Here is a 69722-nt window from a genome sequence, read left to right on the forward strand (position 1 = left end):
CTTCCATCTGTATTGGTCTCTCAGTTCTCAGGCTCAGATCTTGAAAATAAATGAGGTTGGCTCCTATGCATTCTGGGGGAGAGGATGGTTGTTGGTGATGGATAGGGACTGTAGGGGCTGGATTCTAATTGGTTGGTTGGCTTCCTGGAAGAAGGGACCATACTCAGCAGTAGTCACTCTTACCGCTGTCTGCAGGACTGCTGTCTGCAGGTGAATAGCAGTGGGCCAACGCCTTCTCTGGTAGCCACCTGTGAGCCACAGGTAAGGGCTCCAAGGACAGGCTGAGAGCCTGGCAGTGCCCGGCTGGCCTGCTTGTGGCCCACTCTCAGGGCCAATTAAGTCTCCATCCCTAGCCGCACCGATTAACAGTTAATAAGGCGGCGAACACCTGCAGCTATGGAGTCGAATTAAGAGCAACAGTCGGCATAATACACAACCCGATAAGTGAGCAATTAACAACCGGAGAAAGATTAATAGAAGCAATTACGTCCTACTCGGAGCTCTGTAAATACAAGTGTCAATGGCTGAGGGATTTGGTCAGGTCCCACCTGGCGCCACCCCAGGCCATAGCCTTTGTCAGAAGGATAGCCAACCCCGCCAGCCTGTGGGTTCCAGACCACAGAGCCATAACCACATGAGAAATACACATTTATGCAAACGTGCACATAGACATACATATACAGACATGCTCAGAGAGATAGTCCACGAGATGGAGTCATACAGATAAATACATTCCCCACACTCACACTCACGTAAATGGGTACATAGAGCTACACGTAGGTCCTGCCAGAAAAACCCATAGACATACACAGAAAAATACTCACAGGGTCACAGAGAGACCCTTCCCTGTTTTACACAGAGCTAGAGCCACACAGACTACCAGACACACAGTGACACTCACATATACAAATCTGGACATGTAGACACACACAGTTATCTACTCATAGGGTCCCCTATGCATATGGCACCTGGACTCTTTTGATGCCCAACTTGCAAAGGGCCGTCCACACTGGGTGAAAGCCGTAGCAGGGTGTTGGACTGAGGATTGGAGCAAGGGTGGGAAGGGACAGTATAAGTGTGAACACCTGTGCAAGCATGTCTGCAGGCATGTCACTCTAAGCATGTGTGTCCTTGCAAGAGTGTGTTTTGCCAATGTATGGTCATGTTTCTGTGTGTAAAGAGGCATGCGCCTATACATTTGTGTGCCTGTATGAATGTCTGTGTGTCGTGATATGTACATATGTACACGTGCTTGTGTCCAGCAGATCTGTGACTATACATGTGGGTTTCTGGTTCATGTCTGACGTTGTGACAGTGCCCTTATCTGGGTAATTGTGTGACTGTACCTCAGAGTGGCTTTAACGTATGTCCTGTCTCTGTGCTGGGGCAGGTAAGGGCCTACAGGGTGTCCACAGGATGCTTCCGAGGGAGTCTGGGAGCCCTGTGGATACCTGAAACCAGGGTCTACCTCCAGGAGAAGGGGCTCGAGGACAGTCAGGGGTCCTCTAGGACTCCTTGGGCTGCCTTGGTTTCCATCACAGGGACTTCCAGACCCTCTAGTGGGACTCAGCACCAGGGGGCCTCACTCTGGAGAGAGATGAGAATAATTTTTAAAGAAGTGGACCTGGAGGTTATTTCTTCCAGTTGAAAAGGGAGCCAGGAATTCACTGAGAACCGGCACCTTCCTCTCAAGGCCACAGCTCCAGTTCCCCACTCCTGCATCCACCTCAGGGCTGCCCACAGAAAACCCCCAGACCCAAGACCCATGCACTTTGCCCAAAGTTGGGGTCATACGCAGTCATACACAGACACCTCAGACCACCAGGAGACAGTCATACAGACACACAAACATAGATAGTCATGCATACAAACACATAAACGCCTTCTCAGTCATACCCAGATCCAGCCACTCATGCACTCTCACCACATGTACAAAATCTCTGTCTCTCTCTCTATCTCTCTCACACACACTCACACACACACACACACACACACCCTGGCACACGTGCAGTAACACACACACCTGTATTCCCACATGCCCGCACTCCCGTCACTCTTGAGATGAGCCTAGTGCCAAGCCTGAGGGCTCAGAGGGGCTATCCTTCGACAGGTCCCCCCACCTCCCTCAACACTAGCCTGGCCAGATGGCTAAGGCTGCCAGGCCCCAGGAGAACTCTCTATCACTGCTAACCTGGCAGCTGACAGGCTGGCACATTGAGGCCAATCTCTGCCAGAGAGGGTTAGGGGTGTAAATAAAAAGGTAACGAAGGCTTACCAACATCCTCCCACCCCCACCCCATACCTGATGTGGCCTGCCCCAGGGCCTCTCATTATTGAGCAGCGGGGAACTTCTGAGCAGGGACACAGACACAGAGACCCAGAGATTCACACAGAGACACCCCCCCACACACACTCGCTCTCCCACAGGACCCAGACACAGACAGTCACTCTTTCTCTCGCGCCCACAGACACAGGTGCCCCTCCCTACGCATGAGCCATTCAACCGAAGCCGGCCTGACCTTGCACAGACCCTGGCCAGACCCCTCACCGCCTCTTGCTTCTCACCATCTAATGAAAGCAAACAGAAAAGGGTAATGTGATTCAGGGAAATGGATCTGAGGGCCCCCAAAGCCAAAACATCTGCCTGTCAGCCTTCTGTTTGACTTTTATTCATTCTGCCTTTGTTTTTCATTCATTCATTTGTTCATTCATTCAACCAATAAGGACATTAAACAAATCATTACATTTAGTCCAACAACCTGGCTGTCCTCCTGGCATCCTGGCAGCCTGGCCTGGGGGTGCAGTAGCTAGGAAGGGAGGAAAAGGGGGTCTGAGCTCTGAGGGAGGAGGCAGAGGGAGTGGAAGGCATGTCCCCATTCCATACCTCTTCCCCAGTCTCTCAAAGTGAAAGAAAAGGTGCTTCTCGTGCAGCTGGAGGGAAAAGAGCCAAGTCCCAGGATAAGAGGCAATAGCTAATATTTACACCCTCTTACTCTGCGCCAGGCACCGTTCTCAGAACACAACTCAGTTCATCCTCATAACAACTCTATGAGGCAGCTACTATTATTAACCCTACTTGGGAGCACAGGAAGGTTAAGTAACTTGCCCAAGAGCAAACAGCTTGGCAGAGCCACCGTAAATGTTTGAAGAACCTGGGGCAAGAATATAAAAAGGAGCCCCTAGCCTTCCACCCATTGCCCACCCGTTTTACATCTGGACCTTGGGGCATGGCGTGAGGGCCTTGGATGCCGCCTATGGAGTCCGTGCTTGGTCCACACTCCTGGCGAATCGCCGCACTTAGAGCTTAAGGAGAAAGGACGAGGGAGAGAGGCCACCCAGGCCTTGGCAGCTGGTCTAGGGCTGTTTGAGCAGGGAATTCTGGGAGTCTGGGTTGGGGTGTGATCTAGAAAGGGGCTGGAGCTTCAGATGGACACAACCCCGTGGGCCTGTGGACCTTCGAATTGTTCACCGGAACAGGGCCAAAGTGGGGTCCTCCAAAGTGGGGGGCCCAGGGCAGGGGCCTGGGTTGCCTGGGTCTGAGAGCATTAGAGCCAGTAAGTGACCGATCGAGGATATGATCCCAGACACTCTGGCTTTTAACCAGAGTCAGCTTTTAACCAGATTAGGGGATACTGAGGGGATCAGGGGACTGACAGGGCAGAGTTTAACCCGCCCCCTTCCCCCAAACTCTGCCTTTTCCCACCCGTGAGAATGAATGTTCTGTCCCCAGCTCCATCTGGATGCTGGGGGCTCTCAAGGATGACTTGCTTCTGTCTTCTCCCCCTTTCCACCCCATTCCCACTGACACCCCCACCCCTGCTGTACCAGGGATCAGGGAGAAGTGGAGGCTCCCGGAACTGAATGAGGACCGGCAATGCCAACACATCCAGCTCGCTGCCTCTGAGTCCCAGTCCCCAGGATTCCTGCTCAGTCTTTTCCGCACAATTACCCAGGCTAGGAATTTCGATCTCTGGTGCAAGCCAGGTCCTTGTTATGCAAATATAGGCAAATGAGATGCAAACAGAGCAGTCCCAGATTAACAGAGAAATCCCCAGCAGCTGGAGGAGTCACCATAAAGTCAGCTCACTCAGAGCTTTCCGGAAACCCCCTCAGCCAGTCTCTGTCCACCTGGATCTGTCAGTCCTTCCCTATCCGTGTCACCACTTTATTGCCCCCCTCAGGAGCTATCTCCTCAGAGATATGGGAGAGTCTGGACAAAGGGGGGACACCAAGGCCCAGGCCCTCCACCACCCTTCTAGCTTGAGATCTCTGCCCTCACCCCCATTTTTAAGAGATCCGGGCAGGGGTGGGGGTTAGACCCAGGATGGAGGTGGTGAATGGGGCTGGGAAAGAGAGACAACTCTGTTTTACCCATGTAGAAGAGGGAATTTTCTCTCTCTCACATGCACGTGCACACACACACACACACACACACACACAATTGTGAGGATGAGTCTCCCCTGAGATGCCCACACTTATACACTTATTCAGACACAAGCCTCTCACACCCCACCACACAAATCTGGCAATCCCCCCACTTGCCCTTCTTCCCCTAACACACCATCAATTAACTCAGGACATCAACAGGCTGCAGTGAGAAAGCAGACTGCATTCCCCACCCCACCCCCACCCGCATTCCTGGTGCCTGGAGAGTAGAGGATACAGCTGGTATAAGGGCCCTGGGTCTCTGTGAAGACAGAGGGAGTAGAAGATCCAGCCCAGGGCATGACCCTGGGGAAGGAGGCCGGGGTCTGTGGAAGAAGCCAGGACATGGGCAGTGCCCACCAGCATCCCCGGGGAAGGTTAAGGTTGGTGCCTATGCCCTCAGACACTGCCTGGGGGAATCTGGCCCACTAACTGGCCCAACCAGCCCAGGCCCAACTTCTAAAAATAAGAGTAGAGAATCTAAGCCCCTGGTTGGTTCTGCAGAAGCCTGTTGCCTTGGCAACCCCTTCTCAGAGACCTGCCTTCCGGCTGCCCGGTTTGGCTGCTAGTCCCTGTGCCAGTCCCCTAGGCTGGCCCCTCTGCCAGCCCTCTGTCCTGTCCTCCTGGGGAGGCAGGAGGGGGATGTGGGGCTGGGGGTGGAGCAGCCGGGAGGACCTTGGGGGATGAGCTGAGCACAATGGCCTGAGTGTGAGATCTGTGTGGGGCTAACTCTGCTGGAGGCTATCCGACTGTGGGTGTGTGACTATGTGTGTGACAGGACCCGTGTCTGGCAGCCTCTATCAGGCTGTCTCTGTGTACCTCTCTGCCTGTGACTTGACTCTCAGAATCCTCGTGCATGAGCTCACTCTCTGTAGATCCAGGTCCACAGTGTGACAATGTGTATCTATGTCCTGACGGAAGACCCAGCTATGGCCTTTCTATGCCTTCCCCTGTCCCCTCTCCCACCTCCTGGTGGGCTTGCCCACCCCCACCTTCTGGGGCTACATCCTGGGAGCAGAGGCACAGCGATGCCCAGGATGAGCCAGAAGTTGGGTGTTGTAGGGACAGAGCCAGGAGTGCAGTTTCCAGGCTCTCGGCCTCACGTGGAAAGGTGCTCACTCGGGTGGTAAATGGCCATCAACTGTGATCGGATGGCCATCAGCTGTGGCTAGTTGGCTGTCAGCTGTAACCAGTGAGCCATTGGCCACTAATATAACTGCAGTGGCTACGCTAGCAGGAAAAATGGGGGCTAGCAAGATGGTGGCTGAGCCAGCACAAGTGGATTGCAGTTAGCAAATGGGGTTGGTTGGCAGAGAAGCGGATGGCGGGTTGTGGATCGTGTGGCTTCTGCTTCCTGTGTCTCCAACCAGCTACCAGCGAGACTATAGTGGTACGACTCCCCTATCTATGGCTCCATGGGTGTTCCTTTTTGGCCTCACCATGTCCTGGGTTCTTGTGCGGGGAGTGGGACCAGAGACCCCACATGACACCCTGCATGACAGGTGTGGTGACTGGTCCAAGGTCAGCTTCTTCCAGGGTCTGCAGCCAAATATCAAGTAAGCCCCAAATCTGCCTCTTTGTGGGAAATGGAGAAAGGCACTCCTGAAACTGTGTAATCTAAATCTGAGTTCATGCATGTATTATGCATATGCTATAATCACTGTCAGAGGTGGAGTCTCCCTCCCCTCTCCAATCAATCACCAAGTCCTGTCAAATCTCCTTATCAGCAGCGGTCCAGCTGTCCCCTCCTCTCTTGCTCTGCCACCACTGCCCAGCCCAAGGCAACCCCTCTTTTCATCCAGAAAATGTAACAGCCTCCTAAGGGCTCTCCTCCAGTTTCTAGGTGCCACATCCTGCCTCGCCCCATCTCCCATGCTCTTATCCCCTTTCCATTCTGCAGATCCCATTATATCTCCTGCTTAGGACCATTGATGCTTGACTTTGTTCTCAGCGCAAAGCACCAGCCCCTCAGTCTGGTCTTCCAGTCTGCTTTGCTCATCTCCTGGGTTTACCTGTTGCCCCTTCACCCAGCCACACAAGCTACTAAGAGTTTCCAGAAAAGGATCTCTCTTTCCTCTATGCCTTTACACATGCTGTTTCCTAGCTTAGAACCCATCCTCCTTTAGATAAAGCTTACTCATTCTGAGTCCCAGCACAGGCATTACCTCTACCAGGAAGCCTTCCCTGACTGCTCCCAGGCTGGGTTAGGAGCTTCTATGTTTTCATGGTGTCCTGGGATGCCTTCCCCGCAACACACACACACACACACACACACACACACACACACACACACACACAACCCATTTCTAATGCCTTTTCCCCAAAAAATTTGTGGAAGATTTAGAAGAAACAGAAAAGTATTAATTGAAACAAAAAAAAACACCCATAATCTTCTCAGAATAATTCTGTTGATTTCCTTCCAGACATTCTTTAAATGAATTGATAAAATATTTTCTTTATAAAATTAAGAACTATCCTATATGTATAGTTTTGTTTCCTTCTTGTTTCACTTACATAGTGAGCATTTCCCCAGGTTATTAAAAATTCTTCAAAATATCATGACTTTTAATGGTTGCATAACATTCTTATACATGGATAGGTCATAATTTATTTACATTTGTATTGGTTGTGATTTTTCCACAGTTACAAGTGATGGCAATAAACGTCCTTATGCACCGCTCTTTTTCAACATCTTTGGTTATTTCTTAGATTGAATTCTTAAAAGTAGATTAATAGGACCAAGGGGTCAGTCTGTTTTTAAAGCTCTTGACACCATAGCCCAATGGCCTTCCAGAAAAGTTGTTTTAATTTACCCTTCCATCAGTGGAATCTGTGAGTGCCCCAGATTTCAGTTCTCACCAACGCCAGTGCTGTCTTTTGTTTAAAAAAAAGAAAAAAAATCTATTAATTTCAATAGGCAAAACCACATCATATTGTTGTTTTAATTTGCATGTCTTTGATTACTGGTGAGGATAAACCTTTTGTATCTCCTCTTTTGTGTCATGCAAAGATCACACTGAGCTATAATTATATTTTTACATCCTGCCTCTCTCTCACCAACCTCAGCTCTTGAGGGCAGAGCCTGTTTGGGTTCAATTCTCTGTATCAGGAGAAGGACATGTTTCCCCCCAGAGTAAGACATGGGTTGAATCTCAGATTCTGTCTTCAGCCTGAACTTTGACCTTGGGCAGACCTAGAGTCAAGCTGAGCTCTGAGACTTGAACACTGAGCAAATCACGTGCCGCTCTTGGCCTCACTTTCCTTGTATGTTAAGTGGGTTTGAGTGAGGATTAAACACAATGAAGAGAATGTAAAGGGCTGTGAGCAGTGGCTGTTGTTTGAGGTCTGCTTGCACTTAGGGAGCTGGCTTTGCCGAGGCAGGTAGGAATGTGCAGGATGGCGAACTCCCTGCCCAGATGCCTCTTGGTCCAGAGGTGGGCAGGGAACTCAGAGCAAAGGGTTTGGGCAAGACTGGGAAGGGCCGTGGCTGCGGACAGGTGTGAGTTCAAGTTCAGATAAGGGGGTTTGTGTCCTTGTGCACATCTGAGAGGGGAGATGATGACTCTGTTTATATCTGCCAGTTTGTGTGTTGTGGGCTCTCACCCATGCCATTGCCTGGTCTAGTTAAATCACTATCAGTGATACCCACTGAACAGACATGGAGAGCACCTTTGCCTTGGTGGTACAGCATCTCTTCCTGAGATTAGCCCTCTGCCACAGGGAGCATCTTGGAGACAAACCCTGGCTAAGGGGGCCCTCACCCATTCTGGCTCAGGACAAGTTCCAAGACAGACACGCACAATTTCTTTGCACATTACCAGCCTAATGATATTGTCATTTGGAGTCTGGAAATGAGGAGAAATTGGCTTTTTCTTGGTAATTAACGTGAGTGATGGGCCTTAAGATGGAGTGGCAGCCACCCCCCAAGTGAGAACCACGCCCCCAGGAAAGTCAGCCCGGTCATCCCCCTGTCTTTGTGTGCCATCCCTGGCCTCTGATTGGTCTCCCTTAGATAGGCCAAGCCCACCCCACCTCCCCGTCTCCAATGGTCATTCCTTTAGGGATTACTTTAGGGGCTGAGCCCTCATGGTCAGAAGGTTCCTCCTTGAGTCTGCCCATACTCCTTCATGTTGCAGTTCAATGTGCTATTCCATCACCCTCATGAGAGCTGCCTTTACTTTTGGGGGTGTCCTTAGCTTAAATTTTGGGGGTATCCTTAGCTTAGTTGGGCCTTTTAAAATCTCATTTGTTGAAAGCAGAGGCAAAAACACCTGGGAAAGGTGGGTTGAAGTGAGGTAGTCCAAGCTTTTTGAAGGTGTTCAGGAAAAAACCCTGGAGGGGTAGAGGCAGGGCTTGGCTCCAATGGGCAGAGGGCTGAAAGCTGACCCAGCTTTCTTTTCTAAGCGAAGCATCTACCAGATTCACGAATATTTCTCTTGGTCCCTGCCTCAGTTTCCTCACCGTTCTCAGGAGAACATGTTTTTATCCCATCCTTTTATCTTCTCTATTCATTCACTTTTGATGCTGGATGAGGGAGACATGGAGTAAATCAGCTCCAGGCCCTGCTCGTGAGCAGCTCAACAGCCAGTGGGACAGGCTGACGCTGATCCAACAGCTCCGATACCAACTGAATAGTCCTACAGTGAGAAGGGGAGCCCAGGGGAGAGAAGAATGGGTGCTTCCTGGAGGACCCTGGGAGGCGGAGGAGGGGGCCTGGAAGGATGCATTTGTAACAAGGAAGGGGTGTTGGAAGAGCAATCTAGGCAGAGGAAACACAGGGTCAAAGGCTGAGAGGTGAGATAGAGCCTGGCATGATCAGGAAATGGGGTCTGTTCCCAGGGCACAGGGCGATGCGGAGACGAGAAGAGAGGAAAAGCAGGGAGGTCTGCAGGGGCCAGATGGTGAAAAGCAGTGTGTGTGGAGGTACAGAGTTGGTTTGAACTTTGGCGGCACATATACTAAAATTGAGTTTTATCCCAAGAGCACTGGGGAGGCATTGAGGGTTTAAGCAAAGGAGGCATATGGGTGGGTTTATTCTTTAGGGTGGTCACTTGGGGAAAATATGGACAGGGCATGGGGGCAGGACTGGCAGCTACTGCTATGGTCTCTGTGGTCCTGAGCAGGGCAGTGGGTTCCAGAGATGTTAAGAAGGGAGACCAGGTGGGACCCCATGGCAGCCGTAGGTGGGAAGGATGATTGCCTGTGATCCAAGGTCAGGGGCCCAGTGAGTTTCAGCACCGTGTCCTCCTCTTAACCTGAGCGCCCAGTGCTCCTAAGGCCTCTGGGTTTCAATTCCCTAGAATGGCATTCCCAGTCTGGCCCTACCTACTTCTGCTGCCTCAGTTCCCCCCACCATCCTGTGCTCTGGCCCAACTGGTTTCTCCATTAGTTGTGAACTCACATGACCCAGTCCAGCATCCATGCCTTTGTTCGTATTTATTACTGTCCTGCCATGTCTTCCCTCCTCCTTGCCTTCCCAAATCTTCTCCACCTCCTCAGTGAAGCCATCCCTGTCTGCCTTAGCTTCCCTTTGTCCCCTCAGCCCACCTTCCCTCCCTTTCCTCTATACCCTTTACTTAGCAAAGACCTGGGCACACCATGTCACCAGCATAAGCAGTTGCTTAAAGGTCCTTAAAGGAAAACTGCAGACTTTGGTCCAGGTCAGGGCAGAAGCCAGCTCCCATACTCCAGGGGCTCAGATACGGCCAGGCCTGGCGAATAATTTTGTCTGCAGCTATTTTGCCTCGGCCAAAGGAGCTATCATTATTGCTCCAAATTAGGTACCAATTTGCCTGTGTAATTGTTTGCTAATTGGCATGAAATCCTAATGTAATTAGTTGGGTCCCTTATCGGGGAGCCTGGGGAGCCAGAGGTTGTAGGGGGCTGCTGGAGCAGGGAGGGTCTTAGGAGGCTGGGGAAATGTGTCTGAGAGAGGAGGTTCTGACCTATCACTAGGGCTGAAACAAGGAGTGATAGAAACGGTAGGCTCTCCTTTGGAGACGCCTAGCTTACAGATGGGGAAACTGAGGACAGGTAGAGAAAGGAAACTCCTGGGAGCTGGTGGCAGAGCTGGGCCACATATCCAGGTCGCTTGTCTACAGTGACCACAGGTGTGGCCTGGCTGTGGGTCAGGATGGCATGGCCTATGGCTGTCTGGCCTCTGTTTCCGAATAAAAGCACCCTTTCGGGGGGAGGCAGGGAAAGTGGGGGAGGCTGTGGGTACCAGCTCACCTTAGAGAAGGAAGTGCAGTGGGTAGAGAGTCTAGGAAGTATGTCAAATGGTTAAAGTTGGAGTCGAAATGGGGGCAGATAAGCTGCTGTGAGCCTCTCTTTGGGGAATGACTTGGGTGTTGAGAGGGAAGATGGGGAGGCTAAAAAGCCCAGCTTTTCTCCTTCCTCATCTATAAGTAAATGCCTCGAAGCCCCATCCCAGGCTTTTTGCCTTTCTGTCTCTCTGGAAAGAGTCTGGCAAAGGTGCTGGAGCCAGCTCATACCAGCTTGTGAGAGCTGATTGTTAAATGTTTAGGAACTTTGCCAGCCAGTTGACTTCACCTTGGTAGTTTAAATTGGCCATCATGGGAGGATTTACACCCTGGAAATTGGCAAATGCTAGAAATCAAGGCTACCCTTCCCCACTCTCTACCAGAGCCAGTTGTTGAGTACATGCTGAAATCATTGAACTGTAACGAAAGAGTCCCAGAGATTCTGGTCATGTTAGGGCTGAAAGGTCCTGCTTAGATGTTGTCCCTCCATATCTTACCACTAGGGGAGAAACTGAGGCTCAGAGGCCACCTAGGAAGTTTGTGACCCTCCAGACTCTCAGCCCAGGCTCCACTGCTTCCCAGTATTGAGAACAGTGGAGGGGGCTGCAGAGTGACTTAAGGATTCAGCCTCAAGCTAGAGGAAGGAAGCATTAAAAGTGGACAGGTTGACTCTGATGACCAAGACGGGGGCAGAGGGAGCCCAGGGGACCATAGGAGGTCACGTAGAAAGGGGCTCCTGTCAACGACCTAGCCTGTTTCCCTAGCTCTCTCCCAGGCAGCAGGGTAGTCTGGCAAGTAAGGAGAAGCTGCAGGCCTAGGCAGGATGGGGATGGGGGCAGTTAGTACCAGGACCCGTCTGGGGATGCCATTTTAATCACATGGTCCCCATCCCCCGCTCTCCATCCTACTGTGTCGGTTCCCAGGGTTCCATTCTCTCTAATCCCTATCTTTACCCAGATCTCTCCTGTTTTCTGGTGACCATCCCTGGATGTCCTGAAGGCACCTCAATGCAGCATGTCCAAAATAGAAATCATCGACTTCCCACAAATCTTTCCCCATCTGAGTAAATGGCACACTCCCCCCCAGGGCCTTTGCACTTGTGATTTCCCCTATTTGGACAGCTCTTCCTCCAAATATCCCTTACCCCCTTCAGGTCTCAGCTCAGATGTCACTTTCTCAGAGACATCTCTGATCACTTTACCTAAAATAGCCTCCTGTTCTCCACTCTCGCTCCTGTCCCCTTACCCTTTATCGTGCTTTGTACTTATTAACACTAACATTTCATATATTTATGCATTTGTGTGTGCCTCCCCTTCCCACTAGAAGGTAAACCCCACATAAACACAGCAGTTATATGGGCAGATTCTAGAAGTTCCATGGGGTCCCAGGTTGTACCCATTTCACTCAGAGTGCCAGACATTTTTAGTAAGCTCCCAGTATTTGTTGAATGAATGAATGGGCCTCTAACCAGTCCCCTTCTCTAATCCTGATGCCTCAAACCCACCCTCCAATTGCCCCAGTTGTCTTTCCTTAAACAAACTGACCATGATTCTTTCCTCTCCAAAAACTTCACAGATCTCTGTTGCTTTCAGAATAAAATCTACCTCTGGTTTAGCTTATAAGGTTTTCATTGACGTATTTCCATCCTAACCTCCAGCTTCACATGTCCTCCCCAAATATCACCACACACACACACACACACACACACACACACACGCATGCACACGCACACGAGTATGTGTACATACATGCATGTGTACACACGCAGGCACAGCGTCATGCACAGAGCCTGGATATACTATTTCTGCTTCTGTATGGTGCTCCCTCAGCTCTTAGGTGGTCCTCTGCATTCTCTGACTCATTTCTTTCCTTCCTTTATGCAGTCAATAAGTGTTTTGGGGTGCCAAGCCCATTGTGGAGCCTTATTGGGAGGAATTAGCCCCTACCCCTTCTCAAAATGCTCCCGATATGGCAGGGAAAGAGGAGCTGAAATCATCATTCCATCCTTAGTTTCTCCTTTATTGTTCTCTGGGCATCCTGACATCACCTCCCTATGCCCAGCCAGGCTCTTGGGGGTCCCCAGGAGGAGGCAGCTCCTGACTCTTGCCTGTCTATGGTATGGGAGGCACATTATGGGAAAGACTGGGAACAACTGGATTTGGGGTCTTGCCCCTCCCACCCGCTACTCCAGAAGGTCTGGGAGATAGGATGCAGAGTGAGCTTCCTCGAGGTGCCCAGGGCCCAGCGTAGAAGGGACATGGAGTAAGTCAGGATGCCCCTTTTCACTGAGACCTCTGAGCCTCAGCCCACTTCACCTCGAAAGGTCCACAATTTAGGGCGGGGTGAGGTTGTTCGAGTGAGTGGGAGATACACGTGAAAATGCCTGTGTCTCTGGATTAGTGAGTGTGTGTGCATTCCTAGGTGTGCATCAGTGGGCCCTCTGACCCCGGTGTCAGGGGCCTGTTACACACTCCTGTGTGTTCCCTGCGCTTGGGAATGTTCCCAGGTGTGTCTGAGTTAGGGCTTGTGCGTGTATGTTCTTGTTAGGAGACGGCATCACCTTGGACCCGTTGGGCCTTCCCGTACTTTAGCTGAGTCTCCAGTGCAGCCACAGGACCATGAAGCCACGCAGGCACGCAGGCACATTGTCCAAGCCAGATGAGCCACCCCACACCCTCAGCAGAATGAGAATGTGAAACAGCACCCCTCTCTGGTTTAAGGCCCATCCTCTCTGGCCATTGCCTCAGAGCCCTTGGAGTGCCTGCGGGTTGGGGAGCCCAGCTGCTCCAGAAGGGATGGGATGTGCCCAGGGTTGGCAGTAGCCCTGGGTCCTTGTGAGGAGATACCATTCACTCAGCCCCCTGTGGGTCTCCAGAGATGACCAGCCATAAAGGTGCTGAAGGTGCTGACAGCAGGAGGCGGCTGGGTTGGTAGTGGTGGGCGGACGCCAGCCTGCTTCATCTTCCTGCACCCTGCGCTCCTGTGCGCTATGCCCCTACCGAATGCTCACACACACCCATCCCAACAGGCGCACACTCACACAGACACACTGACACTTGCAGGCGCAAACACTTGCAGAGACACACAATGATGCAGACATCCAAGCAAACAAATGCACAGACACACTTGCAGACCCACGCAGGGCCGGGAACCCGGACCCACAAAGACACAGACACGCTTGTGCAGACTCGTCCCTACAAATACACACCCACACAGATTCACAGATGCAAACGCCCATCCATATATGTGCAAAGACACACAGACACGCCCTCGCACCCCTGCACTCATTCACTCAGTGACACAGTCAGAGAGCACCCAAATGCAAGCAAATGCACTGACACACTTGCAGATACATGCAGGGCCTGGAACACAATACACAAAGACAAGACACGTTTCTACAGACTCGTCCTAAAAATACACCATGCAGATGTGAACTCGTGTCCACAAGTGCGCACAGACACGCCCAGACTCTTTTGTGAACATTCACACAGTGACAGAGACCCCGAACACTTGGCTCACTGACACCCGCGCTCACAGCCCGGCAAGGGCCTCACAGAGGCACAGTCACAAAACACAGTCACCCAGACTCTCGCCACACATGCAGGCGTGCATTAGCACACACGCCAGCGCCAGCGCTATGCACAGGATCACACTACGCAGAGGTGCTTGGGCCACAGCTGCCTTTGAAATTCAAATCCATGCTCTCTTCCGCGTTTCTGTGGCCCAGCGGCCCGGCATCCCCGCCCCACCACTGCTGGCTCAGGGGACCTGTTACAGCCAACTGCCCAGAGCAGAAATTAAAATTCATTTCAGGAGAGACCTGCTTGGGTCCGGGTGGCCTCCGTGTCAGGACCCTTGGTGAGAGGGGAGAGGTGTGGGGCACTGTAGGAGAAGGAACCCCTGAGGCTCCTGCCATGTGACCTTGACCTGGTGGCTGTCAGTCTCTGTTCCCTCAGGAGGGCCCCTCCCCTCCAAGGGAGGCACAGAACTGGCCCCGCTGTCTGGGAGTATAGATGATGGCCAAGACCTCAGCATGGGGAAAGGATGGGGGGCTGCCTGGAAAACATTAGTTCAAAAAGTCCCCAAAGACAAGAATCACAATGTCACATGTACGGATCTGCCGAGAGACACAACACACAAATCCACAACCCTCATCTAAGTTTATCTAAACCACCCAGGACCACAACCACCCACAGACACACAGCAAATAGTATACACACACCCCAAACTTGAAGGCCTGCCAACACCCCAAGCACACACAGGGATATACACCATAGGCTAGCACAGATACATAGCAAACACTGACACAGAGACACAGTCACACACAGGCCTGCAAATGCCATCCACCTTGACTCATACCTCACCCAAAGGCATAGACAGACACAGGCCTGAAAAACGCTTTCCCCTACACACACACACACACACACACACACACACACACACACACACCACAGCATACACTGAATACAAAGAAACACCACATACTCTGGTTGCACACAAACTCCAACAACAGGCAAACACTGCCCTGTCAACACACCTGACAGTCACCAAACGCTGAGCAAGGACACAAACACGAGTCACACACGTATGCATTCTACACCACACATATACACACCCAGAAAAATAAATGCATGAAAATGGCACACACCCTGCATATAAAGACACACACACACTCAGAGCATAGATTCCCCAGAGTCAGGCCCAGGCTTCTGACGTACAAGGCCCGGCAGACACACACAAAACCTGCGCACAGGCACACCATACACACACACACAGACTCTCCCCCCACACATTGACGCACACAACCACCCACACCTGTACCCAAGCTCAGCCCCACTCACTCCCACTCTGACATGCAGAACACTGGCTCAGCCATGCACCCCAGGACCTCTCCCTTCTAACTACAACATTTAGGAGCCTTCTCTGCCCGCCCCCTGCCTCATCCACAGGACTTGCCCCCAAACGTGGGACGGCCAGAGGTTAGAGTTGTGCCAGGTTGCCAGTGAGCTAGAGGTCCAGCCCCTCCCCCAGCACGATTGCTTTACTGCCAGCATGAGGACGAGTGTGTTCAGGCAAGAGGGCTGACAGCCTGGGGTGTGTCAGCATGCAGTGGTGTGAGTGACGAGTGCGCTTGGGCCTGTCAGGGACGTGTGTAGGTGTCAGTGGTCCTAGTGTGAGGTCCTTCCCAACACCCTCGGCAACTCTGGTAGCCTCCCCCAAATCCAGTATCCAGCCCCAGCCTCTCCTTGCAGGGGGCCAGGCCCTGGGAGTCAGACCCCCTCAAATTTCTCACCCTGAGAAATTTGAGGGACTGGGTTTTCTCCGAAAGATCAGCTCTATCCTGCAATAAGTTGTTTTCCACAGTTGGTGCTTGGTCTGTCCTCTGGGGGTGGCGAAGACGACTGGGATGAGGCAGGATGAAGGCAGGGTCGCACTGAATGAGGGGAGGCAGGGCTCTATCTCTGCTTCTCTCTAAGCGCAGTTTGCTCATCTAAGCGCAGACCAATTTAAGTGGTTGTTCCGAGGGCTGTGACAATAAGTTAAAAGCAGCTGATACAGTGTCAGACCCACAGAAAGTCTCAAGACGATGAGCTGGTCCCTCTAGACCTCTAGGTCACCCCCACCCGCCTGCCATGCTCATGTGTCCTGTTTGGTACAAGCCCAGTCCAGCAGGATCCAGGTGGCACAGCGCCCAGGGGAGAGAACCTGAAGCATCCTATATGGTGGAATACATTGGCCCCCCACTGCTGGTGTGCCCCAGGCCTGCCAAGTGTCCCAGGCCCTTTCCGAGGGACTCCTATTCCCTGTCCACAGGCAGGAAGCTGGGAGTAGCTCTTCTCAGGTACCCCTGCATATCCACCATCCTGGGGTGTGGATACAGGGCATGGTGCTGTCATTTCTGGGTGCTAAGAGTGGCAGCCAGCGTTTCTTGCTCCGAAGGCCTGCAGCAGGGGAATGTGGGGTTAGACCTAAGGAAGAATTTTACCAAGGGCAGTGCCTGGGCTGCCCCCTGTCAACCTGGAGGGGTTGTGTCTGACGTCAGCCTCAAGCAGGAGCTGATAGGACGGACAGATAAGCCTGACAGTTCCTCCCTGGACCGAAAAATGGAGGGTGGTTGCATCTTGGGGTTGTATGTGTGTGGTTATTTACATACCTGTGTATCCCAGTCAAGAGTACATGTCTGTGGAGCAGTGACTGTAAATGTGTGAATATGGGTTTATCTGTACAGGTATCCATATAAGTGTGTGTGTATGTGTGTGTTTACATACACAAGGAAGGCAGGAAAGGAAGAGGGGCTTCCAAATAGGAAAGGAGGTGCCACAGAGAAGCGGGTACAGATTCAGTTTCTGTGCAGGGATCACACGTGCCTACTGTCCAGGTCACTCCGTGGCTCCCGCTGCCCCCTTCACTGCAATGGTCTCAGCAGATAACATCTGTGGGTATGCCTCTCACCCTGGCAGGAGGGACGGGGCGCTGGGAAGGGCTCAGAGGCCCATTGTGCGTCCTCCCCAGGTCCTCAGAACCTGGACAGCCCACAGCCCTAAGTCTGAAAGGGGCCCACACTCCTGCAGGTGACACCTCCCTGGGTCTGGCTCGGTGTGAGGTGCAGCACCTTTATCATCTCATGTGACTCAGTCAGCTCTGTTAGGTTAGGATCCTTATTTCCATTTTACAGAAGAGAAAACCGAGGCTTAGAGAGCATAAGTGGCCTGTGCAAGGTCACACAACCAGTGAGGGACAGAGGCAGAAGTCCAGATCTGTGTGGTCACAGGGACAGAACTCTTTCTGCTCCATCACATGGTAACTGTAAAACACTGTTTATTGGACAAATATCAATCAGGGGTCACAGATTAGAAGCTGAATGAGAGCAGGGTTTTTGCTTATCCTTCCGCCATTCATTAACTTAATAAATATTTATTGGGTACCTGCCACATACTTGTCACAATGCTTTGTGCCAGAGGATACAACTGTTAATGAATGGACAAGGTCCCTGTCTTTACAGAACTCATAGTCTAGTGGGGGAAACAGATGACATGTGTGTAAATAGATAACATATTTTCAGAGTAATGAGTGTAGGAAGGAAATACAAGGCCATGGAATGGAATGACTTGGGGAGTGGGGCATGGGTAGGGCTGCCTTAGGATATAATCAGGGGAGGCCTCCTAAGGGAGGTGATGTTGGAACTGAGACTTTTCTGATGAGAAGGAGTCAGCCATGGGAAGTGCTCGGGGAGGAAGGGCTTGGAGTTTTCTAAGAACAGCATAACTATGCTGTGTTATCCAAGCATAGTGGGGTGTGGGATAGGGGTGGGGTAGAGGAGATGGCTCTGGAGAGGCTGGTAAGGGTAGTGGGAAGCCATTGGAGAGCTTAAGAAGAGGTGCCCTGATATACATGTTAAAAAGATGGCCTAGTGGGCTCCAGGAGAATGAATTGGGGTGGTGAAAAAGAAGTAGGAGCCCAGAGATTAAATAAGGGAGAGTCCAGGCACCAGACGATGGTGGCTTGGACTCTGGTATTGGCAGTGGGAATATGAAGAATGAATAGGTTTGGGATATTTTGGGAGATAGAAGCAATGGGATTTACCAATGGCCTGGATCCCAGTGCCTAGAACGTAGTATTAATAAATAACCAAAAAATATTTTTGCGTGAATGAGTGAAGGCACCTTTTTGGTGTCAGGCTGTTGTGTACACCCTTCAGTATAAGACATGTGTGTGAAGATTACGCAGGACCCTGAAGGTCTTCTACACCCTCTGCCCTAGGGGGCAGGGACCCCAGAGGGCCCAGAATGCAGGAACTGCCCAGAATGTTGCATATGAACCAGGCACTGACCTTCTGGGAAGACTTGGCTGGGGAGCAAGTAATCTTCCTTTCTCCCCCTAATCTATAGCACCAAGAAAATGACAAAACACCCAGCTTGGGTTGCACCAGGCTCCTAAGTCATTTGGCATCTGCAGCAGGCATGATGGAAGCTGGATATGCAGGACTTCCCATCGGCAGAGAGGGCCAGTCCATTTTTTCCAAATACCCCTCCAGCATCCATGACATCCAGAGCAATGAGAGTTGGTCATATGAGCTCTGGGGCAGATGGTGGTAGAAGACCATCACGTGGATTTCGGTGTCTTATGGGACATGCTAAGAGCTCCTAAAATGTACCTAGAGTGGGGATGGGAGACTGAGCTTTGGATGGCTGTGGGTACCTGGCTAAGTGGCAAGAGAAGGTGGGAACTGAGGGAGGGTGTTTCTAAGTCCCACTGGCTAGAAGGAAACCTGCCCAGGCTCTGGGCCAAATAAATCATTGGGAAGGGAAGAACATTTTCTCATCTGTTTAAAGGGCAAAGAAGCACAGCAGAGGCTGGCCTAGTGTGAGGCAGGGTGGAGGCCAGGGTTTAGGCTCCCCTCGACCCACAATCCTCCCCTGAGCTGCCCCACTGAGAGTTGTGCTGCCTGCAGACTGGGCCAGTGGTGGTTGTTACTGCTAACAAAACTATGAATTAATTGGTAATAAAAATAATTTTAAAAGGCCCCTTTCAGAGGCATAGCTCTTGCTAATCCATATCTTTTATCCTACTGGAGCCATCACTTAGACCCAGGTGAGACCATTTACACCATTTCACAGATAAGGAAACAGAGGCTTGGAAAGCTGAAGGGACTTTCTCAAGGTCACCTAGAATGACAGTGTAAGAGCAGGGTAGAGAGCCTGACTTCTAGTTGCCCCTGTGTGATTGGTCCCATCAGAGGTTCCAGAGGAGTCATTGTCAAATTTGCCCAGTCTGTGGGAAAAGGGGCAAGCAGGGGATGTCCCTACACTCTGCCCAGGCCTTTGTGCTCAGCTCTGGCTGGTGACCCTTCCCTCACCCAGTCTCTGCTCCAGGCTCCCTGGAGGCCCTTCCTGGGGCTAAGTCTTGCTCTTTCCACCCTGCCTGGGCTGAGAAGTCATTTTTCTTCAACCAGCTGGATTTGAATATGGAAACGATTTGTAATTACTCTGCATCCTCCTGGGCAGCATTATCACCAAGTGAGTCTGGAAGGGCAGGGGCACCCGGGAAAGAAAGTGGGGAAGCCCAGCTGCAGGGAGGCACCTTGGAGAGAGCCTTCCAGAGGTTTGCCTTAATCTAACCTGCTTCTACTCAACCCCTGGGGGGTCCTGCGTTCTCCACCCTATTCCCAGAGCCCTTCCATCTTGCTAGTCTCTTCACTCTGCCCCTCTGAGCCCCCCCCGTATGGGGGTCCCATCTCTGTCAGTCTTTCATTCTGTCTGACAACCTCTCTTTCCTAGGGCATACAATTTTGTGGCTGAAAGAATGGGGTCAAGAAGTCAGAGGGCTACCAAGGAACAGAGAAACAGACAAAATGCTGCTGTTTCTCTGGAGCCAGCCCTTCCCATTACCCCCATACCCACCTGGATCCTGAGGGGAAGGAGAGGACCTTAGGAATCCAGCTGCAACACATCTGCAAGAGACATGCCTGAGTTTCTCTGGGCTCTGGGTCTCTAGTATGCTAATGTCATGAATATTCATAAAGAAGAAAGCAGCTCCCTGAAAGAGTGGAAGGCGCTGAAGCTCTGGAGGACGGGGTCCTGGAGACTTCTGAGCGCCAGTCCTCATACCCTTATGGGTACCCCATGTCCCCATCATTCTCTCCACTTTTGCCCACCTCCTTGAGCCTCAACCCCAGCAACCCCATGGTCCCTCACAATGCCTAAGTGAGGAGGCAGGGATCCCCACTGCCCTTGGGGTAGCTCTCAACACATCATGCAGATGGCAAGGCTGCCTGGTTTGACTTTCACAGCAGGGGCTGAGCCTCCAAACCCAAGGACACACGGGCGGTGTTTGAGGGTAACCAGAAGAACCCGGGAGCCCTGCCTGCCAGTGCTAGGCCCAAGGCACAGGCCTCCTTGGGCTCCCACTGGGAAAGGAAAGGTGTCAGCCCTCCCTGCCTCATACAGCCTCATAAATTCCCTTAAGGTGACGGGTGAGATTCCTTCATCGCCCCTTATTACCTCCTTCCATTAAAGTCGATAATCTCTCACAATCACTCACAACAAATGTCATGGAGACTGCTGGAAGGGGGGAGGGACAGAGGGAAAGAAAAAGGGGCTTTTCTCTCTGCCTCTTCCTGGCACTGCCCTGGGGAGAGGTGGAGTCCTCTCATCCTGCCCCAGTCTCCAAGGCAACAGAACTTAAAGGGCTTCAGTGGAGAAGTGGGGTTGGGACTGAGTGGACTGGGGACTCCTTCCTCCTTAGGTTTGGCCCTTTCCTGGCTGGAGAACCTTCAAAAAGTAGGGTTTCTGAAATCCTATCCTCTCTGCAAAGCTGTCCCCCCACCACTGGCTCCTCCTTTGACCAGAGCCATCTGATTAACCTACTTGTCTTTGGCCGAAGTGGTGTGTCCCTGGTCAGCCCATCTTCTGATGGCAACATGCCCAGGCCACAAACTGCCCGACCAGGGCCCTGAGCCATGGGCATCTCCCTGGGTACCACCTTTATCATGTGGACTCTGGCCCAACCCAATTGTCCCTGGGCACAGTGCCAGGATGGGAGATGGGCGGGTCTGTATATTTCTGCTGCTTCTACACAGGCAGATGTAACATGGGGGCGCCCCTGGCACAGGGAAAGGCACTTGTGGGAATAGACAGGCACTCTGGAAAACATGTAACACACTGTACACGTGTAGCATCCCGGTGCCTAGGGACATGCAACATTGCAGAGTTGACACCAGAATATGCACCAAACATATCACACTGCAGTGTACATACGTGGCTCCTATATACAAGTGACCCACAGCACTCAGCACATATGTGGCACTTGTAAGCTTGCATGCAAATAGCATCCCTACCCACAGGATCCAGTAAGCACATGTTAACACACTGTGCATATGTGTAGCAGTTGCATGCACAGAGCCAGACAACATTGCAGTGAACACAAAAGGCACCTGTATGCATAAGCATATGCAAAGTTGAGCGCACATGAACGGCACCCGCATGCACAGAGATATGCAATTTGCAATGCACAAGATGACGGCAAATGCTTCAGTCCCCAGGGCGCCTGAGACCCTGGCCACAGGAGATGGCTTCTGGCCTAGGGTATCGCTGGAGGGGCGTCGCGGATCGCCTCATCCTGCGGTCCAGGAGACCGCGGGCGGGGCGGGGGCTTACCCGGGGCTTCTCCCGCGCCGGCGCCTGGGGCCCAGGGCAGGGAGGGGAGGGTGCGCTTGGCTTGGCTGGCGCAGCTCCCGCTTTAACAGGAGGCGGCGCGCGTCGCCCCCGCCCTCCGCCCCTTCTCCCGCGGCTCCTCGCGCCCGGCCCGGCGCGCGCCCCCTCCCGGGCCCGGCCCGCGCAGGCGCCGCGTCCCGCCTCGGCCGTCACTCGGCCCGGTGCGCGCTGCGGGCAGCGGCCGGAGCGGCCGGAGGAACCCGGTTTGGCGGTGGCGGCGGCGGCGGCGCTCAGAGACCGAGGAGGATGCGGCGCCGGGTTTTAGAGCCTGGGGCTGCGGCCGCCGCCCGCGAATAGGAGGCGGTGCACGACGCGGGTGGTGATCCAGGCGGGGGAGCCGGGAGCGAGGGGTGGGGGTGGGGGGGCGGCGCGGCGAGGAGGCGGCGGCAGGAGCCCGCGCCCGGCCGGGTGCCCGCCCGCCCGCCCGCCCGCCCGGTGCTGCTCCGCGACGCCTTTTCTGCACCCACCGCTCGGCGGAGCGGGAGCCTCGGCCCTCCGCGCGGCTGCCGCGAGCTGCCCCGCGCTCGGCCAGGCCCCCGCCTAGGGATGGCAAACTTGCGCCCCGTGGTCGCCTCCGCCAGCGCCGGCCCCCGCTCCTGCTGCTGACGGCGCCCAGGTGAGTGCTCGGCCCCAAATCCTCATCCAGCCCCGCACCGAGCTCTCCCTGCATGGTTTTGAGTTTCCGCACCAGCCCGGACTCGGGGCGCTCGCCTAGCCCATCTCTGCTGAATTCCCCCCCGCCTGAATTGACTTCGTTCGGCACCTACCCATTCTTATCTTTTTGGGAACTTCCAAGCCTGGGGCCGAGGCCCCCTTTATCCCTGGTGAGTCCCTTTTCTGTACCCCTCCCCCTTACCCATCTCTGCTAAAGCGCCCCCAGCCCCTGCCCAATCCTGACCCAGACCTTACCCCCATCGCTGTCTTGAGCCTCTCCCTATCTCAGCTTGGATCCGGGCCGTGCGGCCCCCACCTTCATTAAAGCCCCTCTCTCCAACCTGCAGCTCGACTGTGTCGCCCTCTTTAATCTCCTCTTCTCGTCTGGATGCCAGACCCTGCTCCTCGCCTCTACTTTATCTCTGCCCGGAGTCCTTCCTGTCCCCGTCCACGTCTGCCCATAGTTACTGCCTTTCCCCGCGCCGGTACCCGGACCATGCTACCCGTCTAATTTCTATCGCTATATCCCCCTCCCCCATATCTGTCCGGAGTCCCGCTATCCCTTGCCAATCTCTGCTTCAAGTCTCCTCCCCCTCAGCCGGGACTTGGGGCCGTGTCCCCCCTGTCTGCTCGGAGCCCCCACCTCTCTAGCCGGGATCTCGACTGGCCCCGCATCCCTGGCTCCCGTGTCCATCTTTGTCCGGAGTCTATCTGTCCAACCTCCATCCCTCTCCTCCCATCTCCAGGACATAGAGCCAGGCACCAAACACACTCTCCCGCAGCCCCGGGGGCTGGCATGATGGGCAGGGGAGGGCATTATAGGCTGTGAAGTTGGCGGCCACTCCCGCAGTCGGCTTGGTCTGAGGGAAGTCCTCCGCGCCGCGACGGGTGCAGAGCCGGCGAAGGGTCTGGTACTGGCGGGGGGAGGGGCTCCCGGGCGGTGAGATACTGCCCGCCTGCCCGCCTTCCCAGCTGCCGGCCGGGCCCCTGGGCGTCCTCTGGCGCCCCCTGCCCTCCGCCCTGTACCCGCCGCCCCTTTCCCTCCCGTGGGCAACCCCAGGTTTCCGCAGCCGGAGCAGCAGCGGTGGCTGCGGGACTGGCACTGGGAAGTCCCTTGGGAGAGGAGGTTGGTTGGCGAGGCTGAGTGCCCCCACGTGCTAGCCCTACCAGAACAGCCTTGGTGGTCAGACCATATGGGGGGGGGAGGATGGGGAGGATGGGGTGGAGGGAAGGGCTCATCCTAGCAGCAATTCTGGAACTCTTTGAGCCATCAGGCACAGACCAGCAGGACTGGCCCCTGGATTTGAGATGGTCTGATTTGGCTTGTTTGGGCTTGGGCAGGTATTCTCAGGGAGCCTCTGTCTACCCCAGGGCAGTCCCCACTAGGTGGGGGTGAGGGTGGAGGTGGGCTCTGTCTGGCTTGGGCCTAGGGTAGGCGGTAGGGAGTCCACCTGGCCCTGGGACAGAGCATGTATCTGGGGAAGTCGTGAGGGTCAGTGTGGACTCTGTACAGGGTCTGGTGGTGGTGGGAGCCTGAGGGAAGGTCTTCCCTGGATCAAGATTAACAGAGATTTCCCCCTTTTCTTCCCTTGTTTGCCTTCTCTTCTTCTCCTTCCCTCCCCCATCACTCTTTAGAAAGGAATAGGTCTAGCTTGGGGTGTGTGTGTGGTAGGCATTTCTATAACCCAAAGTGAGGTCCCAGCTGATCTCTGTCTCCCCCCCCCCATAAAGGAGCTGAGTAAGTAGTTAGGAACGCAGCTTTTGGTCAGATGACCTGCGTTCAAAAGTTGTGTGACCCAAGTGAGCTACATAGTCTTTCTGAGCCTCAGTTGGCCCTCTATAAAATGGGTCAATAATAACGGCCACATATATTTGCTGGGAGAATGAAATTGGATTATATATAGAGTGGCTGGCACCTAATAATGCTCAACAATGATAGGTGTGTTGGGCTGTTTGTCTTCAAGGCCCAGGTCAGGCCCGTATACACTCATAGTCCCAGAGGAGAAATGCAGAGCAGGTTCTAGTGACTTCACTACAACCCCTAGGATAATAAAGCCAGAAAATACTCAGCCCCCCAGAGTGGGTCCAGGGAGCCTGTGACTGTTAGTTTCCCCCCACCCTCAGCATCCCACTGGAGTGCTCTGGGATCACTTCTACTCAGAGGGGCACCAGTAAAAGCCAGACCAAGGTCTCTGAGGTCCTGGTTCAGGTGTAGAGGCTGGGAGGTGGGATAAGTACAGAGAAGAAGCCCAACTCAAAGTCCCCAAAGGCAGGTTGCCTGTTAGGGGGCCCACGTGGGAAATCAGTCACAGAGGAGCATATGGGGCACAGAGGAACCTCTTCCTTCCCCAGGAGGTCAGCCACCATCAGGTCTTTCCAGGGCAGTTACCGCTCCAGATCTCCAGATCAGAGTTAGGGGGCCACCTGGCCTAAGGGCCCCGAGAGTTTGAAAAACCTGGCTTTGGCGTGACTGGCTTGGTGAAAGGCAAGAGGGGACTCGGGGACTCGGAACCGTGAGGCCGTTCTGGGCTGGCAGTCTTCTGGGCAGTGTGGTGTCGTGGGTCCCACCAGGGAGTGGCAGCCTCCCAGCCTCCCTCTTGCCCTGGCAGCCCTGACATTGGGGAACAAAAGCTTTCCGTTCCTGTAGCAACGGCGGCTCCAGCTGCTGCAAAGTTCCGGGGAGGCGGGCCGAGGGCGGCTGAGTCACCGCCCCCTCCCCCGCCGCCCGCGCGGCACCGCCCGGGGGGTCTGGGGGCCGCCCCTCATCCCCCTCCTTATGGTGTTCTTGAGGCTCCCGGAGCCCCCCTTCCGGGACAGAGACACCCTCTCTGCTAGTCCGAGAGAGAGAGAGGGGCCGCCCTGGGGAGATCTCCTCCTCCCGGTCCTGCCCACCAGCTCCAGAGGCTGGACCGAGGCTGTGCACCCTCCTGGGTGCCAGAAGTCCGGGAACGGGGACCTAGAGGACCCCAATCCCCAGCAGGTGCGTGGGCAGGGGACCCTGAGGCCCCAACTGGGGGTCCTTGCCCGCAGGTTGGCCTGAGCTGGGCCCCGCAGCAAGCTCCGGGGAGATGGAGGGTGAGTGACGGCCAGGCGAATTGGAGCTGCCAGGTGGATAAACGCGACGGATGTGCGCACCGCCGCACCCCCTCCCCCACTTGCCGCCCCTCCCCCACCCGCTGCCCGAGCTCCCAGCTCCCCACCGCGCAGCACCCCTCATCCCGGCCCGGTGGCGGATAGGGGTCAATTCCGGGGATCCCTGGAGACCCAGCCCTGGCCTTGAGTTGCCACCTCACCGCCTCCCACCCCATAGTCTTGTCCTGGCCTTCTAGCCAATGCGAAAACCTCCGATTCCCACTTTGGTTCAGAAGGGAAGCCAGAGGCTGGGCGGACCTGTGGGTTCTGGGAGGAAGGGGGCCTGGGGGTGCTTGGGCAGAGGGTGAGACTTCCAGGTTTAATGGGAGGAAGGGGGCCTGGGGGTGCTTGGGCAGAGGGTGAGACTTCCAGGTTTGCTGGGAGGAAGCAGGTATGCAGTGAAGGTAGCGGGAGGAGAGGGAGGTGCTGGTCCCTGAGACTGAGATTACCCTCTCCAGCAACTCACCCATCTCAGCCCAGTGAGGTCCTGAGGGAAGTGGCCTTTTGATTATCCTCTCCATTAACCTCCTGACCCAGGAAGTTCTTCCTCAGAGCTGACCTCCGTGTCTCTGCTCTAGCTGTTGTGCACGGCAGGTTTGTGGGCTTACTGGGCTTGGAGGTGGCAAAGCCACTCTTGTGGTTCAACCCAAAGAGTCTTCCCAGGGACAGCAGTTGACCTCAGCAGGAAAAAAGGGAGAGTTTGTGAGTTTCTGGTAAGAGGAAGGGGAGGAGGGAAAGGGAACTTGTGAGCCCTCTCCCTGTGCCAGGCTCTGTGCCGGGAACTAACTGGGAAGCTGAATGAGGAGGATGCAATCCTGAGGGCAGGGATCATGGTCTCTGATCCAAAGTGGGAAACTGAGGCTCAGGGAGGTCAATCATGACTAATAACAACTTAGGCTGACTGAGAGGCAAAGATCCTTCTAGGTCTCTTCCCAGGGGAGGCTCTCTCTGACCTGGCTTGGAATTGGGCTCCTTGCCTTATTTTGTGGGTAGGGAGTGATACAAAGAGGGGCCCCTAAAAGGTCTGTGTCACAGCAGGAACAGTGAGGGTTATACCCAGAGTGAAATTGAAGAATTGGTGTGAAGCGGGTAGCTGAAGGAGACTGAGTGGAGGAAGGGTTGGGCAGGTTTTAGAGGTGGCTCAGTTCTGGAGAAGCCAGGCTGTAGCTCTGAAGGATGTGGACCTAGTGCTTCTTGATGGGTCAGGGCTCTGGAGTAGGGGCAATGGAGGCCCAGGAGGTGGGGGGTCTGAGCCCCCAGCTTCAGGGACGCAAAGGAAAGAGCAGCAGATCAGATCCTGCCTGACCCTTAGCTGTCATACGCTGAGCCTGAGAGAACCAAATACCTGTGTGTGTTCAGAGAGTACATTTGCATCTCTGCCTATGTGAACAAGCATCTGGCTCTTTATACCTTTGTACATGTGAGTGTGCACAATCCTGTGCACCTGTGAGATTACACATCCGCGGTCCACACTCATCTATGTGCACGTGTATGTGTTCACACGCAGAATGCCTGTGATCGCCTGTCTAAACATGCATCTGTGCATACATGCTTTTGTGTACATGCCTGCAGGGCACAGGGATGTTCAAGCCCACATGTGTCGGTGTCTGTGTGGGGAGATTCCCCGCCTGCTCTAAGTGGGGGAGGCGAGGCCAGTTATAATGAGCTCCCACCTCCCCTCCACCGAGCCCCAGCCATGGCCTGAATTTTGCAGCCTGCTTAAAAATAATTGGGGGCAGCAAGGGGATTGGATGTCACTCATCATCAGCCGCTGCCTTTGCTGGTGCTGCAGCAGGCTGGGCAGGGTGAACAGTTTGGGATAGGCATGATGTGGGGCGGGGAAGGCCAGGATCCCTTTTTCAGCTCTGGGGGGACAGTGGAGGCACAGCCTGTTCTGCCATCTGTTGAATAAACTCCAGGTGGGTCTTTGGAGGAGGGTGGGGTGGCTCCTCCCCAGTAAATGGGGCTGTCTTGAACTTGCTTCCCTCTATTTCTCTCTCATCCCCCTGTGGTTGGGGAGGGGCAAGTGCTTGTTTGTGGTGAGGCCCTGAGCCTGGCTCAGAGTTGCAGCATGTGGTAGCTGGGACAGTGAGGAGCTCTGTGGATGCTGCACAGGGATTGGAATTCTGGGGTTTTAATTCCTGTGCTGGCTGCCCCCCTCCCCCCGCCCCACCTCTGGCCACTCTTTAGACTTCTGAAAAGCCAAGAGAAATCTGTCCTTGGGAGCAGCTTTGTCTTGGGAAAATCTAGCCATATCTGTGCATTTTCCTATGTTTGTAATTCAGTACCCAGAGCTAATGGCTTGTCCATTGGTCCTGAAGTCTGAGCAAGGAAAGGGATGGACCATATTGGTGGATGAGAGAGATACTTACTCTGGGGCCTCAGATCCTGGACTCCATCCATTCCCAGCTCGGCCACTCTTGTGTGATCTTGAGCAGGTTTCCTCCCCTCTCCGAGCCTCATCTTTTTTCCTCTAATGTGGAACAACCAGGCTCTAGGGGCCCATTCAGGTCTGCGAGCTATGCTGTGGGCATGGAGGAAGGAGGCAGTGTGGATGGCTTTGGGGGCAGGGCTGGAAGTGGGGCTGAGCCAGCCCAGGCACCAGGCTCTGTTTTCTGGACAGCTGGAATAGAGAGGCTGGGCAGGCTCTGGGTGGAGGTTCTCTCCTGGCAGGTGGAAGGGCACCTGTAGGGGCCCCGCCAACCAGCCCTTGTCCACTTTGGCCTAACTGCCCTGTGTGTATGTTAGGGTTGGGCTTGGGCCTTGTTGCCCTTCCACACCTAGAGGACATTCACACCTGCTGGGAGCTCAGCTTAGGGCAGCATTTTGAGGGGAAGGTGGAAATCAGTGAACTCTGGTCCTTCACTCTTAGGTGCTTGAATACTTATGAAATGCATGAACCAGCCCTGGGGGGATAGCAAGGGACAGAGGTCATGACTGGTGGTGTGGACTTTCAGGCCAGGGCTATGGGCGCTAACAGCAGGGAGATGGCATGGTGGCCTCACTGGGGGTAGCAGGCTCTGAGCCAGGTCTTGGATGGTAGCCCCAGGGTGGGTGGGGAAGAGGGGTTTGAGGAGAATTACTGCACCCACTTTGCAGATGCCTTTCCCACTTGTTTCCACTAGGAAATCCACCACAGTGATACTCTTGACGTTCATACTCGCGATGCTCTCCCATGGCATGGCTCAGGTTGTGTGCAGTCCCTGGCGCACTGGCGCTAATGCCTCCCCTTTCTCTCCCACTCAGTAAAGCAAGTGAGTGAGAATGACATTGTTCTGGGAATAACCTTGAATCGCTCTGAGTTATAAAAAAGCAAATCGTTGTCAAACATCGCTGCTTTGACAATTACTGTTGGATTACGCATGACACGCCTCACAGCTGATCACGACACACTGCGACTGAGATCAACTGTGCTGGAGAACACAAGTTGGGTGGTGGGGATGGGACTGGATCTGAATGTCAAGCTGAGAAGCATGTGGTTGATGGGACTATAGGATTATAGTAACAACAAAAACAACAACAGCAACAAATGTTTCTTAAGGGCTTGTAAGATTCCAGGCACTCTCCCAACTGCTTTCATTCTACAGGTAAGGAAACTGAGGCTCAGAGAGGTCAAGTCCCTTGTCTAAGGTCACACAGGAGGTCTTAACCATGAGGCCCACTATCTGCAGCTAGCCACAGGAGGTTCAGAGCCCATGCTGGCTGTGCCTGGGACCACTGACCACTGTCTCTCTCCACAGGGCAAGGGACATAGGATGACCCCAGCCTGTCCCCTCTTACTATCTGTGATTCTGTCCCTGCACCTGGCCACCGCCTTCGACCCTGACCCCAGTGCCTGCTCCGCCCTGGCCTCGGGCGTACTCTACGGGGCCTTCTCGCTGCAGGACCTCTTTCCTACCATCGCCTCAGGCTGCTCCTGGACCCTGGAGAACCCTGACCCCACTAAGTACTCCCTCTACCTGCGCTTCAACCGCCAGGAGGAAGTGTGTGCCCACTTTGCCCCTCGCCTGCTGCCTCTGGACCACTACCTGGTCAACTTTACCTGTCTGCGGCCTAGCCTGGAGGAAGCAGGGGCCCAGGTGGAGTCGCAGGTGGGGCGGCCAGAGGAGGAGGAGGCAGCAGCAGGGTTGGAGCTGTGCGGCGGCTCAGGCCCCTTTACCTTCCTGCACTTTGACAAGAACTTCGTGCAGCTGTGCCTGTCAGCTGAGCCCTCGGAGGCTCGGCGCCTGCTGGCACCCGCGGCCCTGGCCTTCCGCTTTGTCGAGGTCTTGCTCATCAACAACAACAACTCCAGCCAGTTCACCTGTGGTGTGCTCTGCCGCTGGAGTGAGGAGTGTGGCCGCGCTGCTGGCAGGGCCTGTGGCTTTGCCCAGCCGGGCTGCAGCTGCCCTGGTGAGGCGGGGACCAGTCCTGCCACCACCACGCCTCCAGGTCCCCCTGCCGCCCACACTCTGTCCAATGCCCTGGTGCCTGGGGGTCCAGCCCCACCTGCTGAGGCTGATTTGCACTCGGAGAGCAGCAATGACCTGTTCACAACTGAGATGAGATATGGTGAGTCTGAGCAGCACCCGAGTGGGGTGTGTGTGTCCCGGGGCCTGAGGGTGTCTGCTGGTGCCCATCTTGGCAGATCCCGGGGCCGTTCATATAGTCATTCATTCATGTCATCTGTGTCCAGCCTTGTCCAGATGTTGGGGTCAGCAAAATGGATTGGGGTCAGGCCTCCCTCTTGAAGAATTTGCAGTTTAGGTGGATGAGTGGGGGCACTGATGAGACAACACAGCATGATAAACCCAGGGAGGGGTTCCCCTAATGGTCCAGTCAGGAAAGGCTTCCTGAAGGAAGTGATACAGGAGCAGAAATCTGAAGGACAAGTGGAAGTGAGCCAAGCCCAAGGAGTGATGAGGGCTTTCCAGGCAGAGGGAGCAGAGTGTACAAAGGCCCAAAGCTGGGAGTGATTGTGGCAGGCCCTGGCACTGCAAACTGACAAGTTTGCCTGGATGCTGGAGTAGGCAGGGAGCAGGGACGTGTTCCTGCCCACATGGGTCACTGATTTTTGGCAATGGCCCCAGGGTCAAGGCAAAGGGAGGAGCAGAAAAATGTCCCTGGGTGAAGAGATTCGAGGCTGCCTTGGAGGGCTGGGCTGGCTCAGCTCCCAGGGTCCCTTGCCTCCCCTTTCTGGGCCCGTGTCTTCTGGGACCAAGGCTGCCAGCTGCTGACTGGGCAAAAGCTCTGCGAGTCCTTGAGTCCTGCCTGCTCCTGCTCCCACCCCAGCTCCCTTCTGCCATCCTGCCTTCATGCCACTTTGGGGCCCTAAACCCCTCAGCTGGATCCTGCGTGCCTGCTAAACAGTGCCGGGGACCAGCCAGGGGCCTGGCACAGACTGGCTGGGAGGAAGGCAGATCTGGGATCTGGGCCTCAGCTCTGGTACGAACAGGTAGCTCCTGCCCTTCTCTGGCCTCAGTTTCTCCCTTTGGGATAACAGGTGTTGGCTGGGCATCCTGAGGATGTCACGCAGGGATGTAAGTCAGAAGTGGCATCTAGAGCTGACTGAGAGAGAATTACAAGGAGCCGTGGGGTTCCGGGGGCAGGGGGCTGCTGGGAGTCCTGGAGTATGTTCTGTCCCCATCCCTGCTTTAGAGACCAGAACCCTGGAGTTGGGTACTGCCTTCGACTGTTACCTTGAGTGGACTCCTCACCTTTTTAAAATTTTTTATTTTTCCCCCACCTTTTTTGTCATCAGTTTCTTGTCTATAAAATGGGGAGATACCCCTGAATTAACGAGAGAGGGTGTTTATCACGACAATAATCTCTCCCAGTGCTTTGGGGGAGGGGCTTCTCAGCCTCCCCCATGAGACATCTGGCATCATACCCAACCATGGCAAGTGCCCAGTGGCCTTGCTCTGGCGTCTCCCCTAGGCCAGCCTGGCCTTTTAACAGCAGTCAATGAAGCCGTCCCAGTGACAACGAGGCCGTGGGCAGGTTACAGGCCCTGGAGGCTGGCCTGGGATTTAGTGCCTGCAGGAAGAAATTGAATTTTGCTTCTTTGTCGAACATCTGCGGAGAGTGCCAGGCGTATATCAGGAGGTTTATGACTCTTCCTGCCTGGCTGCCACTGCCTGCCACTCTGTGAGGGCCTCCCCAATTGTGCTCAGCAGAGAGTGGGTTTTTTTGTCTGGCTTTCCCTGTGGTCCATTGGCCCAGTGGTCCGCAGTGGATAGAGCAAGGCTCTGCCCTCCTGGGCAGGCACCATCTGGGCAGGCTGCCATGTGGAGCACAGAGCCAGGAGCAGCCAGCCCAGCTTGGTTGAAGCCGGAAGCAGGAGTTGGTTGGTAGCTGGGATGTCTCTGGACATCAGAGAGGACCGATGACGAGAAGGGTACCATCGTCCCCACCATCATCAGCCTCTGGGACTGAGCATGAGTGGAGATTGGACACTGATTGTTCTTGGACATGAGGCCTGGTATCATTTCTAAGCAGAGAGCCTTGGGATCCCAGCCTGACCTCGGTTCATGCCCCTTGTCCTGCTTGGCATGTTTCCAGGCTGCTCTATGGGCTTGCCTGTAGGAGGACCTCTGTGGGGAGCTGCGGGGCGGGGGATGGGGTGGTGGGACATCAGCCATCCTAAGTGGGCTCACATGGCACACTGGGGCCCAGAGCTGGGCTGGCACAGCCCCTTCCTCTCCCCTGGCAGGCAAGAGACTCTCTCTCTGCCACCTACTCTCTTCTGCCCAACCTCTCTGGGACAACACTCAGTTCGTTCTATGTGGCAGGGAGTGTCTGAGGGCCAGTGGCATCATGAAGGCCCAGGACACTCTATGCTTGATGGCAGCACCACCTTTGCCAAGCTCTTGTCCTCACCTACATGCTTCTCTTCATCTCCTCCCCACTGGGCCAACAGGAGACCTGGCTGGCACATGGAGCTGCCAGACTGAGAACAAGATTGTTGGGGATGGTGGTGAACAGGAAGAATGAGACCCTCCTCCTGGCTCCTCTGCCAGGCACTGGGGCAGGGAGCTGTGCTCACCTTCTATGAGACACCCTGAGTAGGATCATTGGCAAGGCCAGGTGGGATGGGGCTGGTTGGTACTGGAAGAGCGATGAGGCAGGGAACTGGTGGGCAGTGGCAGAGCGGAGTACCTGGGCCGGCCTCAGAGCTGAGTGCGTTTGACAAGAGGGTACAGGCGCCTGTTAATTTCACGCAAACTGCCTTTGATAGATCTCTTGTTATTTTTGGTGAGTTGAGCCATAAATTTGTGCCATCTTGCTGCCGCAATCTGTTAAGTAGGGGGAGAGGAAGAAAGGAAAGACAGGCAGGAAGGAGCTCAGTGGAGGACTGGCACGGAGGCTGGTTGAGGCCGGGGCAGGCAGAGCCTAGTTCCTGGGGGCTGGCCCCTGACCTATAGTTCCTGCCCACTGACCCACCAATCAGGAGGCACCAGCCAGTGGGGATGGCTGTGCAGAGTGACACCTGGGAAAAAGTGTCTTTCATTCTTGCGATTGCCCCCCCTCCTTCTGCTATACTCCCCGCCTCCCATCACAGGCCCTGTCCCACCCTTGGCTGGTTGCTGCTAGTCCACCCTCCCCATCATCCAGGCTCCATTCCTGAGTCATGGCCACCAGGTAAGCCTGCGGACCCCTCAGTGTTGGGCCTGGGAGGCAAGAGTAAGTTAAAATCTCTACTCTGCCACTGCTGCTGTGTGACTTGGACAAGGTGCTGCCAATTGGGGCCTCAGGACCCCCAGTTCTCTGTGTGTTACTTCCCTGATCCAGCCCCCAGTGACTCCCCATTGTGGCCCAAATTCCTCAGTTTGGCATTCCAGCCCCAGCCTGGACCCAGCTGCCACCTGCTTTTCAGCCTTCCCTCTAATTCTCTCCTACCCTTTCAACTGTGGCCCCGGAACCGCCTGCTTTCTGGCCTCCTTGCCTTTTCTTAGGCTGTTTCTCTCACCTGGAATGCCCTTTGCCCTTGGCTATCCAGAACTTCTGCACCCTTCTAAGCCCTGCCTGGGAACTGCCCAGCCCAGTCCTAGATTGGCGTTTCTTTTTTCAGCACTCAGGCCCTGCTGTCTTCTTTTGGCCAGCCTGGTGGCAGGAAGTGGGGCCCTACCTGCCTGTTTGGGGCTCTCTCTGGGTGGGGTGGAGGAAGATCTAGCACATACAGTGCATTTCCTGGAAGATCCTTCTAGCCCCATCACCACCAAGGTGTGAGAAGGCAGTCTAAGTCTAAAGAAGGTGATTCTGAGTTGGGTTTTGAGGAGTGAATAGGAATTCACTGGCCTGTGAAATTTTTCGTTAAATTGAATCGCTTTTACCCCCTCCTTCCGCCTCCCCCACCGCCGCAACTACAGTTCAAGCCGTTGTTTCTTAGTCTAGTTGTGTAGGACACAGCTCCCTGGCCCATGCTGGTATTATGAGCCTTCAGTTGCCGGTCAGCTGCTCACGGCAGCTCTCTCTGGCTGCCGGCCACTTATGCTGGCCACTGGCCGCTCCTGGCAGCACATAGCAGCACACAGCAGCCCGTAGCAGCTCACGCCAACCTCCGGTTGCTCACCGCAGCCCAGCTCCAGGGAGAGCCGTTGTTCACAATCTTAGTTGTAGAGGGTGCAGCTCACTGGCCCACGTGGGAATCGAACCAGTGACCTCGGTATCAGGAGCACGGCACTCCAACCACCCGAGCCACCAGGCTGGCCCCTTGAATCGCTTTTAATATTTATTATATTAAAAAGAAATTCCATATCATAAATGGAAAAATTGTATCACTTATCTGAAATAGAAGATAACCAAAGACAACCACAGTGAAAACAAAACGTTATTAAATTCTAGCCAAATGCTCCTCTCCTCTCAGTTTGTTAGATAGAGAAATCGGCCTTTGCTGGGGAGGTGTTAAAGGTGATAAAGTCACAGAGGCTTTATCTTTCATGCATTTGGAAGGATTAAATGTAAGTGACCATAGAATTCATCATCTAAACTGGGATATTTTGGGGTTATAAAGGCAGAGAGGGAGTACTATTAATTACATTGGAGCGATAGTTGCATCCCGAGTATCCCAGGCAGATTGGCAAATAGTCACCCTGATTAGAAGAGACATGGAAAGGGGATAACTTCCTCTGTCAATGACCCAATGTTATTTAATGGCACGTTTGTGAGCCACCCTCCCCCCATCATCTCCTACTGCATACTTTGGGAAACCCCGTAGGAGAAGAGGCTTTGGAGGCAGAGGAAACAGCTTATGCCAGGGTGTAGAGGTGTGAACATGCCGGATACAGGGGAGATATGGCAGACTGGTGTTACTGGACAGTAGCCCTGGTGCTGGGAGACAGAGCCAAGGCTCTGACTGCCGTCACCAAACACTGGGACCTCGCCCTGTTGGCCGAAGGCTTTAAGTGAGGTAGCAAGAAGTTGGGCGTCATGTGGGAGGCAGGGTGAGTCAAACATGGTCCCTGCTCTCAAGGAGCTCCTGGCTACATGGGGGTGGTGGCAGGGACCCAGCTAGCTTTGTTGGGAGGCTGGGCAGTTAGACTGGCGGATTGGGGGAGAAGTTATCTTCTTCTGGGTTTCTGGTCTCTCATAAGGCCAGTTGCACTGGACTGCAGATGCAGGGCCTGGAGGTTTCAGAAACTACCTCCCTCTGTCCCTGCACCCCTGGAATTCTGATGCACTATGGGGTACAAGAAGCACTGCTGGGGCCGGGGAACCACGTGTTAAGGGGATCAGTTGGTCCTTACTCAGGACTCTGGGGCCAGCCTCAGGGAGGATGCAGAAAGCCTAACTGAGGGAGGACTGCTTTGTAAATCACACCACTCTCTTCCATGGAAGTGATGATTATCATGGTTATTTTTAACACATTCCCAACAACGGACGCTGAGGAGGCTGGACTGTGTGGAGTTTGGGGAGCAGGGTCTGCAGCCCTGCTCAAATGGCAGAGAACCTGTGCCAACTCTGCCTACCAGTGCCAGGGTGAGACAAGAGTGGCCCCTGTGTGGCTGAGTATACGAACCCTCAGGGATGTCTGGCCTATGTTTGCTCAATGCCTGTCTGTGTCTGGCTGCTCAGAGCTAGGTCCTCAGTGCAAGAGGGGAGAGGGAGATTAAGACCCTTCCTTGGGGCTTACAAGAGGGATGAGCCCAGGATATTCACAGCTGTAGCAGGAGGCAGCCTGGGGTCTAAGCCACAGAAGACGGGACAGGCATACCTAAAACCCTGTGTAGTCAGCCTAGGAAGACTTCCTGGAGGAGGTGGCATTTGACATGTAGAAGATGTTGGCAGATTGATTTTAATTCTCACAGTAAACCTGTGGTAAGAAGTGTCACCTTTATTTTCAGTTGAAGATTTTTAAGCTCAGAGACATGAGGCGCACAAAGGCACCCCCAAGGGCACACAGCAAGACTGTGGCAGAGTTGGGAATCAAACCTACATCTACCTGGTTCCCGAAACTATGCCCTTCCCACTTTCCACATGGCCTCACAGTGTGCTTGGCTGCTTGGTGGAGAGGGGAGAACAGGACTGGACAGGTCAGCAGGATCTGGAGCATGCCACTCTCAGAGGCTGACATTGTGGCTGGAGCAACGGAGAGCCACTGAAGTTGCCTGAGCAGGGGAGTGTGTGTGTCGAGCCCGTCTCCCACAGTCACTTCGGAGGCTGCAGAGGAGAATCAGGCTTGCCTTGGAAGACAGGGAGTAGATGCACAAAGGATCAATTAGAAACAGGACAATAGAAGCAAGTCTGAGGGCCTTTGGTGGGACGAGGGAGTGACTTGGGAGTCCCAGGGGAATTAGGAAGGGCATTTCTGAGGTGATCCAAGTTGAGTTGCATTTTGTAAGAGCAAGTGCAGTTCAGTGGAAAGAGCAGTGGCCTCAGAAGTCAGGCAGGCCTGGGTGTGACTCTCCATCAGCCTCTCTCCAATGTGAGAACTTGGAGCCTCGTGTCTCACTAGGAAATGGGAAATCCTGTCCAAATGAGGATGAAATGAGGTGATGTGGAATGCATAGTGTAGACTGGCAGGTAGCATTTGTGTTGTAAGTGTTGCCTTATTCAAAATAAAACAGAACTCTTCAACGGTGGTTAGGAATTCAGCAGGGAAGCCTGTCCCAGGCAGCAGGTCTGTCTGAGCCCATGTCTGTCGGGTAGACTGTAGGCCTGCGAGTATCAGACCCCCGCTCCAACAAGCCCTCCAGCTCACTGGGAGGGTGGTGGCACTCACAGCCCTTCCTGGACCCTCTTGTCCTCTTGGCTCACCTTCTTCTCAGATTCCCTCTGTTCTGGGCCTGGAGCTGGCTGGGGCCCGCACTGGGTAGATGCTGAATAAACATTTGTTTGTGTAGATGACACCTCTGGTTTTACCTGTTTTCTTTCCCCTTCAGGGAGAACTGGCTTTCACATGTGGGGGAGATAAATTGCTGGCCACTCCTCTGAGGGAGGTGGGGGCGAAAATGGAGGGGAGGGCAGTCAGTGTGTGTGGCCTTGGGCTTATTCCTTCCCCTCTCTGGCCCAGCCCAGGACGCTAGGAAAGGGACCTGGGGCATGTTCTGATTTTTAATTGGGGGTGTTTTGGAAACCAGGGACATCACCTCTGGTTATATTGTTGGGTTGGTCCATAAACGGCTGGTGAGCAGTTAGTAGAAGACATGGAGAGCTCAGGAAACAGTGTGAGTCCACGACAAGCAAGTCAGGCTGGCCTGTCACATGTCCCTGTTTGATGGGCTTACTGGATGCCAGGCTGGTGTGTGTGTGGGGGGGTGTTGTCACAGAGATGAAGATGGTCAGGATGCCAAAACAGGAGTTGGATGAGGGGACTCATGGCTGGATTTGCAACGGGTCGAAGGCATCTCTAGAATGTTTATTAATAAAGGGTGTCACGTTCATTAATAAATTGGTGGAGGGCTGCCAGGCAGAGTTGATACTCAAGATATGAACAACTGTTTCCAGTGACCCTGATGGGCTGGGGTGGAGGTGGGGGAAAGATGGGATCAGTGTGTTCGTTGGTGTTTATTGATATTTCCCTGGACCAGATTCTGTGCTGTGTTCACTGCAGTCAGGGAGAGGGTTCTCACACAGCCTTCCTTCAAAGGGCTCATGGGTGAGGGGAAGTTCAGACAGAAGATGGAATCATCTGTGATGAGAGGGCACACAGAAGAGGGGGCAGCCAATTCTGCCTCGAGAGCAGGGGAATAAGGAAAACTTCACAGATGAGAGGTCATTTGAGGTGGGTTTTAAAGGTCAAGTAGGAGTTTTCCAGGGAAAGAAGGTGGGGAACAAACAGGTAGAGGTTTGAGAGGAGATGACGATCCTATTTTGGACATGCTAAGTTTGTCAGGAGACCTGTTCAGGAGGCAGGATGCTAGGTAGATGTGAAGGGGAGGTACTCTGGATAATGACTTGGGAGCAGCCATTCAGAGGGGATTGATTAAGCCTGGGGGAGGGGTGCAGAGTATGCAGTGAAACCTGGACAAAGCATGAATGCTGGAAGAAGCAGGAAGATAGACCAGTCAGGGAACCTGGGACTGAGGAGCCAGAGAGGCAGGAGGAAAGCAGGAGAGTCAGGGAGGAGTGTGTTTCAAGACAGGAAGAGTCAACAAGGTCAAATGCTGCTGAGTGAAACGAGGCCTGCAAAGTGTCTATAGGATTTAGCAGCAAGGAGGGTGTTAATGACTTTGTCAAGAATGGTTTCAGTAGAAAGATGTGGTCAGGAGCCCGACAGCAATGGATTACCAGGTGAGGTGACATTTGAGTCAGGACATGAGTGGCAGGTGAGAAACTCGAGTGCCAGCTGTGGACCATTCATTGATGGTGAAGAGAAGGAAGCCAGAGGGCAGTAGCCAGAGGAAGAAAGAGGGTCAAAAGAGGGCTCCCCCCGGAATGCAGAAGGCCTGGATACATTCAGGAGCTATGTGATGAGGAGAGAAAATGCTGACGGGAGAGGGGGTAATGGATGGTACCCTCCAGAGAAGAGGGGGCGTGGGCTGCAGGACCAGGCTGAGGGGCTGGCCTTTTTGAGAAGGGCTGCAGGAAAGTTAGGAGTTGGAAGTGTGGAGCAAGAAGCTGGGGGGCTCCCGTGTCATAGCTTCTGCTTTTTCTGTAAAGGAGCTTGTTGCAGAGGGAGTAGGTGGAGATAGACTTAAGTAGAGAGAGGTCAAGGTCTGGCATAGCTAGCCGAGGTGGGGAATGGAGAAGGCAGGAGCCCAGAAAGGCTGCTGAGAAGTCCGGGCACCCAGCGGATGTGCAGCCCTGAATCTGTCATGGTGCCAGCTGGCACAACTGTAGATTTCTTCAGCAGCCTGGGGGTGGGCGTGGAGAAAGCAGCTTGTCACAAGGATCCAGGGCGGGGAACTGGCTGAGCGGGTGTGGTGGAAGGGTTGGGTGAGCAGATTGAGGAGCTGGCAGGCGTGGCACTAATACCTTGGTGGTCCTGATGGAGGCAGGGCCCAAAGTGAGGCCAGGAGGGACCAAAGATGCTGTTCAAAGGGAGGGGGCCCAGGGGCTGAGGGGTGGCATGTGAGGGTGCAGAAGGGGTGGAGGCTGTGAGGGGAGGGGAGATGGTAAAAATACACGACAGTTCCTGCCTTCTGAGCATTTGCCACGTGCCAAACAAGGTGCTAAGGGCGTCATGACCTACTGTCACGGAGTCCTTGTGTCAGACTTTGAGTTAGGGGGTATTCAAGTATTGTTTCATAGAGGTAAAAATAGGATCAGAGAGGCAAAGACACTTGCCCAGGGTCACACAGGTGGTCAATGTCCTCGTCCCAGTTGGGGTCCAGGGTTGCCTGACCAAAGATGTCCTGGGGGTCCAGGTTTCAGAGATGGTGGAGAAGTTCTGGGGATGATATAGAGCAGATCCTGGTCCTGGTGGCCAGAGTTGATGAGACTAGAAGCTGGGCTGAGTGGCAGTTGAAGGCCCCCTGGATAGCTGGTTTCCTCAGGGTGGCCACTCTTCATGCCTTGTCAGGAAGAGCTTTCTCTCCAGTGCAGAGCCTGGACTGGGCAGCAGGGGGCAGGAAGAGTACAACCCTCTTGGGTTCCTTCAGAGTGCCTGTGCTGTGCTAACCTGGCTTTTAGAAATAGGAGAGGCCCCGGGGAGAGGGAGCAGAGTACCTACTAGTCTGGGGACAGCATGGGCTGAACCCTGTCTTCCAATGCTGTTCCAGTCCCACCTGCCCAGCAGCCTCTACATGAGCTGGGTCTTTCCCCTCTGCACTCACATCTGCCCCCATCCCTGCTACCCAGCCCGTGGGAGAGGGTGTGGATGAGCTCACGTCTGGGCAGGAGGGGCGGGCTTTGGAGAATGGGAGCTCCCAGCCTCTCCTCCAGCAGTGCTTCCAAGGCCTAGAGCAGACACATACGTGAGAGCAGCCAAGAGCCCCATGAAGCTGAGGCCTAGGCAGCAGTGCCTCCTGGAGTACCTGCTGTTCTCCTGGCTATAGGGTCAGTGGGGAGGAGGGTCTGCTGGCTGTAGGCACCTGCCCGAGGCCCTTGGGTCTCAGAGGAATGGCATTCTACCTGCACTACCAGGTCACAGTCCAGTGCTGCCTGGGGAGCTGAATCTGGGCCCAAGACCCAGCCCCTGGCTTGGCAGGGATCGTGTCCTGGAGGCAGGCTTGGGGGATGGTCACGGATGGCCGGCATGGCTGTTAGCCCTAGGAGTCAGCTCTCTGAGGGGAAAGAGCCAGGGCTTCAGGCCCATGAAGCTGTGTCATCTTGGACAAGTCACTTCCCCCTTCTAGTTCTCAGTTTCCTCATCTTTAAACAGAGATGGTGGTCCCTGCTTCCCAGGGGAGGATCAAAGGAGATAGGTTGGTGACAGCACTTGGCGCAGAAACCTCTCAGAACTCATTAATATGAGTTGCCGCTTCTCTCCAGTCTCCCCTAGTCTGGCTGAAGCAAGAGGAGGAAAGGATGGTTGTGAGGCTGTGAGTCCTGCGTGGCCTTCTGTGCCTCAGTTTCCTTATCTGTAAAATGGTGGTCGTGGGGTAGGGGGCAGGACGTGATGCCCTCTCAGCATCACCTGCAGTTGGTTCCAGACCCTCCGTCTGAGGGCAAGCGAGGTTGCCCTCTCCCTGCCACTATGGCAGGACAGAGCTGGCCCTGGCTGAGCCCCTGCCACCACCTCCGTGTTCCAGGTGAGGAGCCGGAAGAGGAACCGAAGGTGAAAACCCAGTGGCCAAGGTCTGCCGATGAGCCTGGGGTATACCTGGCGCAGACAGGTAACTCGGGCCCGCCTCCCTTCCTCTGTGGCGGAGGCCCGTGTGGTATCTGGTGGCATGTGTGTTTGGCGTGTGTCTATGCCCATCTGTGTGTACGTCCTGGAGTTCAGTTGTGTCTCCCTGCCATGTGAGTCCTGTGGGCAGGGCTGTGTTGCCCCCGAAGGGCCTGTCACTTGGGGTCAGGGTAGGAGAATTCCTATGAGGTTGAGTGCTTGGGAGGTGCCCCCTGCCGCCGACGCTGTCCCTCTCTTGTAGGAGACCCGGCGGCCGAGGAGTGGTCCCCGTGGAGCGTGTGTTCCCTGACGTGTGGGCAGGGTCTGCAGGTGCGGACCCGCTCCTGTGTGTCCTCCCCCTATGGGACCCTGTGCAGCGGGCCCCTGCGGGAGACCCGGCCCTGCAACAATTCAGCCACTTGCCCAGGTATGCCCATCCTCCCCAGTCTGCCTGCAGGGTTAGGTCCTGCCTGGGACTCGGGCAGGTTAATCTTCCAAAGATGGTTGCTTGTCTCCTTTTATTCAGCAAATGAATGTCTCCCACACCATGCCCAGCCCAGTCCAGGGCACTGTGGACACAGATGAATCCGACCAAGGCCCACAGCAAGGCCAGTGGGCTGGGTTCTGGGCACATCACTCCCCAGACGCCTAGGGCCTGGTAATCAGGCTCATCTTTCTACACTCTTTGCCCTCCATGTTCCCTCTGCTCTGGCCACACCAGCACTCCTACCTCCCTGCATTTCCGTATTCTCTGCCTGGGTTATCAAAATTCATCCTGTCCTTCAAGATCTAAGACAAATGCCACTTTAAAAAAAGTGACACCTTCCCTGACCATCCCCTCCCTTCTCTGACTCCTCGTCCTATTCCCCAAGGAGCCTCCTGTAGACCCTGAAACCTTCCACAGTTCAGCATGGAGTGGAGAATGCGCATGTGCTTGCCTGGAACAGGGGGTCCACCGTGAGGGGCAGGACAGCGTCTGCCAGTCCTGCTCCTCCCACTGAGGGAGGGCAGTGGCGCCTAGGCCCTGGCTAGCTCCCGCTATGGAATTAAGATAGGGCTACCTGGGCAGGGGTCTTGGTACTTGGGGCTGTGACAGGAGCTTGCAAAGGGCTGGGGCAAAGCTGTGTTCTGGAGTGTGAGCTCTTTGTGTCAGTGTCCGTGTAGAGGTTCATGTCTATTTGTGTGTTCATGCGCTTGGGGGTGGAGGGGCACTTCTCTTGCCCCACGCCTGCCATGTTGGCTTCCTGCTCTGGGTCTGGGGGTGGGAAGGGCTGGGGAGGGATAATGTGGGATAGGGTGGGGGTAGATCTTGTATCCTTTCCTGGGCTTTCCTGTCCCTCCAGGAGAGGACCGCTGGTTCCCCTTCTGGATGGATCCCAGATTCCCTGTCTGGGTGTCCACAGGAGGTATCCTGTGTGAGTTGGGAATAGAAACCCATGTCATCCACACCCTCTCAAAGGGTTGAGTCCTGGGGCAGGGCAGAACCAATGAGGAGTGGTCGCAGAACTGCTGGAACTCCTGATTGGTGGGCAGATGGGCAGTGGGTGGGGCCAAGGTGCGGCCCAGCCACCGGCCACGTGCTTCCTTGCAGTGCACGGCGTGTGGGAGGAGTGGGGGTCCTGGAGCCTGTGCTCTCGCAGCTGCGGGAGGGGGTCCCGGAGCCGGATGCGGACCTGCGTGCCCCCCCAGCACGGCGGCAAGGCCTGCGAGGGTCCCGAGCTGCAGACTAAGCTCTGCAGTATGGCTGCCTGCCCGGGTCAGTAGCACCCACGGGCTTCCAGGCGGGCGCTGCCCAGCCGGGTGGGGGTCGGGAGACAAAGGAGGCAGTCAGGTCCAGTGCCCTACCCCTGGGGGCCCCATGAAATTTGACCAAGCACGGGGAGACTGCCAGCGTGGGAGGTGACCTGGCCTATCTGAGGTGGAATTGGCATCTTGTGACCTCATCAAAGGGGGTGCTGCTTGCCAGTGCCCCTTTTCCTAAGCCCTGAGCTACCCTTGCTGTTCATAGCACTTTGGTGCTCATGGCAAGTTGGGCTATGAGGGGACATAAAGCTGGGCTTAAGTGTAGGCAAAGATGGATCAGATGGTGACCCTGGGGCCCCTTTCCCTAGCCAAAAGAGGATGTGTGCCTTGATGCTGAGTGGAGAGGTGTCCTGTGTTCCTGGAGCTGGTGACAGGCAGGCAGGCCCAGGCCCAGGCCCCACCTGCTCACTCCAGACCCCTTCATCCACCTCTCTCCAGTGAGTCTGGCCTGTCTCGAGTCTCAGTGCTTAGCAGGCTCTGCCATCTCCCTGCAGTGGTCTGCCCCCTCCAGTCCCCATACTCCTTGCTCAGCGGCCACCCCTGCTTGTGTCTCCCCATGCAGTGGAAGGCCAGTGGCTAGAATGGGGTCCCTGGGGCCCGTGTTCCACGTCCTGTGCCAATGGGACCCAGCAGCGCAGCCGGAAGTGCAGTGTGGCAGGCCCAGCCTGGGCCACGTGCACAGGTGCCCTCACGGACACCCGCGAGTGCAGCAACCTTGAGTGCCCTGGTGAGTGCTCAGCGCAAGGGCCGCAGGTGGCCGTCCTGGCCCTGGGGGCACCTGGGGCCGCTCACGCCCCCCTTTCCTATAGCCACAGATGGCAAGTGGGGGCCGTGGAACTCGTGGAGCCTGTGCTCCAAGACGTGTGATACAGGCTGGCAGCGTCGCTTCCGCATGTGCCAGGCCACGGGCACGCAGGGCTACCCGTGTGAAGGCACCGGAGAGGAGGTGAAGCCCTGCAGTGAGAAGAGGTGTCCAGGTATTGCTCGCAGGACCCTGGGGGTTGGGGAACGAGCGTATGGACCTGGCTGAGCCCTTCCACTATACCCACAGCCTTCCATGAGATGTGCAGGGATGAGTACGTGATGCTGATGACATGGAAGAAGGCGGCTGCTGGCGAGATCATCTACAACAAGTGTCCCCCCAATGCCTCAGGTGAGGGGGTATGTGGCTCTCCCCTCACGCCCTCGCCTCGCCATTCTGGCTGCTCCCTTCTGGGCCCCCAGCTTCTTTGATCCTCTATCCTGAGGTGTGGAATGAAGTGGGTGAAAGCTCGGTCCCCATACCCAACCCTTTGTCCTGTCCCCTGCAGGGTCCGCCAGCCGCCGCTGTCTTCTCAGTGCCCAGGGCGTGGCATACTGGGGGCTGCCCAGCTTTGCCCGCTGCATCTCCCACGAGTACCGCTACTTGTATCTGTCAGTGAGTGTGCCCTGTTGGGCTGGGGCAACACAAAATCTCCCCTAGACACTGGTAGGACGTGGAGGGAACTTGATTCTCGCTCATGCCCATGAGCCTTGGCATATATATGCTGGGCCCACTTCTGCCTGGCTGTGCCTCTCCCTGTCTGGCAAACTTCTACTCATACCTCAAGTCCTCACTCTCAAGTGTCTTCCCTTATCCCTGGTGCCTACCTCTGTGTTCCTGTCGCCCCCTGAGCTGCTTAGTCATTAGGTGTTGTGAGTGCTCTTTGAAATGTCTGTGTCCTGTTTGACCAGAAGTTCCTTGAAGGCAGGGACAAAGTTGAATTTAGTTTTGTGTCCCCAGTGCCCAGCTTAGCATGCCATGGGGTAAGAATGTTATCAGCAAATGTGGCTCGTGTGTACTTGTTTGTCTGACTATAATTGGTATTCGTTGTGTGGTTGCATTTAGAGCTTGTATTAGGGAGAGAGAGAGAATGTGAATGAGTCACACTCCAGAGTGTGCATGACCCTTTTGGGGTAGGGGGGTACCTTGTCCTTGTACCACGCTTATCATCTTTTATATGTACATTTGAGCACCTTCCTTATTAGCTCTTTCTGTTTTAGCCTTTTTAAAGTATCTTTGGGGATTCTCTCTCTTTATGGGTCTCTTTCTTGGACTCTGTCTCCCCTTGAACACCTCTATCTGCCTTTTCCCCTCCCTTTCCTCCTGGACGCAAGCAGTGGGTGGACTGGAGTGGGATGGGCCAGGGGCTGGTCCCAGCTCCTGACACTCCTGTGACAGTGGCCCCCCTGTCACCTTCAGCTTCGGGAGCACCTGGCCAAAGGGCAGCGCATGCTGGCCGGTGAGGGCATGTCACAAGTGGTGCGCAGCCTGCAGGAGCTGCTGGCCCGGCGCACCTACTACAGCGGGGACCTGCTCTTCTCCGTGGACATTCTGAGGAACGTCACTGATACCTTCAAGAGGGCCACCTATGTACCCTCGGCTGATGATGTGCAGGTACCTCCCTGCCCTTGTGGGAGGAAGTAGGACTGAGGGTGCAGAAGCCCCACACTGAATGGGGAGTCCTGGTCTCTGGGGGTGGCAAGTGTGACTGTGGTGGGGAAGACCCGTCCTTGGGGCTGGGACCTCCTGACAATCACCGTCTCCCCAGCGCTTCTTCCAGGTGGTGAGCTTCATGGTGGATGAAGAGAACAAGGATAAGTGGGATGATGCCCAGCAGGTGAGAGGCCAGGCTTCTCAGTTTCCTCCTCCGTGACCCACTGCCATCTTGGACCCTCACACACTCTTTGTCCCCAGGTGTCCCCTGGCTCTGTGCACCTGCTCCGTGTCGTGGAGGACTTTATTCACTTGGTGGGCGATGCTCTCAAGGCCTTCCAGAGCTCTTTGATTGTCACGGACAACCTGGGTACAGGAAGCCGGCAGGGGTGCCAGATGTGGTAGAACCCAGGCCTCAGTGGGGGCGGGATGGTTTCTTCTATTTCTCTCTTTCTCGAGGCCCCGTCTTTCCCTCATTTAACCTCTTGTTTGTATCTTTCCATGTTTTTTCCCCTCCTCCATCTTTGTGTGGTGTTTCTCTGTACGCGTCCCCCCGCCTCCGGGTTGGTGCTAACCTGGGTGTATGCTTCTGCCTTCCTGGTGTCCGCCTCCCCCACATCTCTCTCTTCCTTGTGTCTGTCTCCTGTGTCTGTCTATCCTGGTGTGGGCTGCCATCCTCCATCCCCCTGCAGTGATCAGCATTCAGCGAGAGCCCGTCTCAGCTGTGTCCAGCGACATCACGTTCCCCATGCGTGGCCGCCGGGGCATGAAGGACTGGGTGCGGCACTCGGAGGACCGCCTCTTCCTGCCCAAGGAGGTGCTCAGCCTCTCCTCCCCAGGGAAGCCAGCTGCCTCTGGGGCAGCAAGCAGCCCCGGCAGGGGGAGGGGCCCCGGAACGGTGGGCCCTGGCCCGGGCTACTCCCACCAGCGCCTCCTCCCAGCAGACCCCGAGGACGCCTCCTCCTACTTTGTGATCGGTGCTGTGCTCTACCGCACCCTGGGCCTCATCCTGCCGCCCCCCAGGTGAGTCCCTGGGAGAGATGGATGGGGCTGCCAAGGGTGTAGGGAGGTCCCGGTGAGAGGAGGACTGAGCCTGCGCTGGTCACGGAGAGATGCAGCAGCAGCCTCTGCGACTCCTTGCCTGGCTCTGAACAGACATGCTTCGCAGAGATGTCCGTGCAGCTCCCAGAGGTTTTGCTGTGGCCCAGGGGGTATTGGACTGAGCTCTAGACCTCCCCCGAATCCTGGGCCCCACTGAGCTCTAGGCCTCCCCCGGACTTGGCCCCCGGTCACCCCCTGCCTCCCATCCAAAGCACCTTTGGGGTTTCTGACTGGGTTTGGGCACCCGCTGGCAGGAGCTGACCTCAGAACCTGTCCCCAGGCCCCCCCTGGCCGTCACATCCCGAGTGATGACAGTGACTGTGCGGCCCCCCACACAGCCACCAGCTGAGCCCCTCATCACAGTGGAGCTCTCCTATATCATCAATGTGAGTGGGGGCCCGGGCAGGGACCCCGGACACACCCCAACATGGGTGGTCAGACCTGTCTGAGGGGGCGGTGGTGTGCTCAATGGCAGGATGACCCTCAGACCTGTGTGGGCCCTGCCATGGCAGGATGGGTGGTGGTCAGGGTGGTGAGCTCCCCACCCCACACTACACTCAGGTGTTCTGTTCCCCACTCACCAGGGCACCACGGATCCCCACTGTGCCAGCTGGGACTACTCCAGAGCGTGAGTTGGGCAGGGTCTCTGTGGGGAAGAGTACAGCCCTAGGACCTCTCCTCAGGAGGGGATCCCCCGTTTGGAAGGCCAGAGGGCTCCTCGGTGCCATCCTTGGTCCAAGGGCTCGAGGGTGCCGCCTGGAGCTCCCAATTGCCTACCTCTTGGATATGGCCTTGCCCCGGATTCACCTGTCCTTGGGCAGTGGTCAGTGCTAGAGGTGGGGCCACAGAACTGGGCTGGGGCTCACTCTACCTCTCCGCCCACCCAAGAGACGCCAGCTCAGGGGACTGGGACACCGAGAGCTGCCAGACGCTGGAGACCCAGGCAGCACACACCCGCTGCCAGTGCCAGCATCTGTCTACCTTTGCTGTGCTGGCCCAGCCACCCAAGGACCTGGTGAGTGGGAGGTGCCTGGGGTGGGCAGGGAAGAGATGCCTGGACTGCCAGCGGCCATCTGTCACCGTCAGCAGGGACCTGGGTGATCCCACACGTGTGTCTGAGCAGCTGCACTTCTGGGGTTGCACATGGAAATCTGTGCCCCTGGGATGGTGCTCACAGTGATGACATGTGCCTGAGGGTGTGTGGCAGTGGGCAGTCATGTGCATGTACACACGTGTGCGTGTCCAGTTGTATGTGCGAGAGTGTGGGTGACTGAGCAGACACATGCCTCCACATGTATGAATGGGTCTGCTCCATGCACGTGTGAAGGCAATGGTGAGCCCTCGTCTGTGTGTGGCTGTGATAAAGGTGCAGGTGCCAGTCTGTACCAGACAGGGAGTAGGGAGGCCCAGGGCACCCCTGCAGCAGCCCTCTCACAGTGACCCATCTGAACATCTGCTCATCTCCCCCAGACCCTGGAGCTGGCAGGCTCCCCCTCGGTCCCCCTTGTGATTGGCTGTGCTGTGTCCTGCATGGCACTGCTCACCCTGCTTGCCATCTATGCTGCATTCTGGAGGTAGGTGGGACACTGGGAAGATGGAGGGGGGAGGTGACCAGTCACCCCAGGTTGGGCGGGGCAGCCAGCTCCTTTGTCTCTGCCTGCTGTGCCCTCTCAGGTTTATAAAATCTGAACGCTCCATCATCTTGCTCAATTTCTGCCTGTCCATTCTGGCGTCCAATATCCTGATCCTCGTGGGCCAGTCGCGGGTGCTGAGCAAGGCAGGTGCAGGCTCATGGGGGGGCCAGGGAGTGAGAGTGGGGTGAAGGGGGCGAGGGCGGAGAGTGTTTGCAGGTGACAGTGTGTGTTTGTGTTTACCTACGTAAGTGGTGGATGTTTGTATACACGCCAGCTGTGTGTTGGGTGAGTGTGTGGGGGAAAATTGTGTGCGAGCATACGTGAAAGCATTGAAGAGGAGGGATGTGTGTACTCGAGTGAGGAATGTCTGTGCACTTCTGCGAACAAGTACGTGAGCTGAGTGCCTGCGTGCACATGTGCTGGGCGGGTGGCATTGGTGGAGCCTGAGCCTTCTCATGTCTGTGGCCATGTGGGAGCCTGAGCAAGGCCTCTAGGGCCCCCTGCCTATAGATGACCTGTGCGGGCTGCCCCTTATGCCCCCTCAGCCTTCTCTGCACAGTGCTAGCACTGCGAGTGCCAGGTCTGGGGCCCGCCTGGCCGTGACGCGGCAGGTGCTCCTGTCTGCCCCCCTCCCTGCCAACCCCGTCTGTGCGTGGGTAGCCTGCCTGCCCGCCTCCCGGATGCTGAGCGCTGTGTGCATGTCACCAGGCCTGTGTCGTGCTGTGTGTGGGTGCAGGAAGACAGGGGGTTGCCTGGCAGGGCTCTGTGGAGGGCGGAGCTCGGGTGGGCGGCCATGGCAGCGCCCAGCAGCGGGCGTGGGAAGCCCGGTGACTCCCGCCCTGGCGGCTGCTCAGGGCCACTCCCTCTTTTCCCCTCTCCTTACAGGGTGTTTGCACCATGACAGCTGCCTTCCTGCATTTCTTCTTCCTCTCCTCCTTTTGCTGGGTGCTCACTGAGGCTTGGCAGTCTTACCTGGCTGTCATTGGACGGATGCGTACCCGCCTCGTTCGCAAGCGCTTCCTCTGCCTGGGCTGGGGTGAGCAGGGCCTGTGCTGGACTCTGCCAATGGGCCTTGGGAGCAGGGGCAGCAAGACAGGTTCAGCTTCGGCCCTGGCCACTCTTTGGGGGCACAGGAGTCGGCTGGGCTGGGTGGGGTTCTGGGAGAATGATAGGACCCTGAAGACTGACAGCTGTTTCACTCTGGCTTCCCCTGATCCCTTAGGTCTGCCTGCTCTGGTGGTGGCCGTGTCTGTCGGCTTTACCCGCACCAAAGGATATGGTACATCCAGCTAGTACGTGGGCCTCCCGTGGCGGGCGGGGGTTTACTGCTAGGCACCCACACTGGGCCTCAGGCCCTCTCAGGCTGCACGCTTGGCCCACGCCTGCTGTGGGGCTTTGGGCAAATCCTTCCCCATCTCAGAGCCTCAGTTTCCCTGACTGTTAAAGTTTGTGCTGGGATTGGATAATCTCTAAGAACCCTTTAGCTCAAGGATCAGCCTTGTTTGATCCCCATGGGGCTGGGCCTGAAGGTCTTAGCTTTTGATAAATGGGAAACTGATGCTCAACGAGAGCCAGTGGCTCCCTCTACCCCTGTCTGGGGCTCAGCCCCATTGCCGATGTGGGCCTGGCAGCCCAGAGGGCACTGAGAGATGGTGTTTGAGGGTGTCTGATGCCCCTTCTCGCCCCACCCCCCAGCTGCTGGCTCTCCCTGGAGGGTGGCCTGCTCTATGCCTTTGTGGGCCCTGCGGCTGTCATCGTCTTGGTATGTGCACTTGTCCTGGGAGGGGTGTGTCCCGGGGGGTCTACTCCTCCCTGCCCTCCAGCTCCCACCTGGGGCTTTCCTACCAGGAGGGCACCTGGTGATCCTGTCTCCCTCCCCGTCCCCCCCCCCCTCTGCTGGGCCCTCAGGTGAATATGCTCATTGGAATCATTGTCTTCAACAAGCTCATGGCACGCGACGGCATCTCAGACAAATCCAAGAAACAGAGGGCCGGGTAAGGGGGTTCTCTGTGACTTGGCCTTGTGGGAAATGGTATAGGGAGGGAGGGCTGCGGCCACTCTCAGAGATTCAGGGCTCTACGCTGCGACTGACTGGAGCTCCCTAACCTTGGTGCATCAAGGGTGCAGGCAAGATGGGCACTCAGTGCTCAGCTGCATCCCCTCGCCCACCCTAACCCACCTCTCTCTCTCTCACCTGCCCTCCCCCTCCCACCCCACTCGGGGCTCATGCTGCCCCATCTCCCACTTCCCATGTGTTTCCCTCCTTCTCCCGTGTCTGTGCCACACCCGAGGTCGGAGCGGTGCCCCTGGGCCAGCCTGCTCCTCCCCTGCTCAGCGTGTGGAGCGGTCCCCAGCCCCCTGCTCAGCTCAGCCTCGGCCAGGAACGCCATGTTAGTTGTGCCCCCTGGGGGGGGGGCGGTGGGGTGGGCGGGGGCAAAAGAATGGGGGGTAGTGCCTTTGGTGGGTGGAGGAGGGAATCAGTCTAGTGCCCTGGAAAGCTTGCCCTGCCGCTGCCACACACTCTCAAGGGCTTGGCATTGAGGTGGCAGAGGGCATTGGGAGTAAATGTCTGCTTCCTGGAAAATGCTAGCTTCCTGTGCCCACCCCTTCCTCCCACCCCTGCCCTCACTGCTGGCTTACATTTTATTTAGGCACAGCTGAAAACCCCTCCTTATACCCCCATCTATAGAGAGGTTCATAGAATCTCAGGGCCTTAGAATTTTTGAGCCCATAGAACCTTAGAATTAGAATTATCGAATCTTGGACTAAGACAATCAGAAGCTAAGAGTGTTAGAATGTGAATCATAGTCTTATCACCTGTCATAGAATCTGAGAGTTAGAATTTCACAGGCATTGAATCTCAACCAATTGGGGGGCAGAGAATCTTGGAGGTAGAGAATTATGTCACTGAGACACCCCTGTCCTCGGCAGCTGAGACTCAAAATCCCAGCCATGCACAAATCCGCCAGGACTTTAGGCCCAGCATCCCACTCAGGGCCAGAAATCCATCTCAGCCTGCCTGACCAGTGGGGGTCCAGCTCTATCTTACATACCTCCAGAGTCAGGGAGCTCACTGCCTTAGGAGGTAGCTGACACCATCTCTGGGAAGCTGTGTGGAATAGAAAGCTTGCTGTCGCTTGGGCTGCCATCTGCCTCTCTGACTCTCTGTCAGAACTAGTAGTTAAAAGCTGGGGTTTCAGAGGCAGCCAAGCTGGGTTTGTATCCCTCTGTGCAGCTGGGCACACTCCAGTTTCCTGGTCTGTAAATTGGGATAATAATTCCCATGCCTGTTTATTGGAGTTGTTTGGATCACAATGTGAACTAATGTATGTAAAGTGTTCAGTGTAGGGCCTGGCAGAGAATTGGTGGTTAATCAATGGTAGCTCTTATGACTCCAATTAGGCCCTCTCTCAGTCTTGGCTCTGCCCCTGGGGGCTGTGGAGACCGCTGTGCCTGCCCCTGGCTAGGCTGAACTACCCCCAAGCGCTCTTCCTAGGATGGGTCTTGGCCCCTGCCCATCTTTCTGCCTTGGCCAGAGCTGACTGTCCCACCGGGGGTGTTCATGAAGCAGGATGGGCCGGGTGTGGCACCTGGCCCAATAGGGCAAGACTGCCCTCCTGTGCCCAGGTGGGCTATAGCCAGTGATGGCAGGTTGACACTGGTGCCTGGATGCAGGGCCCATCTGCCTTTTTCCCTCTGCCTTCTCCTGTCAAGAAGTCAGGGGATGTGTGGGTTTGGCCTTGATCCTGGCTTTTACCCCCAGCGCCAGCTATGATCTTTCTGCTCAGTGCTCTGAGCAGCCACTGAGGGCCTGGTGGCCTCTCCTTGGGGGAACCGAAGGGGATGAGCCTCTGCTGCACCGGCCCTGGCCCCCGTCTTCTCCCCAAAGATTTGTGCTCTGTGACGTCCTCCATGTGCTCTTTCTGTCTGTGTGTCTCTGCCTGTCTCATCCTCTCTCTCACTGTGCCTGTCATCTCTTTGTCCCTCTTCCTCTCCTCCTCTCCCCAAATCTCTGGGGACGTGGCCCAGGCCTGTGATTCTCTGCGAATAGGCTGAAAGTCACAGCCTCTGCATCTGTCTCCCTTCTTGTCTTTTCTCCCACTGTCTCTTTCCACCTTCTCTCGCTCTGCCCCCTGAGGCTGCCTCTGGCTCTCTCTGGCTCAGTCCCACTGTGTCAGAGTGCCTGCTCCTCCCGTCTCTCCTGGTCCCCGCTCTGGCCCCACACTTCTCCCGTTTCTTTCTCTGTTTCTCTGCCTTCGCTTCCTCAGCCCCTCTCTGCTTGGGACCATTACCGAGGTCTTGGAGTCTGGGGCCCTGCCAGTCTTGGGCAGCTTAAGGCTGAGTGCAGGCCTGGGCTCAGCCCACTCTGTCTCCTGGAGTGTCACCCTGATGGACGCTCTGCTGCTGTCTTCAGGGCCTCCCTTTGGAGCTCCTGTGTGGTGCTGCCTCTGCTGGCGCTCACCTGGATGTCTGCTGTCCTGGCCATGACAGACCGCCGCTCCATCCTCTTCCAGGCCCTCTTCGCTGTCTTCAACTCTGCGCAAGGCTTTGTCATCACGGCTGTGCACTGCTTCCTGCGCCGAGAGGTGGGGCTCGGCCTCTCCTGTCCTTGCGCACACACCTCACCAGGCCAGTCCTCTCACTTCTCCTCACTGTGCAGACGAGGAGGACTGAGGCCCCGCCCAGGCCTCCAGCTGGGCAGCCCTTGGTGTGGAAGCTGAGAGCCTGGGCAGCCTGTCCTTGGCCTCTTGGTCTCCAGGGGCTCCTTCTCCCGTCTGACCTCCCCCGAGCCGAATGCGCTTCTGTCCTTCCACATCTGCCTGGGTGCCTGGGGTGGGAAGGGCCCGGTGGCGGCCTCAGGACAGCAGATGCCTGCTGCTCCCAGGTCCAGGACGTGGTGAAGTGCCAGATGGGCGTGTGCCGGGCCGATGAGAGTGAAGACTCCCCCGACTCCTGTAAGAATGGGCAGCTGCAGATCCTGGTGAGTGAAGAGGCCTGGGCAGGGCGCAGTGGGTTCTGACTGTGCCCTCCCCAATTCCCCTGCCCCAGCCCCCTCGCCTTTCCTATCCGTGGCAGGGAGGGGACAGAGATCAGGTTTAATTCAGGCTCAGCCACTGACTTCTGGGTAACATTGGGCAAGTCTTTCGCTCGTTCATTTTCCCCACCTATCAGGTGGGGCTGGAGTGGACATGTCTGGGGTCCTTCTGGATTCTGTTGGGCAGTGTGCCATGGGCAGAAGCTTTGGGTGGGTAGGGAGGGGACTGAGCCCCCCGCACCCACCGTGATACATTGATTCTCTGCCCACCTGCTCTGTCTCTCTCTGCCTATAGTCAGACTTTGAAAAGGATGTGGACCTGGCTTGTCAGACAGGTGAGTCTGCCTGTGCGGAGCTGAGAATGGCTCCCCAGGGAAGGGCAGCGAGGGAGGGTCCCCAGCCCCATCGTGGGAGGCCCTGGCGGGGCTGGCTATGGGATTTAGCTTTAGAGTCAGACGGTCCTTAGTGGATTGAAGGCTGTGAGCACACTTACTGTGTGACTTTGGGCAAATGGCTTACCACTCGGAGCCTTAAATGGATTAGGGGACATCCAGTGCCTAGCAGGGTGCTTGGCCCATGATGCCTATTACAGTATTGTGTCATTTCCATGATTCTTAACCAGAATCGCTTTCCAGTTTTGTCTCCTGGGGGGGGAACTGCGTAGGGAGAGGGGAGGAGCAGGACCCTTGTGACAGTCTCCGGGCTGTGGGATCAGAGGTCAGGCCCTGCAGCAGAGGCTGACCTGTGGAAGCTGGGCCTTGGCTTCATTCCTTGCCCTGCCTTGCGGCGGGCCTCTGGGCCAGTTGTCTTCTTAACCCCTCTGGTGCTGGAGCGAGTATCAAGCACCCAGCCGTCTCTCCAGAACTCAGTTTCTTCCTCCATCTGACCTCAGGGGCGTGGTATCTGCCCAGCCTGGACAGAAGCATGTGGGGCTCCTCCTCCCCAGGACTTCCCTTAACCTCCCTCTCACTCCTGCCCCCAGTTCTGTTCAAGGAGGTCAACACTTGCAACCCGTCCACCATCACAGGCACACTGTCCCGCCTGTCCCTGGATGAGGATGAGGAGCCCAAGTCCTGCCTTGTGGGTCCTGAAGGTGGCCTCAGCTTCTCACCTCTGCCTGGGAATATCCTGGTGCCCATGGCAGCCCCGCCAGGCCTGGGGGAGCCGCCCCCCCCGCAGGAGGCCAACCCCGTGTACATGTGTGGGGAGGGCAGCCTGCGGCAGCTGGATCTCACGTGGCTCCGGTCAGCTGAGCCAGGCTCCGAGGGGGACTATATGGTGCTGCCCCGACGGACTCTGAGCCTGCAGCCTGGCAGTGGGGGCGGAGGGGGTGAGGATCCCCCGAGGGCCCGGCCCGAGGGCACCCCCCGACGGGCCGCCAAGGCACTGGCCCACCCTGAAGGCTACCCCAGCTTCCTGTCTGTGGACCACTCGGGCCTGGGGCTGGGCCCTGCCTATGGGTCTTTACAGAACCCCTATGGGATGACCTTCCAACCACCACCGCCGACCCCCAGCGCCCGCCAAGTGCCCGAGCCTGGGGAGCGCAGCCGGACCATGCCCCGCACTGTGCCTGGCTCCACCATGAAGCTGGGCTCCCTGGAGGTGAGGGGCAGCAGGGCACAGGGGTAGGGTGGGGTGGGGGCCTGCCCCCACGGGCCTGAGACCATGTCTGAGTCGCAGGCCGCAGCCAGGAAGGCAGCTCCCCAGAGCAGCTCCTTTGTACGAAGTTGCTGGGAGTGATAAGCCGTGCGTGTCTAACCTCTGCTTGTGCCCATGGCAGCGCCAAGGGAATCCCAGCTTCTCTGAACTCAAGTGGGCTTGGACTCCATGCGCTGAGGGTGCACTTCTCGGTGTATTCACACTTGCTTTAGGCCTTACTTTGGGGTGACTGGTTAGGATGGGTCTTCCTTGAAGGGGCCTGTGGCTCAGGCCAGATGCTGTATTGTTCGGGGGCAGACATAACGGGCTGAGAGCCTGGGCCTCTGTGTTCCGCGCGTCTGGATGCCGCTGATCAGCAGTGAGATCTGGAACAAAATCTCTGAGCCTCAGTCTCTCTGAGCCTTAATATCTCTGAGCCTCAGTTTCCTCATTTGTAAAGTGGGGAGAACAGAGCAGCCTCTTTGTAGAGTTGTTGTGAGGACTGAGTGACGTAAAACATTTGTTTCTGTGTGGAACGGGTAGGAAGTGCTAGATAATTGGGAATTGCTGCTGTTATCATCCCTGAAATCAGCCTCAGCACTGCCCATAAGCCTGTGCTAATTGACCACCCCTTTCCTGAGAAAATGTCAGCCCCTCTCTCACCTTGCCTGTGTGGTTTCTGTGGATGCCCCACCATCCCTCTGGCCTCCTCTGACCTGCCGTCTTCACGGAATCACTGGGAACAAGCAGGTGGTGGTGACCCACTGTAGAACGTTAGAACATTCTAGAACTCTAGTTGGAGGGATAAGTGGGATGTGGATAAGGAAAGGGGCAGGAGTCACAGCTTAAGCACTGTTGGCGGCTCATGTTCAGCCTCAGAAAGCTGCTCCCCATCCTCCGCACTAAGGAAATTAAGTTAGCAGCTAGAAGATTCTCAAGTTTCGTTTCTCTCCCAAAATGTTTCTTGAACATTTGGTGCCTGCTCCTGCTGCAGATGGCAAAAACAGGAAGGCGTAACAAAGACAGAAAACTCGACGTTGGCATTAGCGGTGGGTTGCGCTCAGCATCACAGCAGGTTCTGGTCTGTGGACAGCTGCCCATGGTTGGACCACTGAGGAGGGGCCAGCACTGTGCAACTTGTGTGGGAGGTGGCAATAAATGTGGCAGCATCTTGAGAGGTCAAGGTTGACATCCAGAAATCTAGCGTGGGCAGCTGCAGGGGCGCAGAAGTGGAGGAGTGGGTTTGCGGCCGAGGGGTCCACCTTTATTCAGTTGGGCACAGCTGAGTGTGCAGGACCTGTGGGCATCAGGGGGCAGAGGGAGCTATCCGGCTGCCTCCAAAAAGCAAGGTGTGGCCAGGAACAGGGAGGACATACGTGTGCCTGGTAAAGGGCAGAGGAAGGTCCAGGGCAGGGAGCACAGAGCCTAGTGTTAGGGAAGCCAGGGTAGCTGGTGGGCAAAGGGCTGGCAGGGAGGTGGGAAGAGGAGCGGGAGAGGGGTGTAATGAAGGCCCGTGGTGGCAAGCAAGTCTGCTGGGCCTGGGGCTTGGGATGTCTAGATGGTGGCTTTAACATCATCCTTGAGGGCCTTGGAGCAAGTCCCTTCTCCTCCCTGGACCACAGTTTCCCCAATGTAACCTGGTCTTGGTCTCATGAGTGCTCCGTGCCAGCATTCGAAGACTAAGGCCTCCTCCTTCAGCAGCACTGGACACTGCGTAGGTTGTTGGGGCCTCGGAGCTGATCTTGGGCAAGTGAGGACCGCAGAGACATGACAGGGTAGGGAGGTCAGGGAGGAAGGGCCTGGTTTGTTAGGAAAAGGGGCAAGGCAGGGTCAAAGGAAGGACTGAAAACCTGAGTCCTTGTGTTTGCAGCACAAGTGGAATGTTCCAGGGCGAGGGGAGCCCATGGCTGGCAATGAGAAAGGGGCAAGATGGGGCAAAGGGTGGAATCCAGGGCACAGAGGAAGGAGCATCTGCTCTGTGACCCCATGTGGGAATCCGTGTCCCTGCCACGTTGGAAGGCTGCACGGGGACATTTGGCCTCTGTGCGGTTGCATGTCTGCACGTATGCCAGTGTGGGTGTGTTTCCTGTGAGCGTCGCCCTCCATGGGCGTGCATTGCAGGGGTGGCAAGGAGTGCGGGCTTGAGGCCCGAGTGGCAGCCCTTGGCAGGGTAGTGCCTCAGCTCCTCATGCCTCAGGCCACAGCCACTGTTCCCACAGCCCCAGGGGCTGCCCTTTCAGGATTCTGAACTCCTGGGCTTGGTCTGGGGGAAGGTGCAGTGGGCAGAACCTGGGGTACCAGGTTTCCGGTTTCTGCATATGGTATAAAGCTTTCTTCTCCTTCACTGCCTCCTTGCTGCTCCTTCCCAGCGAAAGAAGTTACGGTATTCAGACCTGGACTTTGAGGTAAGTGTTGTGTGTATGTGGGTATTGGGGTCGTCTCTGGAGGGTCCACTCCTAAAACTAGCCCAGATCCCATTGCAGAGCCTGACCCCACAAGCCTGTGGTTTCTGTGGGATCCTCCCAACAGTCCCTCCCCGCCCAAGCCTGTAGCTCGGGGGTAAAGAGATAGGCAGGCCTTGTCCTAGAGGGGCCAGCAGCAGGCAGGGCTAAGGGGACCCTGAGTGGGGGGCTGGCGCACGGTGCTGCCCCACTGGGGAGCATCTCCTCTGAAGCCCTGTGGCTCCCAGAAGGTGATGCACACCCGGAAACGGCACTCGGAACTCTACCATGAGCTCAACCAGAAATTCCACACTTTCGACCGCTACCGCAGCCAGTCCACCGCCAAGGTGAGGGCTCCTCCCGTGGTTGCCCCTGCCCGAAGCTCCGGGCCTGGCCTGGTGCAGTGGCCCCTGGGGTCAGACCTTGACCCGTGGCCCCCGTTACAGAGGGAGAAGCGGTGGAGTGTGTCCTCGGGTGGGGCAGCCGAACGGAGCGTGTCCAGCGTAAGTCCCCCTGGGCTGGGTGGGGGTGAGGGGACTCCCAGGGATTCAGTCCCTCCCTATCATCTCCCCTGCTTGGGCAACCTCTGTCTGCCTCAACAAGGGCCTACCCATGGCATAAGCAACAGCTCTGGAGTTGCTCGGGGTTGGGGGACATTGACAGGGATTCTACCAGGGTCTTAAGGAGGGTGGGCAGAGAGGAGACATGGTCTCGGGGCCACCTCTGGAGCCAGGCAGATCTGTATTTGAACCTGTATTGTTACGGAGCACCTGATCGCTCAGTAACTTTGGCCATCGCTGGGCCTCCTCAGTTTCTCCTTCTGTACAATGGTTGAGAGGGTATTGGCCCATCTCCACGGGCCCTTCCCTCTCCCCCGACAGGAGAAGCCCAGTCCGGGGGAACGTCCCAGCTTGTCCCAACAGCGGCGACATCAGAGCTGGAGCACCTTCAAGTCTATGACACTGGGCTCGCTGCCCCCCAAGCCCCGAGAACGGCTGGCTCTGCACCGGGCAGCAGCCTGGGAGCCCACAGAACCACTGGATGGCGACTTTCAGACAGAGGTGTGAGTGCCACGCCGGACTGTCCACTGCGTATAAATATATATATCTCTCTATTTTCACACTCCACTTTGGAACTACCCAGGAGCCAGCGCCCCCTCCCCTCCCCCGAGGGCTGGGCCGGGAGGCACAGTGGACTCAGCCAGGCTGGGGGAACCAGACACAGCTGGGCCTGGGAGGCCAGGGCCCTTCCCTGTTTCTCAGAGGTCCCTCAGCCACTGGAGCTCCATCTTTGCCCCAGCCTGTCTGTCTCTGTCCCGGGCTGGGGAGGGGGGAGGGAAACTTTGTTGGGAATAAACTTCACTCTGTGGATTTTGCTGCTGAGCTGTTTGCTTCTCCCAGGTGAAGGCCCAGCCCTGGGACTCCAACTGTGTTCCTCCATCTCCTTGGTTCACCTTGCTTGGTCTTGTCAAATTGTATGATAGAGTCGGGCTGGCTCTGATTGGAAATGCGGAGTGGGGCCCCTTGCTACTGGCCTTCCCCAGTGGCTGTGATGGTCATGGCGGCCTTTCACTGGGGCCCAGATGCCAGACCGCCTGAGCTGGAGCCCAGGCAGAACTTGGTGACCTCAGTTTCCCCATCTGTGAAATGGGGTTGGTACTAGTACCTACCTCATAGGGTTGTTATGAGGATAAAACAAACTGATGTATACATAAAGCACTTAGTGACTGCCTGGCACAGAATAAGCTCTTTAAGTGTCAGCCGTTGTCCCTTGGCACTTGGTCTCATGCTGCTGTGCTAGGCGCTTCACACACATGACCCCTGACCCCTCACCATAACCTTGCTGAAAGGTTTTAGGTTGCCCATTTTGTAGAAAGGAGAAAGAGGTCAGAAAAGGAAGTGACCTGCCCAAGGCCACAGTCAGAGGCAGGACTGGGACCTCATCTTTATCAATGCCCACTGGTAGGACAGGAAGCTTGAGCTCAGCTTCCAGGGACCTGATCTTTATGGCGGCAGGGGAGGGGCAGGGAGCTGGATTGTGGTGGAGCCTCAGGTTCAAGGGTTCAGGGTGGGTGTGGGTAGAGGGGTCAGGTTGGCTAGGTGCCAGAGGACAAGGGTAGGAGATTCATTCCTTGGGCATATCCTTTATCTGCCTGAGTGAAGGGACCCTTGCTCAGTTCCCTGGCACCCAGGTCAAGAGGGGCTGTAGGATCAGTGTGTGAAAATGACTCGCAGTAAGCTCTATGGCTGTTCAGTGGTCAGGCAGCAGCAGGAGCAGGGATCACAGATGCAGCTGCCGGCCTGGTGATTTAGCAACATAGGTACCTCTGGACCCCTCCCCAGGGACTCTGAGATACAGATGCAGGTCCCTGGAAATCTGACAGTCTCTGGCGGCAGCCGCCATGTCGGAGGGAGGGGTTAGGTGCCGTAGGAGCCTCCCCTTGGGCAGCCCCAGCACTTATGTGTACAGAGCACTCAGCACCACGTTTGACTCTTCGAAGTAGGTATAGTGACCCCATTTTACAGATGCGAAAATCAAGGCTCAGAGAGGGACGTGACTTTTCCAAACTCCACAACTTGTAAATGACTATATTAGGACTTGTCACCAGGAGTGGCACACTCCCAGTACCAGGCAACTTAGATAGAAGGGAACTTCCTTTGCTCAGGGTTGGCAAGCTACAGCAAGGACAGCAGTGGGCATGTATGGCAGGCCTTGGGTGATGGGACTCAGGCTCAGTGTGCTGCCAGATGTTCCATCCCTTCCAGCTGCTCTCTGTGTCATCTCCATTCTTTTAGGTAAGCTTCTTCACCCACCCCAGTCCACCTTCCATCTGCCAGATCCCATCACTCAGCTTTGCCTCCAGAGGGAAAGAAACTTTTCTCTTGAATTCCAATCAGAAACCCCCCAAGGAAGGGTTTTGATTGGCTCCAGGCAGGGGGTAGAGCACTGTGATTGGCAGCCCCCTTGGGAACTTCAGGGGATGAGGAGAGGTTGTAGGTCTCCAACAGAGGGGGGCCTGTTCCCAGAAGGGGTGATAGACTCACACAAACAAAGCCCCTACCCCTGACCTTGACTTTCCTTTTTTGTAGGCCTGATGGCCCTTCCATTTGGGCTAATATCTAACAACCTGTCATTTCTTTCCTGGACTTGAATTTCTCACCTCACTGTCCTTATTTTCTCTGCTTCCAGTCTCCAGTCCTTTGTCCATCTGGCCCAGGTATGATCTTTCCAAAAAGCAGGTCTAACCAGGCTACTTCCCTGCTCGAAAGCCTTCCAAGGACCCTAGAGTTAGCCTAGAATGCAAGACCCTTGGTGGTGTGGCCCTTGTCCACCTCTCCTGGTCCATCTCTCACCTGCACTCCTACACACAGGCCATTCCTTCTGCCTGGAACTCCCTCCTCCTTACACTGGCAAAGTCCCCTTCATCCTTTCAGATCCAGCCCAAGTGGCCCCCTCTGTGAAGCCATCCCTGAACTCTCTGCCCCAGCGGTCAACACTTGCTGGGCTCCCATAACCTGGCACACACTTTCACTAGTGCACGGCTCACACAGAATTGCTGGGATCTGTGTCGACCTGGTTCCGGTTTGTGCACTCAGCTGAGGGCTCCACAGGGAGCAGACATCAGCCAGTCTTTACTGAGTGAACAGATAGAATGCACAAATCTCCCCAGACACTGGTTTCCTCATCTGCAAAATGGGGATAATGATAACCTTTACCCAGCTTTCCTCACTGGGTATCCAGAGCGTGCTGTAAGCTTATTCATAGGGGGCATCATTGAGGTGTTATCTACCCCTCCCCCAGTTATTGCTTCCTGGGCCTTGGTGCTAACCTAGGACCCCAAGTGGGGAGCCAACCCCTCGTCTCTCTTAGAGCCTGTTTCCCCTCTGTCCATGGTGCTGACAGAGAAAGGCTGCCCTCCTAAGAGACAAGGAGAGGCCTGAGCGGCTCACCCAAGCTCAGCTGCAGCCTTTCCTTGGCTTTCAAACAGTGGCAGTATTATGGATAGGCAGACCAGCCCTACCTCCATAAGATCAGACCCCAGGGAATGTCCAATAAAAAAAATAATGCAAACTACATATGTAACTACATTTTCTAGTAGTCATTTTTAAAAAGTAAAAAAAAAAAATAGGTGGAATTCATTTTAATAATGTATTTAACTCAATATATCAAAAACATTTCAACACATAATCAATAAAATTAACAGTGAGGTACTTGACATTCTTTTTTCGCCCTCCATCTTTGAAATCACTGTATGTTTTGTACATCCAGCACATCTCTATTCAATCTGGCCACATTTTGAGTGCTCAGTAACCACACGTGACTAGTGGTTACCATATTGGACAGCATGGCTCCAGAAAGAACAAAGGCAGTGACCTTGGGCAAGTCAATGCTGTGTCCTCTGAAAAGGAAGTATAAATACTACCTGCCCCACTGGGTCATGGTGAAGGCTCAGGGAGGAGAGGGAGAGAAGGTTCCCAGACCAGCACCTGCACAAAGTAGGCCCTAAGTCAATGTTCCTGGAACCTAGGGATTCAGGGGACACAGGTGGGCAGAGGGTGTTGGGAAGTAGAAGAAAGTCCTGAGGAGACCTATGGACTGGTATCAGGCCTACTCCAGCAGGGCTGGGGGAAGACTGATCCCTCCCCCAGTGCCTACCATCACCCTTAGAGCCTGTTTCCCCTCGTCTCTCACCTGCAGCCCCAGACCCCAGAAGAAGGGGGCAGGTTGGGACTGGCATTTGGACACATTAAAATTCACTTGCGTTTAATTTACTTCCATTAGGCACCAATTAAAAGGAAATTAGGTGGCCTAGGTGGCCTGAGGGAGAACCTGGTTGTGAAATGCTGTCAACTCCTGCCTCTCTGGAGTCATTCCCCTTGAGGCTTTCTTTTGCCCACCCTGGCAACTCATGGGGTCCACAGTTGAGGATTTTTAGGGCCATTCCCCAGTACTCCCTATGATTCCCCCTGCACTCCTCCAAGGCTTTCAACGCCAGGAAGACTTCTACCTTCTCAGGTCCTAAGACATGCTAAGAGTCCAGAACAGGGAAGACTCCAATAAGGGGTTTCAGACTAAGGGGAAGTCAAGAAGGGTGTTGAGCAGGGAACTGGCATAATCAGATTTATATTAATAGGATTGCTCTAGGTGATTGGGAAATGGAGGGGGGGAGATTACTGGAGAATGAGGATGGATGCAGAGAGACCAGTGAGAAGACTATTCATATGAAAGAAACTAAACTAGGGGGGTGCCATACAGAGGTCATGGAATCTATATGTAGGTCGTAGGTAGAATTGTCAGCTCTGGTGTGGATGGTATGGAAAGGAGCCAAGGATGACCTGTGGGCTTGTCTTACACACTTGGATGGATGAATGCGCCATTGGATTTGGGGCACAGGAAGAGGACCAGCTAAGGGGGAAACAATCATGACTTTGGCCTTGGGTATGTTAACCATGAAACACGTTAGAGATGGTCAAGGGGGAATTTCAAGTGGGAAGTAGGTGGGAAGAAGACAGGACTGGAACTCAGGAGAAGGGCTGGGCCAGAATCACTGGCATGGCAGAAAGCCATGTTGGAGCCGGCTGTAGAGAGGGAGTAAATGAAGATGGTACAGCATCAATTCTTGACGTGGGGCTCTGAAAAGAGGGAGAGAAAGCTCAGGGCCCACTATGGGCTTTGGAGGTGAATTAGCGGGAGAAGATGATGGAACGTTTCCAGGAATGGAGAGGCCCTGACCCCCTCCCCAAGATCCTACATAATGACAGACCAAAAATAACCAGCCTTACCATCCTGGGAGGCAGGGGCCTGAAACCTGGTAATGAAAATCATCACAGAGATTGATTCTGCTCATTTGTTGGGCTGCAGGCCAGCCACTGTTCCTGAAAGGGGGTAGGAGTGGAGTGGGGGGATAGGGGTGGGCACTCAGCAAGACCTCAGACCTCCTGAGAGGAGGGAACTCTGGGCTCCATGGGGAGTGTCCGAGGCACAGAATGGAGATGCGGATACCGTGCCCTGGGCTCTCTGCAGTTCTTGCCCCTGCTCTGCCGGACCAGCCAGGAGCAGAGGCAAGCCCTACCCCCAAGTCTCAGCTCCCCACTTGGCCTGCTCCAGGCTGGTATGTCCCTGTCCCTTGCAGTGGCATGGCACAGCCCCAGCCATCAATCCAGCCATCCCTAGAGTCAAGCAAGAAAGTCAATATTTAATTTGGGCACCATGTTAATGCCATCGATTGCTGACTCCCCCTCTCGACTTCCTCAGTCTCATTTGTCACTTCCCACTCACTGGGGGTGGGGGGGGTACCTGAACTCCTTGGAGGCAGAGCTCAGCTGATCTGCTTTGTTTGAGTTTTCCCAGCCCTACCTGGGGGGGTGAGGGGGGGGGAGTCTGGGGGAGGATGGTCGGAGGGGAGGGGAGAAGAGCGGTGGTCCACTTGCCTCCCAGGCAGGGTGAGTTTAATTTCCTGCAGGGTCTAGACACAGAGCAGGGCATGGTTGGGGGCTAAATGATGGAGGGAAGAGTAGAACCTTGTGCAGTATGCCACCATGGGAGACAAGTGAGAGGTGGAGGGCTGTTCTGGCTCAGACTTCTGGAACTTCTGCTGGGTACCCGACACTATGCCTGTGTGATGTTGTGGAACTCACATGGGGACCTTGAAGTGAAGGCCCACCTCTAGGCCCCAGATTGGAGCTTGGAGCCTAGAGGATTAAGGCCGAACTGGGCAGTGAAAGGCGGGGGCCAGGGCAGAGACCACGTCTAGGCTGGTCGGGGCCAGCTCCACTGTTCGTTCTTGTCAGCTCTGTGGATCCAGATATGGGCAGGTAAGCTGGGACCCTGGGCATTCTTCCCCAGCCCAGTCCTCTCACCCTCAGGAAGAGAATGAAGTTTGCTCTAGGAGCCAGGCTAGTGCTCAAATAGCAACTGCATCCCCAACATGCTGAGTGACCTTGGACAAGTTAAGTAACCACTCTGCGCCTTATTCCTCTGAGAAGTCTCTTAGGGCCTTGGTCACTTCGTGCAGTTTTCAGAGGGTCATGTATGGGCAGCGGCAAGCTTTGTGGCCCAAAAGAATGTTCCCCAGAGTTCTCACACTGAGCAGCCGCCGAATCTGGTGTGGCCTTGAGAAGCTGCCAACAATGTTGCTGAGGGGCCGTCCGCAGTCAGTTCGGCCTGGCCACCATGGCACCCTCGGTGCTCCTCATCATCCCCAGCCCATGGGCCAAGACCACCTCACTGAGGAGACACTTGGGCCAGGTCTGCTATCTAGCACTGGGTGATCCAACTGACAGATAGTCCAGCTTGAAGCACCAGCAAGATGGCAGCAACACACACACACACACACACACACACACGCAGAAAGAAATTTTGCTTAAATGAGCTTACCCAGAATTTTACAATTGAAAAACCCTAAAAGAAGTTGTTTTCATTTCAGCATATGTGTAGGTATTATGCTTCATGGATTAGTATTATTTCTGTTATGAATTATGTATGTGGAATACCAGACTCTTTTCCATGGGTAGGGCATCTGAATGTCTTAATCTGGCCCAGATGACTCCCATCCTGAGCTGCCCGAGGACTTCTCAGCCGCCCAGCTGACCCACTCTGAGTCACTCAGTCAAACCTTGAGCCAGGAGAGCCTGGCTTGGTCATTTGTTTATTCAGTAAACATTTTTTGATGCCAACTCATGCCAGGCTCCGAGCTGGACACTGGCAAGGTAAAGATGAGGAAGACATGGTTTCTAGGAAGAATACCAAGGAGGAGGGAAGCAGAGGGAAGAGATGGATTATTTTTCCTCTGCCCAAAACCTTTCCTGGGAGGGCCTCCTGTTGCTCTTAGAATAAAGTTAAGATTCTACACTGTAGCTCAAGGGGAGCCACATCTGGGGGGGCCTGATCTGGTCCCCCCTCCCACCACTCTGACTGAGTCTCCTAGCACTCTCCTCACTGATGGAGCTCCAGCCACGTGGCCTCCTTTCTGCTCCTCCAACACATTTCATGTTTTCTCCCACCCCAGGGCTTTTGCATGTGCTGTACCCTCCACTTGCAGGGCTCTTCCCCAGTCACCTACTTTGCTTTTGATTGAAGCTCTAATGCCATCTACTCAGAAAGGCCTTCCTTGCAGACTCCTTGCCCCTCTGAGTCATTTTTGATGACATCACCCTAATCCTTCCCTAGTACTGCTTCTCCTGATCTGAAATTATAGCACCTGTTTTCTCTTTATGGCCTGTCTCCACACTAGACTGTGAGCCTGAGGGCAGAACAGGGTGATATTCACTGATATATATACCATTGCATGGCACATGATAGGAGCTTAGATATTTTTGAATGAATGAATGAATGTGGTGTTTAAGCTTCCCGTGGGACATCAAGAGGGGGGTATCCTGGAAGAAGAGCTAAAGCTCTGGCCCTCAGTGCCCTTCCACAGGCCCACTGCGTCTGTGTCTAGGCCTGGGGGCAGGGAGTGTAGGGGGGATGGTGTTGCATGTGCAGGCCTGGGAAGGGGAGTGCCCCATAGAACTGCAGCCTCTCAGGGTGTGCACATGCAGGAGGCTCATTCCTTGCATACAGTGTTTCCCCGAAAATAAGACCTAGCCGGACAATCAGCTCTAATGCATCTTTTGGAGCAAAAATTAATATAAGACCGGGTATAATATAATATAATATATATAATATAATATAATATAATATAATATAATATAACATAACATAACATAACATAACATGACATAATATAGTATAATATAGTATAATACCGGGTCTTATATTAATTTTTGCTCCAAAAGACGCATTAGAACTGATTGTCCGGCTAGGTCTTATTTTCGGGGAAACGGTATTAACTTGCTGCTGCTGGACTGGCAGCTCTGGCTGCTGCTGAATTTTTCACTGTCAGGGCCAATGGTTGATAAGGGATGGGGTATGGGAGTACAAAACATCCACGTCCAGAAAGCCACGTACACTTTTGTGTGAGCACATCAACATGCAGCCATTTAGGCAGGGGCTTGCTCCCAGTGGCCATGCATGGGTGCTACATGCACAGCTGCATGTCTGAGCTGCTCTGCCCTTAGCTGGCCTGCAGTGCACACAGGTGACTTGTGTTTTACATGCCATAACTTCCAAGTCCAATGGAGGGAAGGAAGGGCCCTTAGAGACCATTGAGTTCCACTCCCCTCATTGTGCAGAGAGAAAAAACTGAAGTCCACAGAAGGGAGAGGTTGCTTGAGGTCACATTATGAGTCCATGGAGGGTCAGGGCTAATGCTCAGTGACAGTGAGAACTTATGGAGAATCAAATATGTGGCACTGTGCTGGGCACTGGGGACTTAACACTCTAGAGAAACCCACAGTCCAGGAGACGAAGGCTAGGGAAGAGGGAGACAGACGTGGACATGAGCAGGAGGGGTCAACTCTGCCTTTAGGGAGAGGTTGTCAGGGAAAGCTTCTTAAAGAATGAAACACTTGCAGCTTTGAAAACTAATTGAAAGCTCAGCAGGCAGAGAAAGGGGAAAGGGCACTCCAGGCAGAAGGTGCCACGTAAGCAAAGGCACAAGGCATGAAACAACCTGGCAAGTTTGGAGAATTGCAAATCGTGTGGTTTCACTGCAGAGGAGAATGCAGGGAGAATGGGCTGCAAAGGGGAGGCAGTGAGGGAGGCAGAGTCTGATCACAGTGGGCCATGTGGGCCATGACAGGGGCCTGGATTTTATTCTGAGGATGGCCAGGGCATCAATGAAGCCGACTTGGGTTTTAGAAAGATTTCTGTATCTACCGAGGAAAAGTGAATTCAACAAATACATTTTGAGCGCTTACTATGTGCCAGGCACCACGCTGGGTCCGGAGGATTCAGTTCTGAATGAGGCACACACATCTCAGCCCTGCAGTGGGAATACAACAGACAGGTGTAGCATGTAGGAAGCTTGGCACATAAACTCAAGAAATACCCCATTTCTCTACACTGGTTAAATCAGCTCCAATCTGACTCACTCTAAGGCCTTTCCTACGAACTGGCAGAAAATTCAATTTCAACCATCACTGGGGCGCCCTGCAGAGGCTTGTGCAACCCACCTGGGCCTGAGCGTGGAAGAGGTGCCTCATTTTCGGTCTGCATTTGTCACACAGAGATGCCCGTTATCCTAGTCCACATAATCCCTTGGGGTTAGGCAACTCAGCTGTTCCTCTGCCACTTAGGGGAACTGAGGCTAGTACCCCAGTGCATGGGCTCCAGCCTCCCAGACAGCCACCTATCCCCCACAGCTCCCAGCATCTGTTGGGGTAGGGGCTGCTGGAGAGAGTCCCCACTGCTCACGGGACCCCCACTTCTGCCCCCTCTTGAGCTAGCTGCTCTCTTCCCTTTCTCTGCTCACAGTGGCTGCCCTTTTCTCCCCATCCCTTGGGAACATCTAGCACAGCCACTTCCAGGAAGTTAGTTTTTTGAAAAGTCAAGATGAGCCACCAATTTCAAGCAGGTTTTGTGTTCAGCCACATGCAGTTCCCTGAGGCTAGGAAAATCAACGGGCTTGGCTACAAGCTTGGAACTGGGTGGGGAGCAAAACAATGAGAACATCTCAATAATAAATTATCCTGCCATTAGAGTGGGTAGATATGAGAGACCCAGGCAGCGAGCTCTGAGAGGGGCTAAGAGGCACTGGGACTGTGGGAGCTCAGACAAGGGGTACCTAACTCATACCTGGGGTCAGGAAAGGTCTCTCAAGGAGGGGAGTTTTTGCCAGACTGAGCCCTAAAGACAGCAAGGAAAAGCGTTCCAGGAAAAAGGAACAGCAGGTATGAAGGCCTCAAGGTGAGAGCCAACAGGGGTGTGGGAGGAACTGACAATTGCTCTGTGAGAATAGCTAAGACTGAAGGAGGTGGGACTGGTTAAGTACCAAGCCGCAGTCTGAAGTTCATCTTGACCATGAGAACCCATTGAAAGATTTTAATCAAGAAGCGACAAGACCAGATTTCTGGTTTAGAAACACTAGTTGGCTAGTAGTAGAAGAATGGATTGGGAGAGGGTAAAATTGGAAGCAGGGGGAGCCATTGGCAGGAGCTGCAGGGAACCAGGCAAACTGCAGGGAACCAGGCAAACGATGGTGGCTGCCTGGACCTGTGGTGATGGAGAGAAGAGGGCATTAGCTATAGATAAGTATGAGGAAGAGGAGACAGGACTTGGGGTTGGGGGTAAGAGAGGAGGACAGATCTTGGGGTAACTATGTGGGCAAATACCTGAGGTGGGGCAGACTGAGCAGGATGGTGGTGTGTAGGGCCAGCAGGACATCCCGGAAGAGGAAAGATTCCGGGCCAATGGACCCCTCCCCCCACCCCATCTCTGCATCCCGCGATCCCCAAACTTCCCACTAGATGGAGGGCTGGTGCTGGGACACCGGCTCTGCCTCCCATCCTCCGCCCCTCTCTCCCCAGTGGGATGGACCTTCACTTGGGCCTCCACAAACTCGGCGTCCTTGAATTCAGCTGCCCCCATAACCCAGGACTGTGGCCTCAGCCTCTAGGGTCCAGAAGTAGGGACATCAGCTCAGACACCCCTGCTTCTGGTGCCTCCGTGTGCCACTCTGTGTCTCCGTATACTGCGGTGTGTCCCTGCTCGAGGCTGCCTCAGCTACTGCAGCCACGAAGACAGCCCGGCTTCCACATACGTCTTCAGCCTAGAGGCCTCCCTATCAAAGGCGCCATTGTTGCCAGTCCCAAGCTCTCCTCTCCGACCTCACGCTGGGGGAGGAGGCCCCCATTCCTCTCACTTCTGTCCCAGGCCCCAGAGACAGGCCCAGCTCCAGTCCCAGGATGTCAGATGTCTGACGTCTAGGCTTCTCTGGACCTTGGGGGACCAGAGCTGGGCGGAGCCAGGCAGGAGGCGGGGTCTAGGGTAGAGTCAGGGAAGGCACCCCAGCCACCGGTATAGCCTAGGGGCGTGGCCAGAGTGGGCTGGAGGCGTGGCCAGCGGCGAGATTGGGTAGGGATTCCCCGAACCTTGACGCTTTCTGTCGTTTCCCTCCTAACCGCTAGGGTCGCCCGGGAGCCCCGCCTGTCCTGGACCCCAGTCCAATAGTCGAACAGACCGACCGTCTGGCCCCACTTAACAGACATCATGTCTTGGGAGGCCGCGCCCAACTCCTTGGAACTGCCAGGCCTTGCGGAGAGGCAGGGGGCAAGGGGTTAGGGACGCATTCTCTGGGCCTGTACCTCACCCTTGCGACTCCCCACTCTCACTCCAAGTGCTTCCATTCTTTTCTAGATAGACAGGTGGAGGGCCAGGGAGCCCGGAGCGGGAGGAGCTCCGGGTCAGGCCCTGCGCCCCCACCAGGGCCCCCTTCCCCGCCTGCCCCTGTGCTCTCAGGCCTGGAGCCAGCTCTAAAAATAGACGTAGGCGATTGTGCCCACCCAGGAGGGGGTCTGGGAGGCCTGAGTCACACTGCAGGGAGGGCCTCCCGCCCTACTTCTCCTCCGAGAAAGCCGAGGCCGCCTTGACGGCCAGGCATCACTTCGACTCAGTTGGCCCGACTCTGCGCTCTTGGCTGTGCCATGTCGCCAGGGAGCCGGCCAGGCGATGGCGGCGCAGGCCGGTGAGCAGTAGCAGCCACAGCCGGGAAGGATTAGAAGTTCTTGGCCCTGATTTATTTAGTTGTTTTTGTGTCTGGCGGCAGCGTACAGTGCCCTCCCCCCTTCTTTGGCGGGACATTCATGTCTACACCTGCCTTTCTCTCTCGCCCAGGCCCAAGGGACTGTTGTCTGGGTG

General features: G+C 55.3%; 1 protein-coding gene across 17 annotated transcripts; it reads left to right on the plus strand.

The window, feature by feature from the left end:
• Nucleotides 1–21986: 21986 nt before the first annotated feature.
• ADGRB2 (adhesion G protein-coupled receptor B2) lies at nt 21987–58632 on the plus strand. 17 transcript variants are annotated; one of them, XM_081057972.1, is made up of 31 exons: nt 21993–22517; nt 29428–30238; nt 40801–40884; nt 41140–41304; nt 42469–42633; nt 43243–43407; nt 43490–43657; nt 43732–43833; nt 43991–44097; nt 44902–45096; nt 45251–45319; nt 45397–45505; nt 45828–46158; nt 46517–46622; nt 46821–46864; nt 47125–47251; nt 47707–47810; nt 47911–48013; nt 48756–48906; nt 49093–49162; nt 49566–49632; nt 49779–49864; nt 50162–50260; nt 52285–52456; nt 52756–52851; nt 53201–53240; nt 53888–54507; nt 56913–56948; nt 57236–57331; nt 57431–57487; nt 57866–58630. In XM_081057972.1, the coding sequence occupies exons 2-31, from the start codon at nt 29443–29445 to the stop codon at nt 58049–58051; spliced, it is 4716 nt and encodes a 1571-aa protein (XP_080914098.1). In that variant the 5' UTR covers nt 21993–22517; nt 29428–29442; the 3' UTR covers nt 58052–58630. The 17 variants fall into 17 exon arrangements, with proteins under 17 accessions (XP_080914097.1, XP_080914100.1, XP_080914092.1 ...); XM_081057963.1 differs by having other exon boundaries at nt 21995–22517; nt 57233–57331; nt 57866–58629; XM_081057969.1 differs by lacking the exon at nt 21993–22517 and adding an exon at nt 25522–25630 and having other exon boundaries at nt 57866–58631.
• The last annotated feature ends 11090 nt before the right edge of the window (nt 58633–69722 follow it).

Source organism: Rhinolophus hipposideros, assembly GCF_964194185.1.
Source record: "Rhinolophus hipposideros genome assembly, chromosome: 8".
Taxonomy (NCBI): domain Eukaryota; kingdom Metazoa; phylum Chordata; class Mammalia; order Chiroptera; family Rhinolophidae; genus Rhinolophus; species Rhinolophus hipposideros.

Coding starts and splice junctions, on each gene's coding strand:
- ADGRB2 (XM_081057963.1), top strand. CDS start 29,443: ATGACCCCAGCCTGTCCCCTCTTACTATCTGTGATTCTGTCCCTGCAC. Junction 46,159..46,516: donor CTCATCCTGCCGCCCCCCAG/GTGAGTCCCTGG, acceptor ACCTGTCCCCAG/GCCCCCCCTGGCCGTCACAT. Junction 46,865..47,124: donor AGCTGGGACTACTCCAGAGC/GTGAGTTGGGCA, acceptor CGCCCACCCAAG/AGACGCCAGCTCAGGGGACT.